This window comes from Mauremys reevesii, unplaced genomic scaffold (assembly GCF_016161935.1).
Source record: "Mauremys reevesii isolate NIE-2019 unplaced genomic scaffold, ASM1616193v1 Contig9, whole genome shotgun sequence".
NCBI lineage: Eukaryota > Metazoa > Chordata > Testudines > Geoemydidae > Mauremys > Mauremys reevesii.
The window spans coordinates 754,009-825,082 of NW_024100906.1; the positions used below are offsets into that span (position 1 = coordinate 754,009).

Below are 71,074 nucleotides of genomic sequence, written 5' to 3' on the forward strand. Positions count from 1 at the left end.
TTGCCAGCAGTTTGTCTGTGTGTGATGAATTCAACATTTACCCAATAAAAATCCAGTCCTTCCCAGCATAGTTATAAAGCTTTAATTTTTTTAATCCCAACCTCTATTAAATAACTGTCTGTCCTTCACATATGGCCTGACCACTGACACACGCAAATTCCCACAACCGGGATCATTTAAATTGACAAAAATGGGGGTGGGTTGCTTAAAACCCAGAATTTTCCACATCAAAATTTAAATCAATAGAATTCTAAAAAAAAAAATGCATATAAAAATAACCTCCACGTCCTCCATCAAAATTATAAGAAGGTAAATAGAATTCTGCCCAGCCTAATTTGAGTAACGATTGGCTCTAGCTGGCACTAGGTCACTTTTGTTGGTTGTGGGATGGGCAGTGGCTGGTCTTTCTGCATCTTGGAGGTGGCAAACATAAGGGGGAGGTGGTGGATTTGGAACAACCCAGAGGGAGGCAAAGCCAGGGAGATGCCAACATTGGCAACTCCTGCCTGTTGGGGAGGGGGACAAGGAGGGTGGCAGACAGTGCCCAGCTTCAGCAATTAAAATTCGGGGGTTCTGTGACCCATCTAGGGGAGCGCATGGGGGGCTATTGTTTGGGGGTATCAGAAGCAGGGGAGTTGCCCGTGGCACACTCTGGGTCAGGCAAGACCCCTCGCCCTCCACAGCATCCTCCATCATCTGATGGTACTGGCGCTTGAAGAAGCTGAACTGGAAGGAGACAGCTGGGGAAAATGGTGAGAGCCAGACAGACACAGGCTCATGGTGGAGGAGCAGGAGGGATGGGCTGTGGGAACCCATAAAGGAAAGACCCTTGTCCCTTCACCAGCTGGGAGAACCACAGGCCCCGCCCTCATAGCTCCTATGTGAACGGCCTGTAAATTGCTCCAAGCCCTGCCCCACTCACCTTGTAGAGGACTGCGGTGATGAGAGCCAGCAGGATCAGGCCTCCACACTGCTGCCCACACTGATAGGTAAGTAGTTATAGACTTCCACCACCGTCTGCACCTGGGGGAGAGGAGCTGTGAGATGGGGACCCAGGAGTCCTGGCACCATCACCCACCCCTGCTCTAAATCCCCAGACCCCACTTCCTCCCAGAGCAGGAACAGGACCCAGGAGTCCTGGCTCCCAGCTCTAACCACTAGCCGATGCTCTCTCTATCCCGGGCGCAGTCACTCTGGTACCTGGCGCCGGACGAATCCCTCCTTCTGGGTGTATTTCTCCTCCTCGTATTCAATCCGGGCCTCACTCACCAGACTCACTTTCTGCTGCTGAGTCTGGAACAGAGAAATTCACCGTCCCTGACTGGAAATGACACAAACCAGCCCGGAGCATCGTCCCAGGGGGACCCACAGCAATTTACAGGCTGTTCACACAGGGGCAATCCATTGCCCGGCACTGAGATGCAGCCACCTCTGGGGAGGGGCTCAGGGGCTGTTCACATGGCAGAGGCAGCTCTCGTACCTGGGAGACCCACTGGAAGCTGACGTTCCCTTTGATCATGAACTCCAGCGGCTGCTGCATTTCCAGGGAGGCGATTCTGCACCGGATCTTCTTACAGGTGGCCACGGAGCAGTCCTGGGGGTGGAAGGATATCGCCGGGTGAGGCAGGGGGTGTGCAGGGGCTCAGCATGGCCATGAGGGTCTGGGTCTGTCTATAGCACTTGCTGTCTGTGTTAGTGCAGAGGGAGAGGAGCTGCTGGGATCTGCACTGGCCTGTACTCACCAGCAGGGGGCGATCGCTCATCTGCTTCACAAAGTCCCTTGAATCGGGTGTTTCCACCTCACTGTTGCACTGAGCCAGCTCGGGCTAGGGAGGGAGAGACACACGGTGTTAATGGGTGTTGGAAGGGGACATGGGGCCTTTCCCCTCTAGGGGGCACCAGCACCAATCTGGCACCAGGCACAGGACTGACTGGTTCAGAGGCTGGGGCAGGGCCTTCCCCACCAGACAGCCTGTCCCAGCAGGGGGCGCCGTAGGGCAGAGCAGGCGTCACTGAGCCCATCTCACACACACACAAGGGCAGGGAGAGGCAGGTACCTTGGAGGGGACGACCTCAGAGGCGTCCCACACCCGGACCCCGTTCATCTCCACGGGGAACTGGAACGTGACTGAGATGGGGACACTTCGCTGCCGCAGGTTCTTGACCTGAAAGAAACAGACTCACCATAGGGCACTGCAGGAAGAGAACCCAGGAGCTCTGATCCCCAGCCCCCGCTCTAACCCTCAGACCCCACTGCCCTGCCAGAGCTCTAACGCACTAAATCTGACTCAGGCAGTTCCACTCCCTCCTTCTTGCCCTGTCTCCCTCCTCGCACTCTGTGCTGCCGTCCTCACCTCATACCGATGTGTCACTGGCACACTTGTCCCTGCCGCCTTGGCGGAGAAGTTGACGTACATGGTCGATTCCTTGAGGCTGAGGGAGGCAAAGGATGGAAAAAAGGAGAGAGATGGGAGTGTGATGGATGGGACTGGAGAGTGGCGTTGGAGTGTCATGTCCAGAAGGGGGCGCTGTGCTGCAAGAAAGGACTCAGTAGGGGGCACTCTCCCCTTGGAGTCAGCACTGGCACCTATGACCAAGTGCTGCACTAGGGGTCTCTGTGCTGCAGAGAAGAGCTCAATAGGGGGCGCTGTGCTTCCTCAGGGCAGTGCCCTGTCTGCTTTGTGAACTTCCTCTAGCAGTGCTCAGTGGGGACCCCAGTGCTGCGATCTTCGCCACAGCAGTGCCCCCCACCCAGGATCCATCAGCACTGGAAATCCAAAGTGTGCTCAAGCTGGACGGGTCCCCCCATGGTGGGTGTTTTTGAGGGGAGGATTTGGTGACTTACCCAGAGAAATTGAAGGAGACTGCTAACTGGTCATCACAGTGGCCATCCGTGCCACAGATCTTCTGAAACGGGAGCTGGGGGGAGGCCAGGAGGGCAGGGGTCAATGGGGAGAGGGCTGCAGCATCCATCTGCCAGAGTGACACTGCAGGGACCCAGGTGCCCTCCAGTTACCCCAGCACCTCCCAGTCCCCTGCACTGGGGACAGCCGAACCCATCATCAGGCCCTCCCTTGCCACCCACCCACTCACCCATATACCTCCTCCCCCTTCCACCTCCCGGCTCTGGCCAGCAACAGTATCACACTTCTAGGGGTGCCAGGGCAGGGGGCCTGCCTGGCTGACAGGGGAATGGGGAACAGGGTATGGGGCCTTTCCCCTCTAAGGGGCCCTGGCCAAAATAAGTTTTGAAAAATTTTCAGCAAAAATCATTTTTTTAGCCAAAAATATTTTGGTTTTTGGACAGAAAGTTTGGAAACTTTGAGCAGAAGTTGGAATGTTGCCACCCAGGGGAGACAGGTCCGTAGCCAAGGCAAACTGGGCATCCGTCTCTGTCGCCCTCTAGTGTCTGCACTCTGTGAGAGGGTTAGGAAGCTGCTGCTGGTTCTGCACTTTTCAGTCTCTCGCTTTTAAATACCAACGTCACTGGATCAATCCCTGCAGCAGACCCTCCGTGAGGCCTGGCCCTGGAACCTTACCAAGCCTGCAGACACTGGCACAGAGTCCTCGCTCAGGATGGGTCTGAGGCGGCCGGCAGCAGCGATGGGCTCCCCCGTCAGGGTGTAGTTGAGGCGCAGGGTGATGGGGGTCAGTGTGTCCTCAGGACAGAGCTGGGGAGAAACAGAGACACTTAGGGACCCATGAGCAAAGGTGGGATCTATAGAGAGGTTTGTTCTCTGGGTGATTTGGGACCAAGGGGCAGGGTTGGAGGAGGAGACACAGCAGGAGGGGAAGGAGCTGGGAACCCCCACACTCACAGGTAACGTTATCCGGTACGTCTCACATTTCTTCTCAATGCCGAACCGCAGCTCCCTGCTCAGGACGGGGCCGGTGGAGTCGAAGGCGGCTCGGATCTTCGTCCTCCCGGGGTCCAGGGCCAGGCTGTACTGGATGGTGCTGAAGATCCCATTGCCTACAGGGGAGGGAAAATGAGGGACTGAGAGTGGGAACCTGAAGGGGAAATGGGACACGGGGCCTTTCCCCTCTAGGAGGCGCTGGCTCCGATCCATCCCCAGGGCAGGGGATTGGCTGGCTCAGGGGGGAGGGGAGCGGGGGGTGGGTTTGGTCTGACCTAGGCTGTCCACGGTGCTCTTAGTGACGGTGAAGCAGACCTCTGCCCTGCTGGCCTCTATGTTGAGCTGCTCCTGCCCCTGGCAGTCGAAGGCCGAGGTGGGGATCGTGGGGGGCTGGAAGCTGATGGAGACCCCGACTCTGAGCACCGGCCGGGACCTGCCATGGTGGGAACAGAACCATCACCCAGCTGCTCTCTGCAATGGGGCCAGGCCCCCTCTGAGCCTCCCACCCAGCCTGGATGTGCTCAGAGCACCCCAGGGAGATGGGTTATGGACACGCAGCTCTGCTAGTGGAGATGCGGGGGGCAGAGAAGGGAGCAGCAAAGCAGGGGCAGCAGGTTTGTATAATTTTTGGTGGTGCCTAAGGCTCTGGAAGGGAGTTTGGGGGCTGCATGCGGGCTCTGGGTTGGGGCAGAGCAGTGGTGAGCTGCAGCCGGTTCACACCGGTTCGTGAGAACCGGTTGTTAAATTTAGACGCCCGTTTAGAACTGGTTGTTCCTGGAGGGACAACTAGTTCCAAAAGGGCTTTTAAATTTAACAAAAGCTCTAGCAGCTCCCTGCCCTTCCCCCGGCCCCAGCTCACCTCACTCCGCCTCTGCCTCCTCTTCTGAAGCTCCTCCGGCTTCTCCTCCCCCTTCCCAGCTTCCTGTGAATCAGCTGTTCGCGCGGGAAGCCTGGGAGGGCTGAGAAGGAAGCAGCAGCTTCCACCAGGTGAGTTTGAGCTGGGGCCAGGGGGCAGGGGCGCTAGCGGGAGGAGGGCTCCAGGTGCCGCGCCGCCTGGCGAGGTCATGGCCGGACCCTGGGGCCGGGCAGTGCGGCTACCGCCCCCCAGGTCCAGCTGCGATCTCGCCGGCCAGTGCGGTGCGGTTCCTGCCCGGCCCCCAGATCCGGCCGCGAACTCGGCCGGGTGGCACGGCTCCTGCCCCAGCCCAGCTGGGCCCCCACCTCCAGGCAGCACAGTAAGGGAGCAGGGAGGGCGTGTAGGATAGAGAGCAGGGGAGTTGGGGGGATGGATTAGTGTTGGAGCGGTCAGAGCGCAGGGAACAGGGGGATTGAACGGGGGCAAGGGTCCCGGGGGGCAGTCAGAAAGGAGCAGGGGTTGGATGGGGCGGTGGGGGGCAGTTAGGGGTAGGGATTCCAGGGATAGTCGGGGGACAGAGAGAAGGGGTGGTTGGATGGGGTAGGGGTCCCGGGGTGCCATCAGGAATGAGAGAAGGGGTTGGATGGGGTGGCAAGGGGCAATCCGGGGACAGGGAAGGGGGATGGATAGGGCACGGGACTCGGGGAGGCTGTCAAGGAACATGGGGGGTGGATGGGGCAGGAGTCCCTGGGGGGGCATGACCCCCTCATGGGGTGAGGAGGAGGGAACCAGTTGTTAATATTTTGGCAGCTCATCACTGGGGCAGAGGGTATGGGTTCAGGAGGGGGTGCCAGTTCTGGGAGGGAGTTTGGGGTGCCACACAGCACCCCCCACAATGCATTCTCTGGACACGCTATGCCCAGCACCCCCACCCACAAATCCACAGAGCCATGAACACCACCACCCCTGTACCAGCATGCCGCCGCCCTCAGCCCCACCTTAGCCAAGAGGAGCAAGGACAGGGGAGGAACCATGGAGGTATGAGGGTGGAACTTGGACCCAAACTTTGGCGGAGCCAGGCCTCCAGGCCCAGAATATTCCTGGAACCCAAGCATCATGGGCTCATGCAACTCGCCAGCCCTGCAGCAAAGCTATTGTTGTGCTTTCTCCAGTACAGGGGGTACCCACACACACACAATGTATTGCTACTGCGTGCAGCCTTGTCTACACTACACATAACTGGGCTTAATCCCAGATCACTTGTTCTCAGTCTCAAAATGTTGTCTCAAAGCCTCCCTGATTCGAATAGCCCCCATTGTGCCCCTCCAATAGCCATGGTATCTGGCTGCTCAAAATCAGCAGCCAGGTGATCTGGCTCAGCACTCCACCCCAAGCAAGCTTTTCACCCGTAACCCCACAGACAGCTCTGACCATTGGAATGTTTGGGTAAGAATGGTGTCCCTAGACTCTGTTTGTCAGAGGGTGGAGATGGATGGCAGGAGAGAGATCACTTGATCATTACCTGTTAGGTTCACTCCCTCTGGGGCACCTGGCATTGGCCACTGTCGGCAGACAGGATACTGGGCTGGATGGACCTTTGGTCTGACCCACTACGGTCCTTCTTATGTTCTCATATTCCTCACTAAGATCTAACTTTCCCTAAAGGCATCGCCAGCATGCTTTTAATCTGCCAAAGGCACATTGCACAGGCATTTCCACAGGCATTTCAACATCCATCACTGGAATCTTTTGGTCTGGAAAGAAAGTCCCTGCTTGCAGCTTTCTGTGCAGGCTGGTGCTCCTGAAGATGCGCCTGTCATGCATCTTCCCAGACCACCCCATGTTGATGTCAGCAAAACACCCACGGTGCTCCACAAGTGCCTGCAGTAACATGGAGAAGTGCCCCTTTCTGTCGGTGTACTCTGTCACAAGATGGTCCAGGGCTAAAATTGGAATATGCGTTACATCTATTCCTCTCCCGTAGTTAGGGAATCCCATTTCCACAAAGCCATTCACTATTTCACATACATTGCCAAGAGTCATGGTCCTTCGTAGAAGGATTTGATTAATGGCCCTGCACACTTGCATTAACGCAGCCCCTGCGATCGACTTGATGACTTCAAACTGATTCACAACCAACTGGTAGCAGTCCAGGGTCACCAGCTTCCACACTGCTATCGCCACACACTTCTCCACTTAGAGGGCAGCTCCCATTTTGGTGACCTAGCACTGCAGGGATGGGGTGAGCTCTGTACACTGTTCCAGGAAGGTGGTTTTCTACATCTGAAAATTCTTCACCCACTGCTCATCATCTCAGAGCTGCATAACAATGTGATCCCACCAATCAATGCTTGTTTCCCAAGCTCAAAAGCAACGGTCCACTGTGTTCAGCTACTCCATGAATGCCAAAAGTAATCTGGTGTTGTTTCTTTCCATGGCACACAACAGATCAGGCAACTCTGGTTCCTGTTCAGATTGGGAGCTGATGATATACTACATGACCATCCACATGTGTTCATAACAGCGACCACAATAGTAGAGATCAGTGCAGGATCCATCTTTTCAGACAGAGATGGCAGGTGCACAGTAAACAAGAACCATTGAAAATGCCACACAATGCAGTCGCAAGCCCATGGAATGCTGGGATGGAAAGAACTGCATCATGGGACATTGATTCCACACCCATGATGCACTGCGATCCACTCCACCTTCCCACAACACCTAGCTGTGGAATGTGGTGAGCAGCACACTGAGAGAGGTACCCACAGTGCACTGCTCTCACTCTCAGTGCTACAGCACCAAGTGTGGGTGGGCTCTGCTGGCACAAGGACCATAGTGTGGACATGGAATAGCAATGAAATTATTGCACTTTGAGATCGTCGGCATAACTTGTATTGAAAACACTCTCTAGTGTAAACAAGGCCTGAGATTGTCGTGCGGAGCAGCGCAACGACACAGAGTTACTTACCTCAGCAGCAGGGCCTGCCCTTCTGCCCCCACCGCGATGTCCAGCAGCCCATCCCCCGTCAGATCTGTCCCGCCACTGACAGCCTGGCCAAAGTAGTGCAGCCTGCTGGGAAACTGTGACCCCACTATGCGCTGTGGGGCAGAGAGAGCAGTGAGGGATGCAGAAGGGGTGAGTGTACTATATAGTGGGCACTAGGGGGCTGTGGGGCCCCATGCTGTCCCTTCAGGACTGTGTACTGACCCCTCCCCATAGGAGCTGGGCTCACCTGTCTGTACTGGGGACTGATGCCTCCCTTTTCCCCATGGAAGATGTACAAGGCCCCATGATTGTCATTCTCCATGGGAGCCCCGATGGCCACGTCCGTCTGTCCGTCCCCGCTGATGTCCCCGATTTCAGACATGCTGGCCCCAAAGCGCCCAGACACTTCCCCCGTCTGCCCATGTAGTGTCTTGTTGCAGACCATCGTCATCCCCTGCAGGCCCAATCCAAAAAGACACATGGGAAAGGATCAGCACTTGCTGTCATCAGAGAGTGATCCCTACCAAGCTCCTTTCCCTCTCTCTGCAGCACAGTGTGTGTCCCTGCTCCCGACTCTGGGGCACTGGGGCCAGAACTGACTGAGAGGGAAGAGCGCCCCCTACTGAGCCTCTACCCTGCTTCCTGGAGCACCATGCCCACTACTGCAATACTAATTGTCACAGCATCACAGCAGTCCAGGCAAACAAGAACCCCCGGCCACCCATCTTCCCCATGGCTGCACTCCTCTCTCTTACCGGCAAGTTAATCGGGCAGATATAGACCCGTCCTCCATTCAGAGGTGTATGGTACATTGGGGCTCCGATTAGAACCAGGTCCGTGTTCCCATCTCTGTCGAGGTCCACAGCACACAGTGTACTCCCAAAATATGACCCAGTCTGGAGAGGCAGATAATCCACCCCCTCAATTTAGTCACCTTTGTTGCTGTGCTTTACTGTCTTACTCTAAGCATGCAGTTGCACAGTGCTCATTCCCCCACCATCCCAGCATGATCCATAAACTGGGGGAAGACAGGCACTTCTTCATTTCACTCCTCCTCCTCCTCTGGTAGGTGTGGTCAGAGGAGAAGGAATTGAACAGGCACCTGCTCTTTCTCAGTTCAGTGCTCTAACCCCTGAGCTGTGGGATATTCTGATGTGGGCTCCCTCAGTCTCCCCTGTTAAAGTTGTTCCACTTTAGTTGAGTAACTAAGTATCAGTTGGGCCACAGAACATGTTCAAATCACAACCACCCTACAGCTGGAAAGAGGGGAGCTACCTGGTCAAATCCTTCTTCCTAATCAGACAAAGCAGGGATTTGAACCAGGGGTCACCCATGTCCTAGGTGAGGACTCTAACCCCCAGGCTATATGGGAAACCTCTCTTGTCTCCTACAGCTCGTTTGTGAATATCTTGGCAGCTCTGAGCATGCCTGTTGGATGAGACCCAACATGTGGGGTAGGTGAAGAGTGCCTGTGTCTCTCTCTCTCCTTCCCCCATTCATTGATCGCTGGCAGAGGCAGGTGCCTCCCTGCAGCATCGCGATGCCTAAGTCCCTTGGTGGGTCTGAGCCTTATGAGTTCCGTCTAGACTGTAAGTGAAGGTAACAGAGGTGGGATATTGGAGAGATGCTGAATGTCAGCTGCGGTGCAGTTCTCTAAACCAGTCAAGTTTATCCCCTGCCTGAGGCTCTCTGACCGAATCGTTCCTGAAGGTGAAGCCAAACACAAATATTACACGATATCAAAAGTTTACAGGCTTCCACCAGCCCTCTCCTTCTCTCACACCCACAATCCACATTACCTGTAACGCTCCCCATACCTGCTCACCCAACAGCTCCAATCTACGTGTCCATTCCCCGCTCTTGGTATCTCGGCTGAACAGGACGACTTTGCCGGTGTGTTGGCAGTCAGGGACCCCGACCATGTAGGTGATCTGCCCATTGGCTGTGATGACCTGAGATGAAGAACCTCAAAGGAAGAGAGACATGGGGAGGTGACATGGGAAACAGCCGTACAACAGTGTGACAGGTTGGACCACCCTGTCTGGGATGCCAGCTGATGCACTGGGTTTTCACTGAGCCTCCAATGCTCCACCACCCTGGATTCCCTCTCCCTGTTCCGCTGAATTAGGCTCTCCGGTCTGGTGCAGCACACACACACAGGTAGGGCCACACCCAGTGGCAGACACAGACTGAAGTCAGCGCTATGTGAGAGGACTCACCTGGAACTCACGTGCACACCCTTTTGGGCAATAAACTCAAAACAATACTGTCTTACACTCTACAGAGAGATCTGCACAGTGCAAGCTCCTAAAAATTCACCCTCTCCCTCAATGTGGAGAGAGAGGTGTGTAGCTTTCTTGCATGCCCAGGTATGAATTGCACAAACTGGGTTATGCTATGAACAAGAAATAACTTTATTAACTACAAAAGGTAAATTGTAAGTGATTATAAGGGAAAGCAAACAGAACAAAGCAGGTTACCTTAATAAATAAAGAAAACCTGAAAACTCAGCATAACACACTAGACAGGTAGGATACAAATTAGCAGACTCTCACCCTGACTGATAAACAGGCAGCACATTCTTAAGGCACAAGTTGCCTTGGCTTTCCCAGGTTTTCATGCTCGGGCTAAAAATCCCTCTAGCCTGGGACCATCACTTCCCACGGCTCTGTCCTTGCCCCTCAAATATTTCCAGGCGTGTTGTTGTAGGGAGAGTGACGTCCCCCATGATGTCATTGTTCCTTTTTGTATCTTCTTCCCACTCGCTGGAAAGCTCTTTTGCTCTGACCTGGGCCAAACAGTTCCCATTGTGTAGTGCTATCTCTGAGAGGTTTGTACTGTACCCACTTCCTGGGGTAATCCATGTGCTTATGTGCATTTCCTCAATAAGCCATTAGCACTGTTTGTCCTTTTTACCATTGTACCTGACAGGCTGCTTGTGGGTGTTGTGAACTTCACCACATGTTTCAGTAACACGCACATAGCAAAACTTCATAACTTCACATAGAACGATAACACATACAATCCAACAAGATTAATCTTTAGCAGATCAAGACTTTTAGAATAATCTCTCACAAGGCATACTTTGTACAAACCAGATCCTAATTACATGACAGTGGTCAAAATTGGGGTGCCGGGGTGTCACAAACAGTGCGACACAGAGATCCCTTTTCCAGAACTAAGAGGAAGCCACCTCTGGGGTGAGGAGCAGGGGCTGTTTAAATAGGTAAGGGGAAATCTTTGGGTTTGTTCTTACCGAAGCAAACATCATTCGTGTCCCCAGCGGTTCTGGGTACGTTGATGAAACTCAGCTTCCCACTGCTCCCGTACAGGTATATCCCAGTGGAAGAGTCATAGGCTCCCCCCACTCCCAGCTCTGGATTCCCAGCATCTCCCATCCCACAGAATCATAGAATATCAGGGTTGGAAAGGACCTCAGGAGATCATCTAGTCCAACCCCCTGCTCAAAGCAGGACCAACAACAACTAAATCATCCCAGCCAGGGCTTTGTCAAGCCTGACCTTAAAAACCTCTAAGAATGGAGATTCCACCACCTCCCTAGGTAACCCATTCCAGTGCTTCACCACCCTCCTAGTGAAATAGTGTTTCCTAATATCCAACCTAGACCTCCCCCACTGCAACTTAAGACCACTGCTCCTTGTTCTGTCATCTGCCACCACTGAGAACAGCCGAGCTCCATCCTCTTTGGAACCCCCTTCAGGTAGTTGAAAGCAGCTATCAAATCTCCTCCCCCCCCCCACCCGCACTCTTCTCTTCTGCAGACTAAGTAACACCAGTTCCCTCAGCATTTCCTCAAAAGTAATTTGCCCCAATCCCCTAATCATTTTTGTTGACGTCCACTGGACTCTTTCCAATTTGCCCAAGTCCTTTCTGTAGTGGGGGGTCCTAAAACTGGATACAGATGTGGCCTCACCAGTGCCAAATAGAGAGGAATAATTACTTCTCTTGATCTACTGCCAGTGCTCCTACTAATGCAGCCCAGTTTGCCAGCCATCTCAACCTTGAAAACCCATTTCTGTTACCTTTGAAGGTGAAGATCTTCTCCTGCAGCTGGCTCTGGATGTCCTGGAGGGCGTCGAAATTGTCCACCCGGAAGACGTGCTCGTTGGTGGGCTCAGAGGCGATCTCCTGGAGCTCCTGTTGGGCAGCAGTGCTGGAGAATGCCTGGCCGACCTTAAGAGAGTAGAGGGAGGTACAGGGGGACCAGGGCATTGGAGTCAGTCACAGCCGAGAGCCCTGGACAAATACCCACCCACCTCAAGCCCTGCTGGGCCATAGAGAGATACGGTTCAAGGTGAGTGGGGGGTGAGGGTGCCGCTGGAGCCTGGAGTTATGAAGCCTGCCTCATTTCAACACCGAGTTGTGTCAGTTGTATCAGCAGTGGGGACAGGGGTCTTCTTACCATGACAATTGTCAGCACTCTGGGGCCCTGCATGACTCAATCTCCAGGGCATAGTGAGGGGTGAGTGCTGCAATGTCTCCGGGGGAGGCCTCAGGGCAAGGGGTGAAGGGCTGGCACCACCGAGCTAGTCTGGGTGGGTTGTGAGCTGTCGGTTCAGCAGTGGAGTCAGGCACCTCCCGGTCGCTGGGCCCAACGTAAGCAGCAGACAAAGTTTGAGCAAGATACAGTGGCTGGAAGTGGAATCTACACCCTTTAAGTTTGGAAAGAAGGTGTCAGGTTTTACCATGAGGGCAACTGACCATTGGAGCAGCTCACCATGGGCTGTGGTGGATTCTCCATCCCTGGCAATTTTTATCTAAGAGTAGCTGATTTTCTAGGAGATCTGTTCTGGTTCCAGCAGGGATAATTGGGGTCAGTTCTCTGGCCTGTGCCACACAAAAGCTGACTAGATCATCGCAAAAGTCCCTTCTGGCCTGGGAATCTACGACTCTAAACCCGAGTGCGTTAATGAAAGGCAGCTTACGTTGACCTAAGTCTAACTTTAGCGGCTACACTAAAATGTAGCTCCCACCCATGTAACTCACCCACTACACCGACTTCATAACTTCACTTCTGCAAGAGGCGTTGCTTTTAGGTCAATGTAGTTAGGTCGATGTAGTGACCATATAGGCGCTGTGTGGCTTACACAGCCCGAGACTCCAGCTGTTGGCGCAGGTGGTGCAGCTTCAGCCCCACAATGCCCCGCACTCAGGGGCGGCTCCAGGCACCAGCACACCAAGCCTGTGCTTGGGGCGGCAAGCCATGGGGGGCGCTCTGCCGGTCACCGCAAGGGCGGCAGGCAGGTTGCCTTCAGCGGCTTGCCTGCGGAGGGTCCGCTGGTCCTGTGGCTTCGGTGGATCTCCCGCAGGCAGGCCGCCGAATCCGCAGGACCGGGGACCTCCCGCAGGCAGGCCGCCGAATCCGCAGGACTGGGGGCCTCCTGCAGGAAAGCCGCCGAAGACAGCCTGCCTGCTGTGCTTGGGGCAGCAAAATACCTAGAGCCGCCCCTGCCCACACCAACAGTTAAATCAGTACAAGGCCCCTAGTGAGGACGCACACCGCCGACGGGAAAGTAATGGGAGCATGAAAAACCGATTTAATTCCCATGGTGGCTGTGTGATGACATAACTTAATTCGACTTCAGTGTGTCGTGTAAACTTGCCCTTTGTCTTGCTGCTGGTGCCCATTTCAATCTCTTTGGCTCAGCAGTTTAACGGAGATAAATGTCAAGTGACTGAGATCAGTTTGGGGAGGATCAGAGCTGTTGTTTGAGCCCCAGGGGGGTGCAAAAAAGACTTTATAAGAACCGGGTGACTTTGCTGTTTACCTGTGGGGCTGTATCTCAGAAACCCCTTGTGCAAATGACTCAGAATTTAGACCACTGATCTTAACCTGCATCCCCATGAGGCAAATCAAATTTTATGACAATCTGAGTCAGCACATGGACCGTAGGGCAGTCAGAAATCCCAACCTTTAACTAGACAATGCTGCTCAACCTGAACAACAGAGGAGCTCCAGCTCTCCTATAATGTCACATGTTGACCCAGTTACAACCCCGGGTCAGTTCTCCTCCCTTATCTGATGGGAACCTGGACATGGGCTCAGATCCATACTAGTTCTCCGCACAGCCGCGGCTCACCCCAATGGCGTAGCGGATGATTCCAGCTCTCTCAGCCTCGGGGACGACATCTGAATAAGAAAGTGGGTCTCCAGTTTTCTCCCCATCTGTGATCACAATGAGAACCTTGGTGGCCTCATCCCGAGCGCCTTTCCAAGAGGTGAACAGCTCCCGCCTGGAAACAGGGGGTGGGGAAGGCATGGGAGGGTTATTGATACATAATAACACCTAGCGCTCGTCCACTGCTTTGGCATTGCAGATCTCAAAGTCCTTTACAAAGGAGGCCACTGTCATGTCCCCATTTTACTGATGAGGAAACGGAGGCACAGGGCGGTGCTGTGACTTGCTTAATGTCACCAGAGAGGCTCAGAGCTGGCAATAGAACCCAGAGTCCTGGCTCCCAGCATCCTCACCCCGCTTTAACCTACTAGTGCCCACTCCCCTCCCACAGCTGGGGATAGAACCCAGGAGTCCTGAGTCCCTGTCCCTTAGCTCCCATGTCCTTGCAGCCCATTCCCTGTGGAGTCAGTACCGGGAGCAGGGCAACACCTACACCACTTTCCGGATGGCGCTGGCCGTGTGCGTCGTTCCCATGAGCTGCCAGACCGACCTGAGGAGGCGATCGGGGTCGCTGATTCTCCTGTACTGTGAGAAGTCGAAGTGCTCTCTAAATCTGTCCGAGTACTGCATGAGGGCGAACTGCAGGAGATGGGGGAGAAGAGAGAAAAACAACCACAGGGGTGGAGGATAAGAAAAGCAGGAATCAGACTCAGTTAAAGTCTGGGGCAGATGGTCGAGACGTAGCTGGTTCTGCAAAAATTGTTTCCTAGTTTTGGATGCAAAATCCATTGTTTCTCCCTACAGCACAGCGCCCCCTAGTGCTGCACTGGCATATTGGAGCCATCGTTGACTGTGAGGGGCAGGGTAAGTAGTCAGGGTTCAGTCTCTGCCCGTTACCTGCGTGTCGGTGCTGTGGAAACGCTTCATGATCTCAGAGAGAAACGTCTTCATCTTTTCAAAGTCCACAGGTTTGATGCTTCCGGAGCCGTCGATGAGGAGTGCTATGTCTGTGACTTGTTTGGGGCACTCTGAGAGGGACAGGAATGAAGTACGTCCTGACTCCACTCCACAAACGTGGGAAACCCATCACAGAGAGCTAGACCAGACCAATGGGTGCATCTAACCTGGTATCCCGCCCCCTGCCAGCCACCCCGATCAGAGCCCCCGGCCCCTCTGTCGTAATATCATCCCATCCCTGCCATGGAGGGATCCTGAGAGTAGAGCATGACATGCACTGGGATGAACAGAATACACCCCACCCGCCTCCCAGAGCTGGGACAGAACCCAGGAGTCCTGACTTCCAGCTCCTATTGACATCCTGAACCAAACCAATGGGCCCACCTAGCCTGGTATCCCACCCTCTGTCAGACTCTGGCCCCTCTAGATCCACCTCCCCATGGTCTCTGTACCCACCCGTGAACCCAGGGAGTAAGTCTCCCCCCACAACACACCCCTGTGTCACCCCTCACCTGGCTGGGGGTCCGGGATGCGCTGGAGTTGCCAGAAGCTCTGCTGCAGAGGAAAGTAGTGACTGATGTACATGTTCTCCCCACAGACCCGGTGCACCATGGGGCACGAGAAGGCACGGGATCACTAGGTGCCCCTCTGAACAGAGCACTGAGGGTGGGGAAGAGAGCCTGGGGCCTGATCTCTCCCCCCTCCCCCCAATGGATATGAAGGGAAAGGCCTGCCAGGGCAGGTGCCCCCTTGAGGCAGACAGGACCTCGGGACCCCAGGTCCCAGCACCTAACTCTGAGAGGAGACGGGGAGACACACGGGGGCATCACCTGCTTACCGCACTCCCTGCTATAGCAGTGGCCAGTCACTGTTGCCATGGCAATGTCATCTGCTTGCCATGCTCCCTGATATGTCCATGCACAGTCACTGTCGCCATGGCAGCAACCCAGTTACAATGCTTCCTGCAACCTCAGCACACAGTCACTGTCACCATGGCAACATCAGACAGTTGCCGCTGTCCCTCACAACATCACCTCATGATCACTGTAGCCAAAGTGAGGATACCATCATTCCCCACTGCATCCTTCTACCACCCCTCCAGTTACAGGAGTTACCAACAGCCCTCGCACAGCTATCATATACTCATGGGGACATCACCCAATTGTCACCTCTGCACCATTGCTCCAGCCACACTGATGCCGCCCAGTTACTACCATCCATGAGGGTTTGGGGTTTGGGGCGGGAGCTGTCCCCTGGAATGATGAGGGAGCAAATGCAGAACCCCAGTCCCAGCACCAACCTCCCCTGGGTGTGGTACCTACCAGGAACTTGGAGCCTCGGACAACCAGAGACAAACCAAGGGACATGTCCATGGCATCAGGGGGCCCTGAAAGGGGAGAGATGCAGACCAGGGTGAGCAAATAAACTCCATTCCCATCCCAGAACGGAGAATAGAACCGAGAATTCCTGACTCCCAACTCTAACCACTAGACAATCCCTCTAGCCTGGGACCATCACTTCCCACAATTCAGTCCTTGCCCCTCAGATTATTTCCAGGTGTGTTGTTGTAGGGAGAGTGTGGTCCCCCATGATGTCATTGTCCCCTTTTTGTATCTTCTTCCCACTTGCCAGAAGGCTTTGTGGAAGCAGGGAAAGTAAGAAAGGGTTTAAGTGCAGCCATTTAAGTGTCAGAGACAGAACAACTGTTGAGCTAAGTATTAGCCCAATATCGCGAGACCTGTAGAAGCAGGGCTCACATCATAAGCGAGTGGAAACCAGCAGAATAGTCAGTGTGAACTAGCCTTGAGATAACGATGTTTTGAGAAGAGAAAGTGAGAAAATACTGGAATAGATAGTAAATTGTCTAAATAAAACATAGATTTTTTAAATTAATGCACGTCACAAAGAGGTATAAATGCTTGTGTGATTTTGCTTGTACTTTGGAGAAACTGAGGCAGACATGCTTTCTACCAGCTGTATTCTTCCCTTGCAATTGCTTGAATAAAGCTGTCTCTGATTTTGTTCCTTCCAGCCTGCGTGGAGTTTTGTTTCTTCCACAGCTCTTGTGCTGTGACCTGGGCCAAACAGTTCCCATTGTGTAGTGCTATCTCGAGAGGTTTCTATTGTACCCAGTTCCTGGGATGATCCATGTGCTTATGTGCATTTCCACAATAAGCCATTAACACTGTTTGGCCTTTTTAACCGTTGTACCTGGAAGGCTTTTTGCGGGTGTTGTGAACCTCACCACACGTTTCAGTAGCACATATGTAGCCAAACTTCATAACTTCACATCGAACGATAACACATACAATCCAACGAGATTAATGTTTAGCAGATCAAGACTTTTAGAATAATTCCTCACATGACATACTTTATACAAAACATATCCTAATTACATGACAGTGGTGAATATTGGGGTGTCAGGATGTCGATACCAGTGCTACACAGAGATCCCTTTTCCAGAACTAAGAGGAAGCCACCTCTGGAGTGAATAGCAGGGGCTGTTAAACAGGTAAGGGAAAATCTTTGATTTTGTTCATACCGAGTTAAGCATCATTAAGAGGTGCTGGATGTGTTGATGAAACTCATCTTCCCACTGTTCCCATATAGGTATATCCCACCAGACTAGTCATAGGCTCCCACCACTCCCAGCTCTGGATTCCCAGCAGCTCCCCGTCCCACAGAATCATAGAATATCAGGGTTGGAAGAGATTTCAGGAGGTCATCTAGTCCAACCCCCTGCTCAAATCAGGACCAACCCCAACTAAATCATCCCAGGCAGGGATTTGTCAAACCGGGCCAGAAAAACCTCTGAGGATGGAGATTCCACCACCTCCCTAGGTAACCCATTCCAGTGCTTCACCACCCTCCTAGTGAAACAGGGTTTCCTAATATCCAACCTCGACCTCCCCCACTGCAACTTGAGACCATTGCTCCTTGTTCTGTCATCTGCCACCACTGAGAACAGCTGAGCTCCATTCTCTTTGGACGCCCCCACCCCCCTGCTCAGGTAGTTGAAGGCGGTTATCAAATCTCCCCTCACTCTTCTCTTCTGCAGACTAAACAAGCCCAGTTCCCTCAGCCTCTCCTCATAAGTCATGTGCTCCACTCCCCTAATCATTTTAATTGACCTCTACTGGACTCTTTCCAATTTGCCATGTCCTTTCTGTAGTGGGGTGCCCAAAATAACATAAGAACATAAGAACATAAGATTGATTGGATGCAATACTCCAGATGTGGCCTCACCAGTGCCGAATAGAGGGGAATAATCACTTCCCTCGATCTGCTGCCAATGCTCCTACTAATGCAGCGCAATATGCCAGCCATCTCGACCTTGAAAACCCATTTCTGAAGCCCCAGAGCCACTGCGGCCCCTGCCCCAGCTCTGTTACCTTTGAAGGTGAAGATCTTCTCCTGCAGCTGGCTCTGGATGCCCTGGAGGGCGTCAAAATTGTCCACCAGGAAGACGTGCTCGTTGGTGGGCTTAGAGGCGATCACATGGAGCTCCTGTTGGGCAGCAGCACTGGAGAAGGCATCACCGACCTTAATGGAGTAGAGGGAGGTACAGGAGGGACCAGGGCATTGGCATCAGTCACAGCCGAAAGCCCTGGACCAACATCCACCCGCCCCGAGCCCTGCTGGGCCCTAGAGAGAGACAGCTCAGCCAGCGCCATGTGCTGCTCTGGTGAGTGGGGGATGAGGAGGCCGCTGGAGCCTGGAGTTTCAGCACAGAGTTGTGTTGGTTGTATCAGCAGCGAGGACAGGGGTCTTCTTGTCATGGGGATTGACTCAATCTCCAGGGCGTAGTGAGGGGTGAGTGCTGCAATGTCTCCGGGGGACGCCTCAGGGCCCATGGTGAAAGGCTGCGATCAACATGCTAGTCTGGGTGGGCTGCATGTAGTCGGTTTAGCGGTGGAGTCAGGCACCTCCCAGTTGCTGAGCCTGACAGAAGTGGCAGACAAAGGTCAAACAAGGTCTAATGGCTGGAAGGGGAATTTACACCCATTCAGATTGGAAAGAAGGTGTCAGGTTTAACTGTGAGGGGAATTAACCATTGGAGCAGCTCACCATGGGCTGCGGTGCAGTCTCCATCCCTGGCAATTTTTAACACAAGACTGGCTGGTTTTCTAAGAGATCTGCTCTGGTTCCAGCAGGGATTATTGGGGTCAGTTCTCTGGCGTGCGCTACAGAGGAGCTCAGACTAAATGGATGTAAAAATCCCTTCTGGCCTGGGAATCTACGACTCTAAAACCGAGATTGTTGATGAAAGGCAGCTTACGTTGCCCTACCTCTGTAAGCGGCTACACTAAAATGTAGCTCCCACCCATGTAACTCGCCCACTACACTGACCATAACTCCACTTCCGCTAGAGGCGTTGCTTTTAGTCAATGTAGTTAGGTTGATGGAGTGACCATATAGGCACTGTGTGGCATATGTAGCCTGAGACTCCAGCTGTTGGCCGCAGGCGGTGCAGCTTCAGCCCCGCACTGACAGTTAAATCGGTACAAGGCCCCTGGTGAGGACGCACACCGCCGACAGGAGAGTAATGGGAACATGAAAAAACTATTTAATTCCCGCAGTGGCTGTGTGACGACGTAACTGAATTTGACTTCAGTGTGTCGTGTAAACTTGCTCTTTGTCTTGCTGCTGGTGCCCATTTCAATCTCTTTGGCTCAGCAGTTTAACAGAGATAAATGTCAAGTGACTGAGATCAGTTTGGGGAGGATCAGAGCTGTTGTTTGAGCCCCAGGGAGGTGCAAAAAAGATTTTATAAGAACCGGGTGACTTTGCTGTTTAACTGTGGGGCTGTATCTCAGAAACCCCTTGTTCAAATGACTCCGAATTTAGACCACTGATCTTAACCTGCATCCCCATGAGGCAAATCAAATTTTATGACAATCTGAGTCAGCACATGGACCGTAGGGCAGTCAGAAATCCCAACCTTTAACTAGACAATGCTGCTCAACCTGAACAACAGAGGAGCTCCAGCTCTCCTATAATGTCACATGTTGACCCAGTTACAACCCCGGGTCAGTTCTCCTCCCTTATCTGATGGGAACCTGGACATGGGCTCAGATCCATACTAGTTCTCCGCACAGCCGCGGCTCACCCCAATGGCGTAGCGGATGATTCCAGCTCTCTCAGCCTCGGGGACGGCGTCTGAATAAGAAAGTAGGTCTCCAGTTTTCTCCCCATCTGTGATCACAATGAGAACCTTGGTGGCCTCATCCCGAGCGCCTCTCCTGGAGGTGAACAGCTCCCGCCTGGAAACAGGGGGTGGGGAAGGCATGGGAGGGTTATTGATACATAATAACACCTAGCGCTCGTCCACTGCTTTGGCATTGCAGATCTCAAAGTCCTTTACAAAGGAGGCCACTGTCATGTCCCCATTTTACTGATGAGGAAACGGAGGCACAGGGCGGTGCTGTGACTTGCTTAATGTCACCAGAGAGGCTCAGAGCTGGCAATAGAACCCAGAGTCCTGGCTCCCAGCATCCCCACCCCGCTTTAACCTACTAGTGCCCACTCCCCTCCCACAGCTGGGGATAGAACCCAGGAGTCCTGAGTCCCTGTCCCTTAGCTCCCATGTCCTTGCAGCCCATTCCCTGTGGAGTCAGTACCGGGAGCAGGGCAATACCTACACCACTTCCCGGATGGCGCTGGCCGTGTACGTCATTCCCATGAGCTGCCAGACCGACCTGAGGAGGCGAACGGGGTCGCTGATCCTCCTGTACTGTGAGAAGTCGAAGTGCTCTCTAAATCTGTGCGAATACTGCATGAGGGCGAACTGCAGGAGACAGGGGAGAAGAGAGAGAAAAACAACCACAGGAGTGGAGGGTAAGAAAATCAGGAATCAGACTGAGTTAAGGGCTGGGGCAGGCAGTCAGGATGTAGCCGGTTCTGCAGGAATTGTTTCCTGGTTGGATGCAAAATCCATTGCTGCTCCCTGCAGCACAGTGCCCCCTAGTGCTGCACTGGCATATTGGGGCCATCATTGACTGCGAGGGGCAGGGTAAGTAGTCAGGGTCCAGTCTCTGCCCGTTACCTGCGTGTTGGTGCTGTGGAAACGCTTCATGATCTCAGAGAGAAACGTCTTCATCTTTCTGAAGTTTTCTGGTCTGATGCTGCTCGAGCCGTCGATGAGGAGCGCTATGTCCGTGGCCCCTCTGGGGCACTCTGATGGGGACAGGAATGAAGTACGTTCTGACTCAATTACACAAACGTGGGAAACCCATCACAGAGAGCTAGACCAGACCCATGGGCGCATCTAACCTGGTATCCCGCCCCCTGCCAGCCAACCCGATCAGCCCCCCTGTCGTAACATCATCCCTTCCCTGCCATGCAGGGGTCCTGAGAGTAGAGCATGACTGTAGCAGGTTGCTGGTGCAAAGGCACCTAATTAGGCCCTGCTCAGCCAGCCCCAATCAGGTGAAATAGATTGGGGCTATGGAGAAGTCTGGTGCCTGGCCTTTAGAACTGGCTGCACCTGAGGGTTCAAGGGATAAAGGCGGCTGGCAGCCAGAAGAAGGTGGGAATGGCCAGGGGAAGGTCAGTCTCCAGGCTGAGGAAAGACTCTGTGTAGGAGAGGAGAGGAGATTGTCAGGCCTGCAAGCTCTGTATATAGTATATCACTGGTGGTGGGAGAACTTGTGTAAATAAAGCCACGGGTGCTGCAGAACTAGAATCCGCTCTGAGCTTCATTGGGGCAGCCAGTGGGCCCCAGGAAGAGGGGTGGGCAGAGGACCTTGTTACAAGTGAGGGCTTGTCTGGGATTTAGTGCCAAAGACAGTTTGGCGACCCGGCAATGGAGAGCACCCTGCAGTGGCTCACCGAGCAACAGACAGAGATGCAGAAAGCACTGCAGTCCTTCCAGCAGTCCCACCAGCTGGAGAGGCAGGCTCTACTCGCTTGGCAGGCAGAGCAGCAGAGGGCCCTACAGGACTTCATCAAGGAGCAATTGATGGTGTAGCAGCAGCTCCTGCAAAAGCTGGTGAGTCCTGCTGGGGGAGACGGCACCCGGGCCTCAGCCTCTGTAAGATGGCCCCAGCAGATGACCCTGATGCCTTTGGGGTACCTTTGAGCAGGTGGCCCTGGGCACAGGATGAGACCGGACAACCTGGCCCTCTATCTTGGTGGGGAGGCACAGGCAGCATATATGGCCCTGACAGATGCCCAAGCCAGGGACTATGATGCAATGAAGGCAGCGATTTTGGACCGCCTCTGGCTTTCGGCCGAGAAGTATCGACAAAAATTTTGGGCAGCCCGGTAGGCGGGAAGCGTGCGACCCGAGGCCTTTGCTCAAAAATTAACAGACTGGGCAACACGGTGGTTAAGGCCCGATGCCCACACCGTGGGACAGATAATGGATCAAGTGATCCTTGAACAATTTATACAGTGCCTCCCCGATAGTGTGCAGGTTTGGGTGCGGCGACATCAGCTGGCCACCATAGAAGCCGCCGTGCAAAGAATGGAGGAGTATCAGGGGCGGCGCTAGGGATTTTTCCGCCCCAAGCATGGCAGGCAGGCTGCCTTTGGCGGCTTGCCCGCAGAGGGTCCGCTGTCCCGCAGCTGTGGCGGACCTCCCACAGGCATGCCTGCGGGAGGTCCGGAGCCGCGGGATCAGCAGACCCTCCGCAGGGAAGCCACCGAAGGCAGCCTGTCTGCCGCCCTCGCGGCAACCGGCCGAGCACCCCCCACGGCTTGTCACCCCAAGCAGGCGCTTGGCGTGCTAGGGCCTGGAGCCGCCCCTGAGGAGTAGGCAGAGGCCGACTTCCCACGGAGGGAGCATCGAGCCCTGTGGGACACAGAGAGGGGCAGGAAACCCCGTGAGCATGCCGGGGTGAAGCCAGTAGACAGGCGACGGGAGGAGCCCAAGGGGACCCCAAACCGCCCAGGGCAGCTTGTATGCTGGTGGTGTGGACAGCTGGGACATAAAAGTCAGGACTGCCCGGTGATGGAGTGTGGGGCAGCTGAATTTTGTGGATGGACTAGGATTGGGAGACGGAAGAAGAGGCGCAGGTTGGCCACTATCCCGGTGCGGGTGGGAAAAAGGCCCCAGAGGGGTCTAGTGGACACAGCCTCTGCTTGCTCCCTTCTACAGCGGCAATTAGTGAAGCCGCATTGGCTTATCCCTGGGGAATGGATGTTAGTGGAATGCATCCACAGGGACAGGGAATATTGTCCCGTGGCCCAGGTACCCCTTGAAGTTCAAGGATGGTTTACCTGGAAGCAGGTGGGGGTAATAGAGGGGTTGGCCTACCCCGTGGTCCTGAGGCTGGACTGGCTCCCTCCCCAAAAGGGGGGAGAGACCACGGAAAAGGGACAGTCGAAGAAAGGGGACCCTGGAAAGAGGGGCAAGACCCTGGTGCAGGTGGACCCAGTGTAACGGGAGGCCCCACGACCTCCAGGGGGAAAAGCCGAGCAGCCTAGACAACCAAGCCAAAATAGGGAGCCTGAGGGAGTAACCGAGGAGCAACGGGAGTTTCTCAGGCAGGACCACCCGGGGGAGGGAACCCCGGGGAGGGTGGAAGAAACCCAACAGGGGGAGGCCCAACATCAAAGGGATCGAGGGCCTGGACCAGAAACAGGGGGCCGACTCGGGGCAGTGGGCTCTGAGCCGTCACCCTCACTAGAAAAGGAAGGGGAGCCTCCTGGGCGGCTGGCCCTACCCTGTGACTGGTGTGAGGACCTCTGGGTGAGCGTGGACCTGTGGGGTGCCCCACCCCCTACCAGGGGCGGCTCTAGGAATCCAGATGCCCCAAGCAGGGCTGCATGCCGCAGGGGGCGCGCTGCCGGTCGCCGGTCCCGCGGCTCCGGGGGACCTCTTGCAGACGTGCCTGCAGAGAGTCCGCTGGTCCCGCAGCTCCGGTGGAGCTTCCGCAGGCACGTCTGCGGGAGGTCCACCCGAGCCGCGGGACCAGCGCACCCTCCGCAGTCATGCCTGCGGGAGGTCCACCGGAGCCGCGGGTCCAGCGCACCCTCCGCAGTCATGCCTGCGGGAGATCTGCTGGTCCCGCGGCTCCGCTGGACCTCCCGCAGGCATGACTGCAGAAGGTCTGCCGGAGCCGCCTGCTGCCCTGCCGGCAAAATGCCGCCCCACGCGCGCGCTTGGCGCGCTGGGGTCTGGAGCCGGCCCTGCCCCCTACCCAATGCACCTTTTGTGGGTGGGGTGTGCCAAAGCCCCATGGGGTTGTGCCTGGGGATCCCTCGGCTGGGCAGGGGGCCCAGCCCCAGAGTAAAATCCCCGACCGAGGAAAGCGAGGCCGAGGAAGACCAGGCCTGGCACCAGCTTAAGGGGGAGGTGTGTAGCAGGGTGCTGGTGCAAAGGCACCTAATTAGCCCCTGCTCAGCCAGCCCCAATCAGGGGAAATAGATTGAGGCTGTGGAGAAGTCTGGTGCCTGGCCTTTAGGACTGGCTGCACGTGAGGGTTCAAGGGATAAAGGCTGGCTGGCAGCCAGAAGAAGGGGGGAATGGTCAGGGGAAGGTCAGTCTCCAGGCTGAGGGCAGACTCTGTGTAGGAGAGGAGAGGAGATTGTCAGGCCTGCAAGCTCTGTATATAGTATATCACTGGTGGTGGGAGAACTTGTGTAAATAAAGCCATGGGTGCTGCAGAACTAGGAGCCTCTCTGAGCTTTATTGGGGCAGCCAGTGGGCCCCAGGAAGAGGGGCGGGCAGAGGACCTTGTTACAATGACATGCACTGGGATGAAAAAATACACCCCACCCACCTCCCAGAGCTGGGACAGAACCCAGGAATCCTGACTCCCAGCTCCTACTGACATCCCAAATCAAACCAATGGGCCCAACTAGCCTGGTATCCCACCCCCTGTCAGACCCTGGGTCCCTCTAGACCAGTGGTCCCCAACGCGGTGCCCGCGGGCACTATGGCACCCGCTGGGGCATTTATGTGTGCCCGCCTAGTGCCCAGCAGGGGAGAGAAGCCATGGGGCCCGCAGGTTGTTCTCTGTCCCCAATAGGCGCGGGGCTGCGGCTTTTCTCCAGCTTCTCCAGGGCTGCAGGCTGCGGACGGAGTTCTCTGTCCCCGGCAGGGGCGGGGCCACGGCTTCTCTCTGCCTTGGAAGCTGGAGAGAAGCCGCAGCCCCGCCCCTGCTGGGGACAGATAACTCTGGGGCTGCAGGTGCCAGTGTTCTCTGTCCCGGCAGGCGTGGGGCCCGTCTATTGCCCAGCACGGGAGAGAAGCCGGGGCCCCGCACCTGCCGGGGACAGAGAACTCCAGGGCTGCAGGTGCAGGTGTTCTCTGTCCCCAGCAGGCGCCACGCCATGGCTTCTCTCCAGGGACAGAGAACTCTGGGCCTGCAGGCTGCGGGTGTCAGTGTTGTCAGTCCCCAGCAGGCGCAGGGCCGCGGCTTAAGCCGGAGAGAAACCGCGGCCCCGTGCCTGCCGGGGACAGAAAACTCCGGGGCTGCAGGCTTCATTCTATGTTGAAGTAAGAATAATATATATATTTGGACCCGCAGTTCAACAATGTTTTACTTTTTTAAAATAAGATGAAAACTGTTTATGATATTTATTTTGTAAAAACTCCTTCATTTTTCTTACAGGTAGATAAAAAAGAGCAAATTCACATGGTAAGGTGAAAGAGTAATTGCTGAATAATGTAATTAATACCTTTTACATGTAAAATTACCCTTTTTATCTTACGGATTCATATATTATGTAATATTAAATATGATGTTTTTCATATTATTTAATGTACAAATACATAATACACCTTGAAAAATTGTTGGCGCCTGCCACACTCTTTTGAAAACATGAATGTGCTACTGGCCACAAAAAGGTTGGGGACCACTGCTGTAGACCCATCTCCTCTCCATCTCCTCATGGTCCATGTACCCACCTGTGAACCCAGAGTGTAGGCCCCCCCATACACACCCCTGTGTCACCCCTTACCCGGCTGGGTGTCCAGGATGCGCTGGAGGTGCCAGAAGCTCTGCTGCAAAGGGAAGCAGTAGTGACTAACATACATGTTCTCTCCACAGGCCCGGTGCACCATGGGCCACAAGAAGGACGGGATCAGTAGTTGCCCCTCTGAACAGAGCACTGAGGGTGGGGAAGACAGCCTGGGGCCTGATCTCTCCCCCTCCCCCCAATGGATATGAAGGGAAAGGCCTGCCAGGGCATGGGCCCCCTTGAGGCAGACAGGACCTTGGGACCCCAGATCCCAGCACCTAACTCTGAGAGGAGACAGGGGAGTCACACGGGGGCATCACCTACTTACCACACTCCCTGCTACAGCAGTGGCCAGTCACTGTTGCCATGGCAATGTCACCTGCTTGCCATGTTCCCTGCTATGTCCATGCACAGTCACTGCCGCCATGGCGGCAACCAAGTTACAATTCTTCCTGCTATCTCAGCACACAGTCACTGTCACCATGGCAACAGACAGTTGCCTCCATCCCTCACAACATCACCTCACAATCACTGTAGCCAAAGTGAGGATATGTGGCTACCACCATTCCCCACTGCATCCTTCCACCACCCCTCTAGTTACAGGAGTTACCAACAGCCCTTGCACAGTTGTCGTGTAATCATGGGGACGTCACCCAATTGTCACCTCTGGACCATTCCACCAGCCACACTGACACCGCCCAGTTACTACCATCCATGAGTAGTGGGGTTTGGAGTGGGAGCTGTCCTCTGTAACGATGAGGGAGAAAATGTTGGACCCCAATCCCAGCACCCATCTGCCCTGGGTGTGGTACCTACCAGGAACTTGGAGGCTTGAGCACTCAGAGACACATCAAGGGACATATCCATGGCATCAGGGCGCCCTGAAAGGGGAGAGAGGCACACCAGGGTGAGCAAATAAACTCCACTCCTGTCCCAGAGCAGAAGATAAAACTGAGAATTCCTGACTCCCAACTCTAACCACTAGACAATCCCTCTAGCCTGGGACCATCGCTTCGCACAGTTCAGTCCTTGCCCCTCTGATATTTCCAGGTGTGTTGTTGTAGGGAGAGTGAGGTCCCCCATGAGGTCATTGTCCCCTTTTTATATCTTCTTCCCACTCAATGGAAAGCTCTTTTGCTGTAACCTGGGCCAAACAGTTCCCATTGTATAGTGATATCTCCGAGAGGTTTGCATTGTTCCTGGGGTGATCCATGTGCTTATGTGAATTTACTCAATAAGCCATTAACACTGTTTGGACTTTTTAACCGTTGTACCTGAAAGGCTGTTTGTGGGTGCTGTGAACCTCACCACACGTTTCAGTAGCACATATGTAGCCAAACTTCATAACTTCACATAGAACGATAACACATACAATCCAATGAGATTATTGTTTAGCAGATCAAGCCTTTTAGAATAATTCCTCACAAGACATAGTTTGTACAAAAAATATCCTAATTACGGAGGTGAATATTGGGGTGTCAGGGTGTCACAGAAAGTGCTACACAGAGATCCCTTTCCCAGAACTAAGATGGAGCCACCTCTGGGGTGAGGAGCAGGGGCTGTTTAAATAGGTAAGGGGAAATCTGTGGGGTTCTTCTTACCCAGGTAAGCATCATTCATGTCCCCAGATGAAACTCATCTTCCCACTGCTCCCATATAGATATATCCCACCAGACTAGTCACAGGATCCCACCACTCCCAGCTCTGGATTCCCAGCAAATCCCCATCCCACAGAATCTTAGAAGATTAGGGTTGGAAAAGACCTCAGAAGGTCATCTGTTCCAACCCCCTGCTCAAAGCAGGGCCAACCCCAACTAAATCATCCCAGCCAGGGCTTTGTCAAGCCGGGCCTGAAAAACCTCTAAGAATGGAGATTCCACCACCTCCCTAGGTAACCCATTCCAGTGCTTCACCACCCTCCTAGTGAAATAGTGTTTCCTAATATCCAACCTAGACCTCCCCCACTGCAACTTGAGACCATTGCTCCTTGTTCTGTCATCTGCCACCACTGAGAACAGCCAAACTCCATCCTCTTTGGAACCCCCCTTTGGGTAGTTGAAGGCTGCTATCAAATCCCCCCTCACTCTTCTCTTCTGCAGACTAAACAAGCCCAGTTCCCTCAGCTTCTCCTTCTAAGACATGTGCCCCAGTCCCCTAATCATTTTAACTGACCTCTGCTGGACTCTTTCCAATTTGCCCATATCCTTTCTGTAGTGGGGGCCCCAAAACTGGATGGAATACTCCAGATGTGGCCTCACTAGTGCCAAATAGAGGGGAAAAATTACTTCTCTCTATATGCTGCCAATGCTCCTACTAATGCAGCCCAATATGCCGGCCATGTTGACCTTGAAAACCCATTTCTAGACCCCAGGGCCACTGTGGCCCCTGCCCCAGCTCTGTTACCTTCCAAGGTGCAGATCTTCTCCTGCAGATGATTCTTGATGCCCTGGAGGGCGTCGAAATTGTCCACCCGGAAGACGTGTTCGTTGCTGGGCACAGAGGCGATCACATGGAGCTCCTGTTGGGCAGCAGCGCTGGAGAAGGCGTCACCAACCTTAATGGAGTAGAGGGAGGGACCAGGGCATTGGAGTCAGTCACAGCCAAGAGCCCTGGACAAATACCCACCCGCCCCGAGCCCTGCTGGGCCCTAGAGAGATACGGCTCAAGGTGAGTGGGGAGCAAGGGGGCCGCTGGAGCCTGGAGTTATGGAGCCTGCCTCATTTCAATACCAAGTTGTGTCGGTTGTATCAGCAGTGAGGACAGGGTCTTTTTGCCATGGGGATTATCAGCGCTCTGGGGCCCTGCATGACTCAATCTCCAGGGCGTAGTGAGGGGTGAGTGCTGCACTGTCTCTGGGGGATGCTTCAGGGCAAGGGGTGAAGGGCTGGGACCACCATGTTGGTCTGGGTGGGTTGCGTGCAGTGGGTTAGGTGGTGGAGTCAGGCACCTCCCATCGCTGGGACCGACAGGAGCAGCAGACAAAGGTCTAACAAGGTTCAATGGCTGAAATCGGAATTTACACCCATTCAGTTTGGAAAAGATGATGTCAGGTTTAACCATGAAGGGAATTAACCATTGGAGCAGCTCACCCCGGGCCGCGGTGGAGTCTCCATCCCTGGCAATATTTAACAGAAGACTGGCTGGTTTTCTAAAATATTTTCTCTGGTTCCAACAGGGATTATTTAGGGCAGTTCTCTGTCCTGTGCCACACGGGAGCTCAGACTAGATCATCAGAAAAGTCCCTTCTGGCCTGGGAATCTATGACTCTAAACCCGAGTTTTTGATGAAAGGCAGCTTATGTCGATCTACCTCTGTAAGCGGCTACACTAAAATGTAGCTCCCACCCATGTAACTCACCCACTGCACCGACTTCATAACTCCACTTCCGCAAGAGGTGTTGCTTTTAGTCAATGTAGTTAGATCAATACACTGTCCATATAGGCACTGTGTGGCTTATGTAGCCTGAGGCTCCAGCTGTTGGCCCCAGGAGGTGCGGCTTCAGCCCCAGAATGCCCAACACTGACAGTTAAATCAGTACAAGGTCCCCTGGTGAGGACGTGCACCGCCGACAGGAGAGTAATGGGGACATGAAAAACCGATGTAATTCCCGCAGTGGCTGTGTGACGACGTAACTGAATTCAACTTCAGTGTGTCGTGTAAACTTGCCCTTCGTCCTGCTGCTGATGCCCATTTCAATCTCTTTGGCTCAGCAGTTTAACAGAGATAAATGTCAAGTGACTGAGATCAGTTTGGGGAGGATCAGAGCTGTTGTTTGAGCCCCAGAGGGGTGCAAAAAAGACTTGATAAGAAACAGGTGACTTTGCTGTTTAATCGAGTGGGGGCTGTATCTCAGAAACCCTTGTGCAAATGATCCCAAATTTAGACCACTCATCTTAACCTGCATCCCCATGAGGCAAATCAAATTTTATGACAATCTGAGTCAGCACATGGACCGTACGGCAGGCAGAAAACCCAACCTTTAACTAGACAGTGCCGCTCAACCTGAACAAGACAGGAGCTCCAGCTCTCCTATAATGTCACACGTTGACCCAGTTACAACCCCGGGTCAGTTCTCCTCCCTTATCTGATGGGCACCTGGATACGGGCTCAGATCCATACTAGTTCTCCACACAGCCGCGGCTCACCCCGATGGCGTAGCGGACGATTCCAGCTCTCTCAGCCTCTGGGATGGCGTCTGCATAAGAGAGCGGATCTTCATATTTCTCCCCATCTGTGATCACAATGAGAACCTTGGTGGCCTCATCCCGTGCTCCTTTCCTAGAGATGAACAGCTCCCGCCTGGAAAAGGGGGGAATGCATGGGATGGTTATTGATATGTAATAACACCTAGCGCTCGTCCACTGATTTTACATTGTAGATCTCAAAGTCCTTTACAAAGGAGGCCACTGTCATGTCCCCATTTTAATGAAGGGGAAACTGAGGCACAGGGCAGAGATGTGACTTGCTTAAAGTCACACAGCAACAGAGGCTCAGAGCTGGCAATAGAACCCCAGAATCCTGGCTCCCAGCATCCCCCCCTGCTTTAACCTACTGGTCCCCATTCCCCTCCCACAGCTGGGGATAGAACCCAGGAGTCCTGAGTCCCTGTCCCTTAGCTCCCATGTCCTTGCAGCCCATTCCATGTGGAGTCAGCATGGGGAGGAGGGTAACACCTACACCACTTTCTGGATGGCGCTGGCCGTGTGCGTCGTTCCCCTGAGCTGCACGATCGACCTGAAAAGGTCATCGGGGTCGCTGCTCCTCCTGTACTGTAAGAAGTTGAAGTGCTCTCTAAATTCGTGTGAGTACTGCATGAGAGCGAACTGCAGGAGACAGGGGAGAAGAGAGAAAAACAACCCAGGGGGTGGAGGGTAAGTAAAGCAGGAATCAGACTCAGTTAATGGCTGGGGCAGTCGGTCAGGATGTAGCTGGTTCTGCAGGAATTTTTTCCTGGTTTTGGATGCAAAATCCATTGCTGCTCCCTGCAACACAGCGCCCCCTAGCGCCACACTGGGGCCAGCACTGACTGCGAGGGGAGCGCGCCCCTACTAAGCCCCCAGCCCTGCTCCCTGCAGCACAGCGCCCCCTATCGCTGCACTGTGGCATTGTGGTCAGCAGTGACTGGGAGTTTGCCCTCTAGCAGTACTCAGGGTATGTAGTCAGGGTTCAGCCTCTGCCCGTTACCTGCGTGTCGGTGCTGCGGAAACGCTTCATGATCTCAGAGAGAAACGTCTTCATCTTTTCAAAGTCATAAGGTCTGATGCTGCCCGAGCCATCGATGAGGAGCGCTATGTCTGTGACTTGTTTGGGGCACTCTGAGAGGGACAGGAATGAAGTACGTCCTGACTCGTATCCACAAACATGGGAAACCCATCAGAGAGAGTTAGACTAGACCAATGGGCGCATCTAACATGATATCCCGACCCCTGCTGGACACCCCGATTAGACCCCCCGGCCCCTCTGTCGTAACATCATCCCGTCCCTGCCATGGAGGGGTCCTGAAACTAGAGCATGACATACACTGGGATGAAAAGAATACACCCCACCCGCCTCCCAGAGCTGGGACAGAATCCAGGCGTTCTGACTCCCAGCTCCTATTGACATCCTGAATCAAACCAATGGGCCCACCTACCCTGGTATCCCACCCCGTCAGATCCTGGGCCCCTCTAGACCCATCTCCCCTCCACCTCCCCATGGTCTGTGTACCTACCCATGACCCCAGGGTGTAAGTCCCCCCCATACTCCTGTGTCACCCCTTACCTGGCTGAGTGTCCAGGATGTGCTGGAGTTGCCAGAAGCTCTGCTGCAGAGGGAAGAAGTAGTGACTGACGTACATGTTCTCCCCACAGACCTGGTGCACCATGGGGTACCCCCCTGAATAGAGCACTGAGGGTGCGGGATAGAGCCTGGGGTCTGATACCTCCCCCCTGTGGATATGCAGGGAAAGGCCATCTCAGGGAAGGGGTCCCCTTGAAGCAGACAGGACCTCGGGACCCCATGAGGGCATCAGCTGCTTACCACAGTCCCTGCTATAGCAGTGGCCAGTCACTGTTACCATGGCAATGTCACCTGCTTGCCATGCTCCCTGCTATGTCCATACACAGTCATTGTCACCATGGCAACAACAGCCAGTTACCTCCATCCTTACAACATCACCTCGCCTTCACTGTAGCCAAAGCGAGGATATCTGGCTACCACTATTCCACATGGCATCATTCTACCACCCCTCCAGTTACAGGAGTTACCAACAGCCCTCGCACAGTTATCGTGTAGTCCTGGGGACATCACCCAATTGTCACCTCTGCACCATTGCTCCAGCCACACGGACGCCGCCCAGTTACTACCATCCATGAGTAGTGGTGTTTGGGGAGACATCTGTCCACCGGAATGATAAGGGAGAAAATGTGGGACCCCAGTCCCAGCACCCGTCTCCCCCTGGGCGTGGTACCTACCAGGAACTGGGAGCCTCGAGTAACCAGAGACACATCGAGGGACATGTTCATGGCATCACGCGGCCCTGACAGGGGAGAGATGCAGACCAGGGTGAGCAAATAAACTCCATTCCCATCCCAGAGCGGAGGATAGAACAGAGGATTTCTGACTCCCAGCTCCCCCTGCTCTAACCACTAGACCCCACCCCCACCGCTGGGGATAGAACCCAGGAGTCCTGGCTCCCAGCCCCACCCCTCACTCTAACCCACCAGTCCCCCCATCCCTCTCAGAGCTGGTCACAGAACCCAAGAGTCCTGGCTCCCACCCCAATCCTATTGCTACACCCCACAGCACAGGGTGCCCCTACTCTGGATGGGAATCTCCTGGCAGCATCTGGAGCCCGGGTCGCACTTGTAGACTTTGTCGGTTCCATTCACATTTCCTGTCTGCAGCGGGGCCCAAACAATCAGCCTGTGGGGGAAAAGTATGGGGGGCTCAGGGGTTACCCCACACACCCAGGGGACTGAGGCCCAGGGAAGGCAGCCCAGCCCCACATGTCGCACAGCATTGGGCACAAGTCATGTGGGGTCCCAGGTCCGGCCCTTACCCCCCGGTGCTGGCATTCCCGAACTGCAACACGCTCTGCCCAAACCCCTCAGCTGCCTCCTGGAAGGTGATGGGTCCCTCTACATCCACGTTGAATCCATGGCTTAGTACCAGCACTGCAGGGGTTAAACAGTCACCAGTTAGAGCTTCCCTGATGAACACCAGGCCAGTGGCTGGGGCTTTCTGGCTATGGGACTGAATTCCAGCCCACAACTCTAACCCACCAAATCCCACTCCTCTCCCAAAGCCAGGGATAGAACCCGGGTGTCCTGACTCCCAGCTCCTCACCACCTGCTCCCGGCTCTCTAGCCCTCAAGGGCTATTTTATGCAAATCATTCCCCACATTCATTTGCATAGCACGACTGCCAGACACTCCCATTTAAATATAAACATCATGAGTAGAGCGCTACGAAATTCAAAGTCCATTTTGGTCAATTTCACGCTCACAGAATTATAAATATCATAAATTTCATGATTTCAGCTCTTTAAATCTGAAATTTCACAGTGTTGTAATTGTAGGGGTCCTCACACAAAAGGAGTTGTGGGGGTGGGGTGGTCGAAAGGTTATTGGAGGCGGGAGGGCCGTGGCACTGCTACCCCTACTTCTACACTGCTGGTGGTGGCGGCGCTGCCTTCAGAGCTCGGCACCTGGCCAACAGCCGTTCCTCTCTGGCCACCCAGCTCTGAAGGCAGCACAGAAGTAAGGGTGGCACTACTGTGACACCCCCACCCCCAAAATAACGCTGTGACTCCCCTGCAACACCCTTTTGGGTCAGGACTCCCAGTTTGAGAAATGCTGGTTTCCCCCATGACATTTGTATAGGATTAGGTAAAAGCACATAAAAGACCAGATTTCACTGTCTGGGACATGTTTTTCATGACTGTGAATTTGGCAGGGCCTTAATCGTGAGTGGATTCAGTGCTGGTGAAGAAAGTCCTAGATTTATCTCCATCCGCTTTCCTGATGCTGATCCATAGCGGATGCACTTCCTGTAGGGACACAAGGGACAAATCAGTCTTCATAGGTGGATAGACTCTATGGCCATGTAGCCAGTGATTTTAGTTATTATTCACTTATTGTGTGATGTTATGATTATGTTATATCATATATATTCATTGTATGTTCACTAGAGTTAATCTGTAGGGTTATAAAAGTGTAAGATAGTTCCTCTAAATACTGAACCAAGTACTAGAGATGACTAAAACAAGCTGAAATGTCATAACCTGTAGGTTAAAGCCTGCAAGACTTTAGCTTTTATTGTGCAAAATTACCCAGAAGATTAATATTAGATCATAAAAATACCATAAAGGCTCATTTGTCTCAGACATGTGTCTTAACCATGGGATACAGCTTGTGTGTCAATGCTAATGAGAATAATGGGAACTTACCCAGCTTATAGAAAATTGGGGTTCATTAAGTTTCCAGGGGAGACAGATCAATAGGGGAAAAGAGGGTGGACACTTTTATGGACACATGCAGATTGTAGGTGTAGACAGAATCACAGTATAAAAAGGGGATGCCCTGAATGGGAAAACTGAGCTCCCTCTGGGAGACTTCAGCAAGAACCATCCGTCTACTGATGTTCAAGCCATGAGAGACCCATCAGACCCTAACACTATTGTCAAGGATGTGAGTATAACTATATTTGTAAATTGTGAATCGGTCTGTATAGAATTTCTATATGCTCAGGTAATCATAACTAACTTTAATAAAACTTATAAAATAGTCTAGACTTTGTACTAGTGAATTATAGATGGTCATTACCTTTGGTCTTTATGTGTTCCTAAAGACTCTCAATTTGAAGCAAGTAACAGAGATGACTTTCACTCTGTTAATCTTGAAACCATAGGCACGAGAGCCAAACCCACAGTGGCGTCACACCACATTACAAAATGTACTTTAAATAAAATAAAAGGCTACAGCCAGAAGGGACCATTGTGATCATCTAGTCTGACCTCCTGCATAACACAAGCCAGAGAACTTCCCCTGCATTTATTCCTGATTGAACCAGAGCAGATCTTCCAGAAAAATGTCCAGTCTTGATTTAAAAGGTCCAGTGATGAAGAATCCACCACAATTCTTGGCAAACTGTGCCAGTGGTGAATGACACTTGCTATTAAAAATGTCAGTTTTATTTTCAAAGGCCATGTCTATACTACCACTTATATCGGCAAAACTTATGTCACTCAGGGGTGTGAAAAAAACCACCCATGAGTGACATAAGCTTCACCGGCATCAGTGGTAATATGCAGAACGTGATGGTGGCAGAAGACCATCTCCTGTCGATATAGCTACCGCCGTTTGTTGAGATTGTTTAATTATGTTGACCGAAGAACTCTCGCCCGTCAGCATAGAGCAGCTAAACAAGTGATCTTACATTGGCACAGCTGCATTGGTAGAGCTGTGCTGCTGTAAGATCACTATTGTAGACATGGCCTTAGTTTGTCTAGTGTCAATTTTCAGCCATTCGATCATGTTAGACCTTTATCTGATAGATTAAAAAGACCAATATTAAATATTTGTCCTCCTCATAGCTACTCAGACTGGGATTAAGTCAGCCCTTAACCTTCCCTTAACTAGACTGAGCTCCTTGAGTCTATCACTATGAGGCAGGTTTTCCAATCCTTTCGTTAGTCTCATGGCACTTCTCTGACCCCTCTCCAATTGATTGACATCCTTTGTGAATTGTACCTGAAAGGCACCTGAACTGGACACACTATTCCAGCAGCAGTCACACCAAGGCCATATACGGAAGTAAAATAACCGCTCTGCTCCTACTCGAGGGTCCCCTGTTCATACATACAGAAATTGCAATAGCCCTTTTGGTCACAGCATCACATTGGTATGTTTGTGTCGCAGAAGCCAAAGCTGAGTCCTTCCAAACTAATGTCACACACAAAACACCAAACAGCCAGTGGATGGCTACACTAAACCACAAACACACAGGGCAGCTAACTCTCCTGATGCAAAGCTCGCTGCAGGGGACTGACTGGGAGCTTGGGGTGAGTGGGGAAATCCCTCCTTGACTGCCTGTCCTTCCCCGCATCCCCCACCTCCCAGAGAAAGGCAACCAATCAGGGTTTCCGCAGTAGGCAGGCAGGGCCAAGAGAGATTGTGGGAGAGAACTAGGAAGTAAATAACCTCTCAGGGTGGCTCTGCTCTCCTCCCCATTCCCCCTGCCTGCTCCATCCCTGCAAGCCCGGACCTGGGAAGCAGAGTCCCCTGCTTGGAGCTGCCCCCTTTACTGCCTCCAAGCCTAAAGACTCTCCAGATTGGCAGGAGGAGCAAATGTGGGGCAAGGTGGGGTGCAGAATTGTGGGGCTGGAGGGCAGGGTTGGAAAATTGTGGGGCTGGCTGGACAAAAGGGGGTGCTGGGAGAGTGGGGGCAGGCACCCCCAGTTTCCCCTTCTTAGGCCTCCTCTCCCAGTGCGCCTCAAAGCCCCAAGTCTGTCGTCCTTAATCTCAGCCACCACAAAGTCTGCGCTCCCCCATGCCCTGCGAGGGCCCAGCCTCACAGACAGAGCAGATGTGACTCTGAAGCAGGAAGAACCTGTGGTGGCTTTATAGCAGCACTGTGCCAACCACGTTCACTTCTTGCCCACCAACCCCATCCCCAGCCACATCCTACCAAGCACACATGCCACACGGAGAGGGAGAGTCATACACAGCCCCATGGCCTCCCAAAGAGACCCAACAAATGGCCACATCTCAGTGCCAGGTGAGCGAATCACTGTACCAACAGCTCCTATGCCCCAGCCCAGAAGTGGCTGCATCCCAGAGCCAAATAACTTCAGGGATTCCATGCCAGCAAAATATAGATTTCATGTGCAATGTAACATGTTTTGATGTGGTATTTTCTAATAAAACAACCTCCAGAGAATGAGAATTATAATCCGGGTCAAAACATGCTCCTCACCTGTGGATGCAAATAGAGCCACACCAACTTTAGATCATGTTCTGAACTGGTCATTGCTTATCAACATAGACTCTTTTACTCTGTTTAGGTTGGCACCGGGGGCCTGTTTCACACATTTTAACAATTTCTCTCTCGCTCATCGTTCATTTGTGGCCAATACCGTATCTCTCCGGCTCTGCACTTACATTTCTCCATGTCCAAGCGTCCTTCATGTCCTCTTGTGAGCATGTCAGCTTGGAATGTGTGGATATGTAATGTCTTGGCCACCCGATGTTAATAGCCTCGAATACCCTTTGTAAATTCCCATCCTTAGCTGTAGCCTCAGCCAATTCATTCCAAAATCTTTCTGAGACTGAGCACCAGACCCCACACCCCTCTCAGAGCTGGGGATAGAGCCCTGGAGTCCTGACTCCCAGATCATTCAAGCTTCCCTTTTGTCTAGTCCTTGGGGGCCATTTTACGTGAATCACACCACGCATTCATTTGCATGGCAGCAGAAACTCCCACGTGAAGACTATCAGGAACGGATTTACACTGGTGAATGAAGCCCTTGATCTATCTCTTGCTGACCCGGATTCATAGGGGGCGGCGGGGACTTTCTGTAGGGTAGCAGGGGCAGATCAGCCTTCATAGAATTACAGACCATAACACCAGAAGGAACCGCTTTGAGTATCTGGTCTGAATTCCTATGTAACACAAGCCAGAGAGCTTCTCTGAATTAATGCCTGTTTGACCCACACTGGAACATTTAGAAAAAGATCCAGTCTTGATTTAAAATTTCCAGTGATAGGGTGTTAGACCCTCAGCAGGGGCCTTTTTACGGGATGAGGGAGCAGGCAGATACTGGACACCATGTTGCTATATAATACTTTAAATACTTTTTATGGTTTACAAAATGGATCTTATTTACGTTACATTTATACCCCAAACATACTATACCAGAGCTCAGTAGTTAGACGTTTTGATGGTTAGTTGGGATTTAGTTTAGTTACAAGGTACGGGAAGTTTACAAGTACCACACCAGATATAAACAGGGCTTTGGATTATTGAAAGACTTTAAACTGCAAATGTGTGAAGTTTTTATTTATAATTTACTTTGTGACTTTATTGGGTTTTTGTTTTTGTTGTTTTGGCCCTTTACCCTTTGTTTTCAAGAGACAACTTTGGGCAGGCTGCCATGAGCCAAGGCCCGCCATTTTAAAATTTTTATACATTTTTATAGCAGTTCCACTGGTGTTATTTCCTTATCTGCTGATTCTTCATTTTTTCCAAGGACATAACAAAGTTGTTTGGTACAAACAGGTTTTTACCACTCAACCTTTAAGTTCTTGCTTTGGTTGCTAAAATGCAGGTCATGGACTCAGGTTTCAAACACACAACACCCACACTAGACTTCATGGCCTATAACATATTACATAGATACATAGATTTTAATATCTCAATATTTCCCATGTTGATACATGATTAATACCATTAATTATTATATTACTTTATAATTTTGCAAGCCATTTAATTTTATATATTATTTGCCTTAGAACTTTTTGTTGCTTTTTTATTTGGCAGTATGAACATAACATAACAAAGGTTAATAAAATTATTAATACAAATAGTGTAACCATAGGATGTAACGTTACATTTGGAAAAACTGTAAAGCTTGGGGGACCATTTTTAAAAAACATTATACTAATGATGGACTGTTAATTTTTGGGGTGGTCTTTTTATTTTATTTTAATATTTGACCATTGTGGACTGGAAGGTTTATTTTTTTAATTGAGCAGATTTAGATATAATTCACTTTGTGATGTCGTTAGTGTTTTTGCCAAAATGCAGGTCATGCCCTCCAGTTTCAAACACACAACAGCCACACCAGGCCCCATAGCATATATCATATTACATATTATATCCCAACAAGGGAATCCATCACGATCCTTGGTAAATTGTTACAGTCGCTAATTACTCTCGCTGTTAAAAATGTTACATCTTATTTCCTGTCTAAATTTGTCTATCTTCAACTTCCAAGGCATTGGATTGTGTTAGACCTTTATTTTCTAGGCCAGGGGTTCTCAACTTTTTGCTCTCTGAGGCCCCCCTCAACATGCTATAAAAATTCCAGGGCTCAGGGAGGTGGGGGGGGTGCAGACGGGCTTTGGGCATAGATGTAGTTTGACTTCTATTTGGGGGAGACAGGGGACAGTGGGGCTCGAGCCCTACATAGCAGGTTGGGGGCTTAGCTCAAAAAGTTTGAAAACAGCTTAAGGTGAAGGAAGAGGGTAGTTAGGGGCAGTGTGTGAGCAGGGGAGTGGGTTGCTCAGGGTGCAGGGAGAGGGTAGCTGGGGCTGTGTGGGGGCAGGGGGGTAAATCAAGATGCAGGGAGGGGGTGGGCTAAGGATGCAGGGAGGACATAGCTCAGGGTGTTGGGAGAGGGTAGTTAGGGGCTGTGTGTGGGCAGGGGGGTTGCTCAAGGTGTAGGGAGAGGGGTATTAGGAACTGTGCTGGGAGGACTTCTCTGCAGTCCCTGTTCCCGGAGGGGTCTGCCAGCCGCGGACCTGGGGGGCTCTTACTACCTGCCATTGTGGGAGCAAAGGGGCCTGGGACCTTCAATCTAGGGCACCAGCAGGAGAGGCAGGACCACTGCTGCTGCTGCCTGCTCCATGCACCAGCCAGAGCAGGAGTTCTCCCACATTGCTGGGCTCTGGCTTCCCGCCTCTGATCTGGCCAGGGAGTCAAGGGGAGGGGGGGAGCTGCCCCAGGACTGCCGTGATTTTGCGCTGCAGTTGGGGGGAGGGGCAATGCTCCCAATTCTGCCCATGTGCTCAGGGCTTCGGCCCCGCAGGGGAGCACCAAAGATCGGGGATTCAGCCCTGCGCCTCCTCCAGCTTCAGCCCCGCAGGGGAGCGCCAAAAATCGGGGATTCAGCCCTGCGCCTCCCCCAGCTTCAGCCCCACAGGGGAGCACCAAAAATCAGGGATTCAGCCCTGCGCCTCCCCCAGCTTCAGCCCCGCAGGGGGACGCTGGGGATCGGGGCTTCTGCTGCAGGGCCCTGCAGCCCCCTTGAAAGGGCTCGTGGACTCCCTTTGGGCCGCACACCCCCGGTTGAGAACCGCTGTGCTAGACTGAAGAGTCCATCATCAAACATTTGTTCCCCAGGTAGGTATTTATAGACTGAGATAAGCACTCCTTAGTCTTCATGTCGTTAATCTAAATAGTGATTGATTGAGCTCCTTGAGCCTATCAGGGAGGTTTTTTAATGTTTCAATCATTCTCATGGCTGTTCCCTGAACCCTCTCAAGTTTATCAACATCCTTCTTGATGTGTGGCCTCCAGAATTGGACACTAGAGTCCAGCAGAGGTCTCACCAGGACCAAATACAGAGGTAAAATAACCTCTCTGCTCCTACACGAGATTCCCCTGCTTATGCATCCAAGGATTGGCCACAGCATTGCACCAGGAGCAACTTCGCCCAGGCAGTTCTTGGTCTCTCTGCTGATTCTATCAATTAGTGCAGGGTGGCCTGGTAAGCTTGTGTTGTGGGAGCCACAGCTGAGACCCTCCAGGGCTATAGGAGGACCAGATATGGGGCAAAGTGGGGCTGGGTGGGTGGGGCCTGGAGGCAAAGGAGCTGAGGGTGGGGGAGGAGCTGTGGTGGCCTCCCCCATTCCTCCCTTCATCCCCTTTCAAGTCCCATCCCCCAGTCTGTACCCCCTTCCCAGCCCATCCCCCTCATCCTCAGCCACCCCAAAGTCTGCCCCCCTCCATTCCCTGATGGGTCCAGGCATCACAGACAGGAGAGATGTGACCTTGAAGCAGGAGGAAGCGGCTATGATTTTACAGAAAGATTGAGCAATTGCAAACACTGCATCCACTTCACACCTGCCGGACCCTCCCCACACATCCTACTGAGCACACACGCCCCACAGAGAAGGGAAGTTGCACCTGTGACCCACTCCCATCCCAGAGAGTCTGAGGGAACAGAACACAGAGGGAACTGAACCCAGGAGTCCTGATTACCAGCCCTCCCCCACACAAGACACTAGAGCCCCATTCCTCTCCCAGAACTGAGGAGAGAACCCACGAGTCCTGATGCACAGGCCTCCTGTTGTAACCCACTGACCCCACTCCTCTCCCAGAGCCAGTCAAGGATAGGACCCAGGAGTCCTGACCATCCAACTGCTCCCATCCCCGTCAGAGGGGTACTCGCTGGACACCTATGTGAAGGAGCCCAGCTTTTCCCAGTCCCTCTGGCTGGCACTTACCTGTGCAGAGGTAGAGGAGCAGAGGCAGGGGGTCCATCCTGCGCTGGGTGAGGGGTGTCTATGGAGCGAGGATGCTCTGGTAGGACGTGTGAGGTTCAAGGGCACTGCCTGGAGAGGAGGCAGCAGAATGCAGAGGAAAGAGAAGTGCTAGCTGAAAAGAGAGAAGCACTGCCAGGAGTGGAGGAGGGACTCAGGGTGTCATAGGGCAGGAATGGAATGGAGAAGATGGGGAAAAAAAAGTCAACTACACTGAAACACCCAACTAGTCAGACACACACACAGCTGTGTGGAGACAGATGAAAAACAAACAAATAAAAGGACCAAACACACACACCCTAAACTCCCCCATAGCCCTCCCCCTCCATTCCAGTTGTCAGCTAGTCGTTTTCCACCCTCCCGCCCTGCCCCCCTGCCCTTTGTAAATTCAAACAACCCTCTAATTTCAAATCTTGGGGAAAATACTGTGCACACACCAATCCTGAAACAAACACAGGCAACCAGACAGACAGACAACTGGACAGACACACAGACACACACAGCTACACTGAGACAGACAACAGATACACAATTAGAAACACAACTGGAGTGAGATATGCACACAGCTAAACAGACACACTCACGAACTCAGGTCTATACTTGGGCACATGCAGAATATGCAGCTGAAAATTTGGGGCACCCCTGGCTCTTAATATCCACCCATCCACCTCCTCCTATGCCTGTTTTATGGCTGCTGCTGCCTGGTGAGTCTTCCTCTAGAGGGGATCTAGGCCTTATCTACACTGGCAAGTTCGAGTGCATTAAATCAGCCCCGGGCGCCATAACTCCTGAGGTGTCCACACTGGCAAGGCACTTAGAGCGCCCGGACCCCGAAGCTGGAGCACCACTGGTAATCCACCTCCATGAGAGGCGTAGAGCTTACTGCGCCCAGGCTAATCACTGCGGTGCCAGTGTGGACGCCCTGGTCTATTACTGCGCTCTGATCGACCTCCAGGACGTGTCCCACAATGCCTGTTCTAGCCACTCTGGTCGTCACTTTGAACTCTACTGTCCTGCCCTCAGGTGACCAACCGTCAGACCCGCCCTTTAAATTCTCTGGGAAATTTGAAAGTCCCCTTCTATGGAGTGGTCTCAGCGCATCTTTCCAGGTGACCCTGCCTCCATGCGCCAGGACATCCCCAGCATGGAGCAATGCCGAGGTGCTGGACCTCATCAGCGTTTGGGGAGAGCAGGCTGTCCAGTCCCAGCTACGCTCCAGCCGTAGGAATTATGATACCTATCAAGGGCCATGATGAAAGGAGCCATGACCGGGACACACTGCAGTGCAGGGTTAAAGTGATGGAGCTGCAGAACGCCTATCACAAGGACGCAAATCGCTGCTCCGGTGCTGCGCCCACGAGCTGCCAGTTCCACAAAGAGCTGGACCTGATACTTGGGGGAAACCCCACCTCCACTCCGAAGAGCACCATGGACACTTCAGAGGCTGTGCCAGCCCAGAGTGCAATGAGCCAGGATGAGGAAGAAAGTAGGAGCGAGGGTGCTGAGGAGGAGGGGTGCCCAGGGCCAGAGGCCGACTCACCATCCACAGATGCATGCAGCCAGGAGCTGTTTTCAAGCCCGGAGGAAGCTTGCCAATCACAGAATCTGGTGCTTGGGGAAGAGCAAACAGCAGAGGAGGTGCCCGGTAAGTGGCTTTGATTTTGTGACGGGAGTTGTTGGGTGTGGGTTGTTGGGGTGAGGAGGGTTGCAGAAAGAAGGCTTGGCTGTGTGCATGCCTAGATGCAGAATAGGACGTTGATTTACTCTCTCACATCACGGTAATCGGCCTGAGTGATCTCATCGAAGGTCTCATGCAGAAGCTGGGCACTCCGCTTATGCAGGTTCCTTGGCAGAGTTACTGTGCTCCTTGTCCCAGTAAGGGTAACATACCCGCACCACTGTGCCGTGAGGGGCAGCAGGACCATTGCTGCACACAGGCAAGCCGCATACTGGCCAGGGCGGAAGCCGCATTCTTGCGGAAGACCCTCCCTTGCTTCCCAGGTCACCCTCAGCAGCGAGAGATCTTCCAGGACGAACCCAGGCTGTTGGAAAATGCGGGGAAGTGTTGAGTATGGGGCCCTCTGCAGCTGTTGGCTCTCCCCAAGACACAGGACTCCAGAGGACAGTACAGCCCTGGAACAATCAATCCCCCTGCCCCTGTGGTTACTCACCATTTCGGGGGTCTTGTGAGTTATGTGCACTGACCTTGGGACAGGCAGTTTGTGCTGCTGTGTGAACTGCAAAGCTTAGACAGGCTGAAGGATGGACAGGGCCTTGTACTTGTTAGTCCATACGCACCCACATTGCCTGCTGCAGACAATGAAACGGAGACTTTCTACGAGAGCCTGAATTCAGTGATCTCTTCATTACCTTTTTATTCCAAGCTACATATACTCAGCAATTTTAATGCTAGAGTTGGCCAAGTCTCCACCACATGCCACAAGGTGCTTGGACATTATAGCATTGGAAGGGAGAACTCAAATGGCTCCTTCCTTCTTCAAACTTGAGCACAGCATGAGCTTGCTATTGCAAGCATGTTCTTCCAACAAGCAAATAAATGCAAAGCGACTTAGATGCACCCTTGATCTAAGCATTGGCCTATGATTTCATTTCATTACAAACCAAAGAGACATCTCTGATGTTAAGCTGACTCATGCAATGCATGTCACTGGCTCCTAGTCTGACCATTGTATGGTACACAGTGTCATCTCCTTGACCTCTTTCCACCAAAACATCATCATTCTGCTGTGTGCCAGAAGGAGTTGGATGTAGGTAAACTTGAAATGCCGAAGACACGAGCATTGTTTCAACTCAGTCTTGATGCCTCCTTAGTCATCAGCAATGAAGGTCCAGAGCAGCCCGTCACTACTGAGGAGGGCCGGATCAACATCAAGGAAACAACCTATAAAACTGCTGTCGAAGTACTGGGTTTCCAAACACGCAAACGCAAGGACTGATTTGACGACAAGGACAAAGATGCTTGTGCTCTTCTTGACGAGATGCATGTGACATACCTGGCTTGGATTAACGATAAAGAGAAAGCCTCCAGGAAATCAGCACACATTTGAACTAAGCAGAAGGCACAAATCAAATTACAGCAAATGAAGGAAGACTTGTGGAAATGTAAAGAGATCAAACTTCAAGATGCAGCTGACAGACACGATTTTAAAGCATTCTATGATGGGCTGAAGGCAGTGTCTGGGCCGGCCGATGCTGGCTCTACACCAATGCGCTCTGCTGAGGGCAGCACTCTGATTACAGATAGTACTGAAATCATTGATTGCTGGGCCAAACATTTTTGCAATCTATTAAACCAGACACCAACTTTTGACAGCAGTGTTCTTAAAGAGATTCCTCGGTGGGCTAATGATTCACAGCTGGTTACACCCCCAACTCTTGATGAGGTACAAAAATCCACCAAGCAGATGAAATCTGGAAAGGTCCCTGGCAGTGATGCGATCCCATCAGAGATTTACAAAGCTGGTGGTGGCCAATCCATGCGTCATCTCACCCGTTTTTTCATTGTCATTTGGGAGAAAGAGCAAGTTCCACAGGACTTCAAAGATGCCCTGATTGTACATATATACAAAAGGAAAGGTGACCGTGCATGCTGTGACGACCACCGAGGCATCTCACTGCTGTCTCTAGCTGGTAAGATCCTGTCTCGCATCCTCTACAGTCAGCTCTCATTACATGTGTTCACAAATGGCATCATTCCTTAACGTCAGTGCGGATTTCATGCTGGTTGACGCACTGCTGATATGATAGTCACTGCCAGGCACATCCAAGAAAAATGTAGAGAGCAACAGCAGGATCTCTACATGATTTTCATTGACCTGACCAAGGCGTTCGACCCGTTCAACAGAAACCGGCTTTGGAAGGTACTTGGGTGAATGGGCTGTCCTGAAAAATTCATCACTATAGTTTGGTCCTTTCATGATGGTATGTTGGGTCCTGTCCTTGACAATGGAGAGACATCGGTACCTTTTGAAGTATCAAATAGTACAAAGCAAGGATGTGTCCTTGCTCCTTTCCTGTTCAGCATCTACTTTTTGATGATACTGTTTATTGCTTTCAGGTATTGCAAGTTGGGCACACCCAATCAGTTCCAAGCTGATGGCCGCATCTTCATCCTCCGAAGACTTCAGGTTCGCACCAAAGTGTTCACTACAACCATCCGTGACTTCCTCTTTGCTGATGACTGTGCATTGTTGGCTCATTCAGTCAAGGATACACAGAAACTTTTTGCAAAAACAACGAGGAGTCCTTGTGGCACCTAGAGACTAAGAAATTTATTTCTGCATAAGTTTTTACGGGCTATAACCCACTTCATCAGATGCATGGTGTGAAAAATACAGTAGGCAGGTATAAATATACAGCACATGAAAAGATGGGAGTTGCCTTACCAAGTAAGGGGGTCAGTGCTAACGAGGTTAATTCAATCAGGGTGCATATGGCTTTATCAACAGTTGACAAGAAGGTCTCCTGATACAGATTAACATGGCTACCCCTCAGAAACTTTTAGATCATTTTGTTACCTCCACTCACCATTTTGGACTCACTGTGAGTCTCAAGAAGACAGAGATTATAGAATCATAGAATATTAGGGTTGGAAGAGACCTCAGGAGTTCGTCTAGTCCAACCCCCTGCTCAACCCCTCAACACCAACTAAATCATCCCAGCCAGGGCTTTGTCAAGCCGGACCTTAAAAAACATCTAAGGATGGAGATTGCACCACCTCTCTAGGTAACCCATTCCAGTGCTTCACCACCCTCCTAGTGAAATAGTGTTTCCTAATATCCAACCTAGACCTCCCCCACTGCAACTTGAGACCATTTCTCGTTGTTCTGTCATCTGGCGCCACTGAGAACAGCCGAATTCTACCCTCTTTGGAAGTCCCGTTCAGGAGGTTGAAGGCTTCTATCAAATCCCCCCTCACTCTTCTCTTCTGCAGACTAAATAAGCCCACTTCCCTCAGCATCTCCCCATAAGTCATTTGCCCCAGCCCCCTAATAATTTTAGTTGCCCTCCACTGGACTCTCTCCAATTTGTCCACATCCTTTCTCTAATGGGGGGCCCAAAACTGGATGCAATACTCCAGGTGTGGCCTCACCAATGCTGAATAGAGGGGAATTATCACATCCCTCGATCTGCTGGCAATACTCCTACTAATACAGCCCAATATCATGTTGGCCTTCTTGGCAACAATTGCACACTGCTGACTCATATCCAGTTTCTCATCCACTATAATCCCCAGGTCCATTTCTGCAGAATTATAACTCAGTCTGTTTGGAAAGAGCCCAGCACTCCCGTGATCACTGCTGCTGATACTGTGCTTAAGGCTGTTGACAAGTTCTGCTACCTTGGAAGTGTACTCTCCTCCAGTATAAACACTGATCACATTGTGACTGCTCATGTAGCCAAAGCCAGCGCTGCTTTTGGAAGATTGACCAAACGCCTATGGAATGACCCTGGTGGTAAACTTCATAGGAAGGTAGCAGTTTGTCAGGCACTTCGACAGTCACCAGTTGTCCTGACTGTCCTGTTGTATGGATCAGAGTCATGGACCACATATCGCTGCCACGTTTCAAAACTTGATCAGGTCCATATGCGCTGCCTCAGGAAGGTCGCCCATGTGAACGGGTGGGACAGAATTCCAAACACGGAGGCCCTTAAGCTGTGTGGTATCATGGGCATGGAAGCAATGCTTATGAACTAACAGTTTCGCTGGACTGGTCGTGTTATGAAGATAGATGACACGTGGATACTGAAGATGCTCTTCTACTGCCAGCTTGTTTGTGGCTGGGTGTGGGGAGAAGAGGGGAGGTGCAGTGCGGCTGTGTCTGGCCTGGGGCTCCTCCAGGCAGGTGCGGCAGGCTCAGGGCTTCAGCCAGCACTGGTCTCCTCCGGCATAGGGGGGCACTCAGGGCATCTCCGGGTGGGGGGATTGTGGCTCTGGCCCTGGGGGGGAGGGGGGCAAAGGGGTTCCGGTCATGGTGGGGGAGGTGGATGGGGCAGAGACAGGGGCTAGCCTCCCCAAAGGGGGGCTCCACCCACCACCCATTGTGTTAATCTTTTTGCATTGAGTGGTTAGTCACAATTCAAGGTCTTGTGAGTTTTTTGTGCTAGAAGGCTAAATTGATGATGGAGTCAGGGATTTCTTTGACACCATCCTGTTTGTTCACAATGAACATGCAAAGTCCTGTTTCCCTGAACACAGCAGGAATCAAACAGCCAGAGGCAGCAGGTTTGTATAATATTTAGTGGTGCCCAGAACGGGTCCAAGTCCTGCCCTCCCCCCACAAACACCTGCCTTGAAAGGGTGGGGGATAAAGACTCTGGCTCTGGGGTGGAGCTGGGGATGAGGGTTTTTGGGTGTGGAGGGGCTCAGGGCAGGGACAGAGGGTTGGGGTGGGGGGGTGCAGGCTCTGCTGGGGGTGCGGACTCTGGGGTGGGGCTGGGCAGGGGATACATTGGTCGGTTGGGGTGTGCACATGTGTATGGAGATCCTTCCCTGTAGAGTAATTAAGAACCTGTGAATCTCCCCAGGTGGAAAGTGAAATGACTTGGCCACAGGGGAGCAAGCAGCAAATGCCACTGCAGCACCTGGATCAGTTTCAACTGGTAGGAAAACTCATTGCAAAGCTCTGGCTTGGTTGCCCCTTGTCTCTCTATTCCTGCAGAGGTTTCGTCTCCGCTGGCAAGCAGATCCCTGGGGACGAGCGCTATGTGTATGTGAGAGGGCTGATGAGGACAAGCATGTCCAAAAATCTGTGTTTGTTTATGGTGTCACTCTTCTCATGAACAGCTTGTAATTCCTGGAAACCCTGTCCCAGCTGGCAAGTAAAATGAAATTTAACACTTTCATTTTTCTCTTTTTTTATTCGTGGAGTAGATCTCCTTCTCCGCTCTTCACCAAGCGGAGCTGCATCAAGAAAAAAACATCTGGCTGTAATCAATCACAGTTGCCTGTAGCCATGTTGCAATTAGTTGTTTTTTTTTTTAAAAATGACCTTTTATTCTCTAGGCCACTTTACCAAGATCATGGGAAAGCTTCTCGGAAACCAATAGGATTTTTACCTGAACAGGGAGTGTAGGATTTGAACCTGAGTGAGGTTAGATTTTCTCCCAGACATGTATCTCCTGTACTGCCCAGCCCTGTCCTGGACACTACAAATCATATTAAGTCCATTATTCCTGTAAGATTATTCCTGTGCCCACAACTTACCACCCCAAAACAGAGTTACCCAGACACTTCCATTCAAACACACTAGACTAGATAAAAGAATAAAACAAGTTTATTAACTACAAAGAGAGATTTTAAGTGAATCCAACTAATGAGGAATAAAAGTCAGAAATGGTTACAAAGAAAATAAAGATGAAACATTTACTAGTGCCTAACTTAAACTATAGCCTATTCAAGCAAAGTTGCTCACCACATGCTTTCAGCTGCCTTCCAGATCAAACTGTGTACGTCAGGCCCTCTTCCTCAGCATCCAGTGAATACTTCCTTTTTCTCTTCAGGTGCAGTGAATGCCATGGGCAAGGAAGGAGGGGTTGTCCCTCCTTTTTATAGTTTCAGTCCCACTGTTGAAAAACATTTCAAGCTGGGCACTAGGACACACAGAGTTTATGTGGAAGGATGTTCACAGCTGGCTTTTCCTCACACGATTGAGCTTCCTTTGTTTCCCTTCCTTCTTGATGACGGTTTTCAGATTAAATGCAAATCCAGGCAGGGACATTCCTTTTTTGAGACCACACCTGGTTGCCAACCTCCGCATGAGCAAGGTTGTGGGGGAACACTGGTCAGTAACATCATAAAGGAAAATCTTATAAAACTTTACATTCAATGTTGAGACACATAGCTTATCAGGACAATACTGATTAACAACTTCTGAGTTTTCGAATTATACCTCGCAAGGCATACTTTGTACAAAGATTATTACAATAGTACGTAGGGTGTGAATACAGGAACGTATTTGGTCCCTGCCTCATTACTACATGTAACTAGGAGTTCCTCTGGCTAAACCTGTAGAACAGAGACATTTATTTTTTCCTTTTCAATTAGTTTTAAAGTGATTTCATTTCCTTATGTGGTGTGGAAGCTTGGCCAGCACAGCCCCTGTCACTCCCACAAACACCTACCCATAGTATTGAGAGACAGTTTGAAGTGACGTGAGACTTCAGACCAGGCAGACGAATGACTCTGAGAGCTTGGTTTTATTGGAAGTAACCCAGTAGCACTTCAAGGCCCCAATTGAGATCAGGGCCCCCCTTGTGCCGGGCGCTGCACAGACCCTGGCCGAGAGCTGGCTGACGATGTGCCAAGCATGGCTCAGACACCGGCTGAGAATGGGCCTCCTGCTCTAACCCAGTAGACCCCACTCCTTTCCCCAGCTCCTGGGATAGAACCCAGGAGTCCTGGCTCCCAGCCCACCAACAGGGAGGGGCAGGAGCAGGGTGGGAGAGGCGAGGTCTCCTGGGAGGGGACGATGGGAGGAAGGTTCCCTCCTGGGCTGAAGCTCCTGGGAGGCGCCGGGTGTGGGGGCTCATGATGGGCAGGGCAAGGCAAGGGCTCTCTGTGTTGCATGGCAAGAAAGAACGGCTGTGGCCGCATCTGTGGGGAAAGGGGCGAGAGCCTCACCCCTGTTCACCATTGAACATCTCTTCTATTCCCCAAATGGGAGTGTCCTTTATCCTTTTGTTAGTATCTCACCAGGGCAGGAGAATGCAGCTCTGAGGATCTGTCATTCCCTAACAGAACACAGGAAAACCTACATAGGGGTTTCGGTCAGGATGCAATTTGTCTGCCAGCAACACTCGGCTTTTTTTTTTTTTTTTTTACCCGCCAGCGACACCCCATACTTGCCCCGATTTTCTTCCCCTCATCTGGCCACCCTGTGTGGGAACCTCTGAAGGAAAGAGCCTTCTCCACAAGCTGGGAGAACCCAGAGCCCGATTAACCTTTTGTGGGCCCCGGTGCCAAACATATTTGTGGGCCCCCACGTAGTCATTATGGACTCCGAGTGTGGGCCTGGTGTGGCAGTGCCATTGGTGCCGTAGTATACCCGCTACTGAATCTCAGAGACAGTTTTCATTTTGATCACACACCTCGACATGACTATATGCATTGCCATACACCGCGCCCTCAGCCCCCAGTTCTTCCTCATTGAGCTGTACACCCAGGTGGGTTTGCCAGTGTCCGCAGTGAGCAGAACTTTCATAGTGATCAGGGAAACTCCCCACAGATTTATCTCCTTCCTCATTCCGACCTTCTAAAGCCATGTCTCCAGTACCACCCTATGTCACCAGTCACTGCATGTGGTCCTAGTCTCAGCTCAAAGTTCCACAGCCAGTGGATACCTGATCAGTTCTGACAAATCCCTCCCTCAGCCCCCATCCTGCCATGTGAGCAAGCCACCTGCAAACACCATTTCCCCAAAGTGAGGACTTAGCCCTTGGGAATCTGAAGACACCAGCCTCTCTCCTCTGCTCCCATCTACATGCTAGTCTGCTACCTGGTCACCACCACCTCTCCCCATGCTTGTTTCCTTTCTACTTTGGACATGCTCCCACCCAGCTGGAAGCTCCCTCTGCAAGCCTGACCTGCTCCCTCTTTCCCTGCTCCCCTTGACATTCCTTTCCTGCTGGTGACCTCTGTTCCTTCAGGTTAACTCCAGTGTCTTTATCTGCTCTAGCTTAATGGCCCCCAGTAGTCACAAAGCCACCTGCAGTTTCTCTGGCTATACAAGGGGCCAGTTCCCAGAGGCCAGCCTTAGCCAGCTGCAGCTCCTAGCCGCAGGAGGGGTGGCAATTCCAAGGCTGAACATGCTTGAACCTTGCAACGGCGGCACTAGGGACTCTAAATCTTCAGCGCTGGCCCTAGGCAGCTGCAGACTCTGCAGTTAGGCGCTTCCCTCCTCTAGGCCATGGCTTTAAGTACCTGAGATGCCCATCACCTGCAGCAGAGGCCACCAATTCCACACACCCCTCAGCCAGCACATAGTCGTGCAGAAAGTGCAGCCTGCATGATTTTGGAGGCTGGGGCGCCAGGAGGTTCCCATCGCTGAGCAGCAGCTCTGCAACAAGCTCACATGCCCCCACTCCGCTGTGGGACCAGGACCCTGTGACGACAGTGGAGTTACCCTGTGTATAACCAGTTCTGTCCAAAGCCTCTTGAAATGAGTGGGAGTCTTTTCATTGTCTTTAATAGGTTGCGTATAGAAGCAAAGGCCCCATTCTAGACTCTAGGAGCAAAGTGCATTATATGTTGCACTGGTTTACTATTGTAACAGGAACGTCTCACATTACCTAGTGAATAAGCAACTCCTCCTACAGCACCTAACTTTTTCTGAGAGGCTTCCCACCCAATTACTAAATGTAAACCTGCTTCGCTTACAAAGGCTGAAAATATCAGGTGGGACGGTCACAAAAGCAGGGCGCTTCTGAATTCACTAGGAGTTTTGGATGTGCACAGAACACGGACAGGACTGGTTCCTGCATGGCTACAGAACTGCAGTAAAGTGGAACAATTTTCAGCTTGTGTGATTGGAAGATAGCTGGATCCATATTATAAGACTGTCCTCCATAAATGAAGAAAAGTTGAGGTGCCTTTATTATTCTTTTGTTCCACTCTTTGTTTCTATGGGGAATTTGCCAATGCAGTATCACAGTCGTCCTTTTCAACAAACAAAACTAAAGAAAAAATGGTAATGGCTGTTGAAAATAGCAATTCCAGCCCTAGTTAGCACTGGGAAGACCCAGTGATGAGCTGCCAAAATCATAACAACCAGTTCCCTCCTCACCCCAGGAGGGATCATGACCCCCCCCCACTCCTTCCCCATCCAACCCCGCTGCTTGACACCTCCCCGCCACACCAGGGACCCCTGCCCCATCCAATCACCCCTTCTCTCTGTCCCCTGGCAGCCCCTGGAACCCTTGCCCCTGACTGCCTCCCACTGCCCCATCCAACCCCTGATCCTTTCTAACTGCCCCACCAGGACCCTTGCCCCTATTCAATCCCCCTGTTCCCTGCCCTCTGACCTTCCCAACTCCTACCCACCCCCCACCCACCCCGAACTCCCCTGCCCTCTCTCCAACACCCCCGTCCTGCCCCCTTACTGCGCTGCCGGGATGTGGCTGGCGGTGCTACAGTCCAGCCAAGGCTGGAGCCGGGAGCCCGAGGCTACGGGGCCGGGCCAGGAGTCACGCTGCCGGAGCCGGAGGATGTGGCGGGAGCCGGAGGGCTGGAGCCAGGTAGCTGGCCGGCCGGAGTAGGGCGGCCGGGAAGGGACACGGGGACGGGGCCGGGCGGCAGGGCACGCGGGGACGGAGCTGGGCAGCGGGGACACGGGCCGGGCGGCGGGGACGAGGCACGCTGGGCCGGGGCGGGCACGCGGGCCGGGCGGCGGGGCATGCGGAGACGCGGGCCGGGTGGCGGGGACGCGGGCCGAGCCGGTCGGCGGGACATGCGGGACGGGACGGGTGGCGGGGGACGCGTGGACGGGGACGGACGGCGGGGCACGCGAGGACAGGGCACACGGGGACGGAGCTGGAGCTGCAGGGGACGCGGAGATGCGGGGCCGGGTGGCGGGGCACGCGGAGACGCGGGGCCGGGCGGCGGGGCACGCGGAGACGCGGGGCCGGGCGGCAGGGCACACGGGGCCTGGCGGCGGGGGGCGCGGGGCTGGGGCACGTGGGGCCGGAGCTCGGCGGCGGGGAACACGAAGACGCGGGGCCGGGCGGCGGGGGACGCGGAGACGCGGGGCCGGGGACGGGCGGCGGGGCACGCAGGGCCGGGACGGGCAGCGGGGACGCGGGACGGGCACGCGGGACGGAGCCGGGCACGCGGGACGCGGAGCTGGGCGGGGCACGCTGGAGATGCGGGCCGGGCGGCGGGGGACGCAGGGCTGGAGCCGGGCGGTGGGGCACGCTGGGCCGCACGCGGGCCGGGCATGCGGAGACGCTGGGCCGGGTGGCGGGCACGCTGGCCGGAGCCCGGGCGGCCGGGAGGGACGTGGGGCCGGGAGGGACGCAGCCGGGCCAGGCGGTGGGAGACGCGGGGCCGGGGAGGGACGTGGCCTGGGCGCACGGCCCTCTGGCTCCTCCTACCTCAGCTCCGTCTTCCTGTTTCTGAGTGGGAAGCCTGCATGTTTCTCAGCCCTCCCAGGCTTCCTCGCGGGAAGCAGTGGGGGAGGAGAAGCAGGGAGGAACATTCATGGGAGGAGATGGAGGCAGAGCTGAGGTAAGGTGGGGCCGCAGCAGGGAGCGCTTGTTAAATTTAAATGCCCTTTTAGAACCGGTTGTCCCACTCGGGACAACCGGTTCTAAAAGGGCTTCTAAATTTAACAACCGGTTCACACGAACCGGTGCGAACCGGCTGCAGCTCACCACTGGGAAGACCCCAGCCTTTGCTGCTCAATTTTATCCTACTTTTTCTACAGCAAGTTACAGTGGATCAGTATATTTGATTTGGGAGAAATGAAGTAACAGCTGCCCAAACTGAGCTTGAGCCCTCCTGAATTTTGAGGGGTTCAAATCTGGAAAGCAGGCGCTAGATTCCCTTTCTGAATATTGGATAAATCTGGAAAGGAAAAGTCAATTTCTGCTTCCGTGGCTCAGAAGTGGAAATCCTCCTGCGTGCCTGGTGCTGTATCTAAAGCTGCCCAGGTCCAGCCTCCCCTCCCTTACTTTTCATTTTAAATTCTAGTGGGATCCACCTACCTCCCTTGCTAGGCTTCAGATAGAGAGGGGCACTGTCCATTCATTCCACCTAGTTCCTTCTTTGGGGACTGCCAGGCAAGGTCACAACAGCATCCCTAATCCAGTCTGGGGAAGTCTTCTGAGGGTGATATCTTCTACTCCTTGGGCACACTTGTTCCCCATTCACACTGCCACCCACTTCTAGCAGCCAGCTCTCCATTCACAGCAAGCTGCAGTGCATGGGGGTCTCAGCTTCCCCACTCCCTCCCCCTCCCTTTCTGGTAGATAACAGCCAAGGGAATGCTGGGAAATGTAGTTCCTTCCCCGCGCCAGGGCAGGCTCTTTAGGCAGGGAGCTGGCCAAGGAACTACAGCTCCCAGGGCCCCTTGGCTCCTGAGCTCCCATGCTGGATCCTGCTGCTCGGAGGTTCGGCTTGTGCAGCGCTGCGAGAGGGCAGGAAGCGAGTGTTGTGGGCCCCATTCTGAGCTTGGGACCAGCACCATGGTAAATCCAGTACTGGGAGAACCACAGGCCCCGCCCTAATAGCGATGGGCTGTGGGGGAGGGGTCCGAGCCCTGCCCCACTCACCTTGTAGAGGGCTGCGGTGATGAGAGCCAGCAGGATCAGGCTCCCACGCTGCTGCCCACACTGATAGGCAGGTAGTTATAGACCTTGGAGCGCTCCACCACCGTCTGCACCTGGGGGAGAGGAGCTGTGAGATGGGGACCCAGGAGTCCTGGCACCATCACCCGCCCCTGTTCTGAACCCCCAGACCCCACTTCCTCCCAGAGCAGGGACAGGACCCAGGAGTCCTGGCTCCCAGCTCTAACCACTAGCCGATGCTCTCTCTATCCCGGGTGTAGTAAGATGAGGCCCTGAAATATAAACTCTTGTGTCAGAGGCCCAGTCTGAGGCCTGAAGCTTGAACCAAAGTACTTCCAGGCATTGCTAAGCAAAAGCTGGGCTGTGAGCCAGAGGCAGGCTCCACTCACAGAAGTTGGCGAGAAGAGGGTTGTTAGAAGCAGGTGCATTCACATATAAGTGCTAATAAGAGGAACTTGTGCCAAGATGGCACCTGGACAGCCCGATACAAGGACACTCCATAGACATAACAAGGAACAGGCAGGTGCATCTTAAAGACAGGACAGCACAATGGATAGATCTGTTTGTCTGGAACAACATGATCCAAGGGGAGACAGCACCCTAGTGAGCCAAGGGGCTGTACCTCAATACATCAGTAGGGATGAGTAATCTGCCCTGTAACTGTATAAAAGTAGGTCCCGGAGTGCGTATCTTTGTCCAGCCTAGGGGGCAGTGGGAAGTCCCACCACTGACTGAGCTGTGTCCATTGCCAGGGCGCACATATTCGTAGTACGTCCTGTAGAGTCTATAGGAAACTATTACTGTGCTTCGTTTGACAATAAACCTGGCTCGGGTTCCTTCGTACCTCACTAGAGTCTGTGGTCTTTGGGGGATCTCTCGGGGTTTGCTGCGTCAGCTACCTGCGCAGAGGGAACACGCACGCAGCCGACTGTTATCATCATCGAACAAGAGCAGAGCACCACACCGGTAGCTACTGACAACACCGGGCACAGTCACTCTGGTACCTGGCGCTGGACGATTCCCTCCTTCTGGGTGTATTTCTTCTTCTCGTATTCAATCCGGGCCTTGCTCACCAGACTCACTTTCTGCAGCTGAGTCTGGAACAGAGAAATTCACTGTCCCTGACCAGAAATGACACAAACCAGCCAGGAGTATCGTCCCAGGGGGACCCAGAGCAATTTACGGTCTGTTCACATAGGGGCAATCCCTTGCCTAGCACTGAGATGCAGCCACCTCTGGGGTGAGGCGTGGGGGCAGTTCACATGGGGGGGATCTCTCACCTCGTGCCGAGAGGCAGAGGCAGCTCTCCTACCTGGGAGACCCACTGGAAGCTGACGTTCCCTTTGATCACGAACTCCAGTGGCTGCTGCATTTCCAGGGAGGCAATTCTGCACCGGATCTTCTTACAGGTGGCCACGGAGCAGTCCTGGGGGTGGAAGGATATCGCCGGGTGAGGCAGGGGGTGTGCAGGGGCTCAGCATGACCATAAGGGTCGGGGTCTCTCTATGGCAGGGGTCCCTCCCCCAGCCCAGCCCCCCACTTGCTGTCTGTGTTAGTGCCAAGGGGAAGGGGCTGCTGGGACCAGCACCACCTGTACTCACCAGCAGGGGGCGCTTGCTCATCTGCTTCACAAAGTCCTTCGAACCCGGCATGTCAGCCTCACTGGTGCACTGAGCCAGGTGGGGCTGTGGAGGGAGAGAGAGACAGTGTTAATGGCAGTCAGAATGGGTCACGGGACCTTCCCATCTAGGGGGCACCAGCACCAATCCATCCCCAGGGCAGGGGACTGGCTGGCTCAGGGGCTGGAGTAGGGGTCTTTCCCCCCAGGCAGCCTGTCCCAGCAGGGGGCGCTGTAGAGCAGAGCAGGCGTCACTCGGCCCATCTCACACACACACAAGGACAGGGAGAGGCAGGTACCTTGGAGGGGACGACCTCAGAGGCGTCCCACACCCGGACCCCGCTCAGCTCCACGGGGAACTGGAACGTGACCGAGATGGGGACGCTTCGCTGCCGCAGGTTCTTGACCTGAAAGAAATAGACTCACCATAGGGCACTGCAGGAAGAGAACCCAGGTGCCCTGATCCCCAGCCCCCGCTCTAACCCTCAGACCCCACTGCCCTGCCAGAGCTGGGGATAGAACCCAGGAGTCCTGGCTCCCTGCCATCTCCCACCTGCACCCCTCCCCCTCCATGACTAACCCCACTAGATCCCATTCCACCACTTCCAATCCCTCCCTCTTGCCCCATCTCCCCTCTTACACTCTGTGCCACCAGCCTCACCTTGTACCGATGTGTCACTGGCACACTTGTCCCTGCCTCCTTGGAGGAGAATTTAATGTACTTGGTCGACTCCTTAAGGCTGGGGAAGAAAAAGGATGGAAAGGAGGAGAGAGACGGGAGAGTGTCATTTCCAGAAGGGGGTGTTGTGCTACAGGGAAGGGCTCAGTAGGGGGCGCTCTCCCCTTGCAGTCAGTGTTGGCACCTATGACCCTGTGCATGGGTGGGGCGCTGTGCTGCAGGGAACAGGGAGGGGGACCAGTAGGGGGCGCTCTCCCCTCTGTCTCTGCACTGACCTACCTGGTGAGGATGATGAAGATGCCGTACTTGACCGGCAGCTCCGCCCGGTGCATCATGCGCTTGGTGATGGGGCCGCCATTGTCACTGGGGGGAGGGGAGGGCAAAGGAGAGAGATGTGAGGAGACGCAGGCAGGTAACTGTGCAGGGAGGTTGCACCACAGGTCACTGCCCTGCCTTGCTCCATGCACGTACCCCTCCCACTGCCCCCACCCTGCCCCCCAGCCCCCTCACCTGCTGGCCTTGGCCGTGATCTGCAGGCTGTCACCCAGGTCGGCCTCAGAGGAGACGTCGAAGGTGGCGACGAAAACGGCCTGGAAAACACAGGGGGGGTGAGAGTCAGGGCCTGGGGAACTGCCAGAGCCTGCGGGGGCGGGGCAGGCACAGGGGATCAGGGGGTCTGTTGTATGAACTTAGATGGAATAAATGGGCCCAGAGAGGCAAAGGTGTTAACATGACTCTGCCCCTGGCCAACAGCGTTAACCTGGTTTGGGATCCAGAGACCTCAGCCGGCTCCGTGCCATGGAACACCCCATTCACCATCATTTTAAGGACCCCAAATAGGGAAAGGAACAGCCCCTCCCTTTGTTCTTATCTCGCCCAGTGAGGCCTGATTTCCAGCCTCCCAGGTCTGGCCCTTGGTTTGCAGCCCCGGCAGGGCCTGATCCCAGCCCCGGAGTGACCTCAGGGCTCTGTTTGCACTGACTCGCCGGGCTCCCCAGGGCGCTTTCCCCAGCACATCTCTTGTCACGGGCTGGGCTGACCCCAGGGAACTGCCCCTCTTTGCCCACAGCTGGGCTCACCCCTGGGGAGTTCACAGGCCAGGGCCCGTCCCTACCTCGGCCCCGCTCCAGAAGATGGGGTGGTTGATGTGGCAGATGCTGTTCCTTTGAGATAGCTCCTCCGAGCCCTCCGCCGAGCTGCACTTAATGGCCATGGCCCTCCTGTTAGACTGAGCACAGGGGACCAGCCAGTGAGAGACGGGGCCACAGACCCCCTGCTGAGCCCCCTGCCCTCTCCCTACAACACACCACTGGCCAAGATCTTCAAACTGAGTTCACAGCCCACTCCCTGCTGCACGGTGCCCCCAGCTGCTCCCTGCAGCACGGCGCCCCCTGCAGTGGCTGCCCCTCATGCCCAGTGCGCGTTGGGGTACCTGGAGCAGCAGCACCCGGCGGTAGGACAGCGCGGCCGGGTAGAAGAACTGCACCGTGGTGCTGTAGGAATTCTCCCCGTGGTTCTGGATGGAGACGGTGGTGTTGAGTTCAGGGGTGATCCCCACCACCAGGGTGCTCAAGCTAAGGGGGAAAGGAAGGGGTGAGTTTCCTCAAGGCAGTGCCCTGGCTGCTCTGTAAACTTCCTCTAGCAGTGCCCAGCCAGGGACCCCAGTGCTGCGATCTTCGCCACAGCAGTGCCCCCCACCCAGGATCCATCAGCACTGGAAATCCAAGGTGTGATCAAGCTGGATGGGTCCCCCCATGGTGGGTGTTTTTGCGGGGAGGATTCGGTGACTTACCCAGAGAAATTGAAGGAGACTGCTAACTGGTCATCGCAGCGGCCATCCGTGCCGCAGTCCTTCTGAAACGGGAGCTGGGGAGAGACCAGGACAGCAGGATCAAGTGGGTGGGGACTGGGGAGGGGGCTGCAGCAACATCTGCCAGAACAACACTGCAGGGACCCAGGGCCCTCCAGTTACCCCAGCACCTCCCAGTCCCCTGCACTGGGGACAGCCAATCCCATCATCAGCCCCGCCCGTGCCACCCACCCACTCACCCATATACCTCCTCCCCCTTCCACCTCCCGGCTCTGGCCAGCAACAGTATCACACTTCTAGTGGTGCCAGGGCAGGGGGCCTGCCTGGCTCGCTGGGGGGTGGGGAACAGGGCATGGAGCCTTTCCCCTCTAAGGGGCCCTGGCCAAAATAAGTTTTGAACAATTTGCAGCAACAAATCTTTTTTTTAAACCAAAAATATTTTGGTTTTTCGACAGAAATTTTGGGAACTTTGAGAAGTTGGAATGTTCCCACCTAGGAGAGACAGGTCTGTAGCCAGGGCAAACTGGGCATCCATCTCTGTCGCCCTCTAGTGTCTGCACTCTGTGAGGGGTTTTGGAAGCTGCTGCTGGTTCTGCACTTTTCAGTCACTCGCTTTTGAATGCCAACGTCACTGGTTAGATCCCTGGAGCAGAGCCACCATGGGGCCTGGCTCTGGCACCTTACCGAGCCTGCAGACACCGGCACAGAGTCCTCGCTCAGGATGGGTCTGAGGCGGCCGGCGGCAGCGATGGGCTCCCCCGTCAGGGTGTAGCTAAGGCGCAGGGTGATGGGGGTCAGAATGTCTTCGGGACAGAGCTGGGGAAACAGAAAGACGTTGGGTCCCAGAAGGGAAAGGGGAGCTGGGACCCAGAGAGAGGTTTGTTCTCTGGGTGATTTGGGAGCGAGGGGCAGACACAGGGGGAGGGAAAGGAGCTGGGACCCCCCACACTCACAGGCAACATTATCCGGTACGTCTCACATTTCTTCTCAATGCCGAGCTGCAGCTCCCTGCTCAGGACGGGGCCGGTGGAGTCGAAGGTGACTCGGATCTTCGTCCGCCCAGGGTCCAGGGCCAGGCTGTACTGGATGATGCTGGAGATCCTGTCACCTATAGGGGAGGGGGAATGAGGGACAGAGAGATACAGAGTGGGAATCTCAAGGGGAAATGGGACACGGGCCCTTCCCTCTACGTCACGCTGGCTCCAGTCTAGCCCCAGAGCAGGGAACTGGCTGGGTCAGAATACGGGGGATGGGGGGGGACGGAGGGTGTATGGTCTGACCTAAGCTGTCCTTGGTGCTCTTAGTGACGGTGAAGCAGACCTCTGCCCTGCTGGCCTCCGTGTTGAGCTGCTCCTGCCCCTGGCAGTCGAAGGCCGAGGTTGGGATGGTTGGAGGCTGGAAGCTGATGGAGACCCCGACTCTGAGCACCGGCCGGGACCTGCCATGGGGGGAACAGAACCATCACCCAGCTACTCTCTGCAATGGGGCCAGGCCCCCTCCCTTTCTCCCCAGAGCCTCCCACCCAGCCTGGATGTCCTCACAGCACCCCAGGGAGACAAGTTATGGACACACAGCTCTGCTAGAGGAGATGCTGGGGGGCAAAAAAGGGAGAAGCAAAGCAGGGGCAGCAGGTTTGTATAATTTTTGGTGGTGCCCAGAACAGGTCCAAGTCCTGTCCTTCCCCCACCACACACACACCTGCCTAAGGCTTTCAAGGGAGTTTGGGTGCTGGGTGCAGGCTCTTGCCTGGGGGTACGGGTTCAGGAGGGAGTGCCAGTTCTGGGAGAGAGAGTTTGAGAGAGGGAGGGAGTTTGAGGTGCCACACAGCCCCCCCACACCGCACTTCCTGGACACACCATGCCCAGCACCCCCACCCACAAATTCACAGTGCCCTGAACATCACTAGCCCTGCACCAGCACTCCACCGCCCTCAGCCCCACCTCAGCCAAAAGGATCAAGGATGGAGGAGGAACCAGGGAGGTGTTTAGGGGCAGCAGGTGGAACTCGGACCCAAACTTTTGTGGAGCCAGGCCCCTAGGCCAGGAATATTCCTGGAGCCTGAGCATTGCGGGCTCATGCACCTCACCAGCCCTGCAGCAAAGCTATCATTGTGCTTTCTCCAGTACAGGTGAAACAGACAGACAGACAGAAACACACAAACAATGTATTGCTACTGTGTGCGTCCTTGTCTACACTACAGATAACTGAGCTTAATGAAGCATGGCAGATTACTGGCGCTCAGTCTCAAAATGTTGTCTCAAAGCCTCCCTGATTCAAATAGTTCGCACTGTGCCCTTCCAATAGCCATGGTATCTGGCTGCTCAAAATCAGCATCCAGGTGATCTGGCTCAGCACTCCACCCCAAGCAAGCTTTTCACTCTTAGCCCCACAGGCAGCTCTGATCATTGGAATGTTTTCCTCACTAAGATCTAACCTTCCCTAAAGGCATCGCCAGCGCACTTTTAATCTGCCAAAGGCACATTCCACAGTCATTCTGCATCTACGCAGTCTGTTGTTGAAGCGCTCCTTGCTGCTCTCCAGCTTTCCTATTTAAGGCTCCATGAGCCATGGGAGTAAGGGATATGCTGCGTCTCCCAGGATCACGATGGGCATTTCAACATCCCCCACTGGAATCTTTTGGTCTGGCAAGAAAGTCCCTGCTTGCAGCTTCCTGTGCAGGCTGGTGCTCCTGAAGATGAGCATATCATGCACCTTCCCAGACCACCCCACGTTGATGTCAGCAAAACACTCACAATGATCTACAAGTGCCTGCAATAACATGGAGAAGTGCCCCTTTCTGTTGATGTACTCCATTACAAGATGCTCTGGGGCCAAAATTGGAATATGTGTTTCATCTATCACCCTGCCGCAGTTAGGAAATCCCATTTCTACAAAGTCATTCACTATTTCACATACATTGCCAAGAGTCATGGTCCTTCATAGAAGGATTTGATTAATGGCCCTGCACACTTGCATTAACGCAGCCCCTGTGATCAACTTCACGACTTCAAACCCGACGAAGTGGGTATTCACCCACGAAAGCTCATGCTCCAAAACGTCTGTTAGTCTATAAGGTGCCACAGGATTCTTTGCTGCTACAACCAACTGGTAGCAGTCAAGGGTCACCAACTTCCACATTGCAATCACCATGCACTTCTCCACTTAGAGGGCAGCTCTCATTTGTTGTCTTTGCACTGCAGGGCTGGGGTGAGCTCTGTACACAGTTCCAGGAAGGTGGTTTTCTGCCTCCGAAAGTCCTGCACCCACTGCTCATCCTCTCAGAGCTGCATAACAGTGTGATTCCACTAATCAGTGCTTCTTTCCCATGCTCAAAAGTGACAGTCCACTGTATTCAGCTGCTCCATGAATGCCAAAACTAATCTGGTGATGTTTCTTTCCATGGCACACAGCAGGTCAGGCAACTCTGGTTCCTGTTCAGATTGGAAGCTCATGATATACTGCATGACCATCCACGATGTGTTCGTAACAGTGACCACAACAGTAGAGATCAGTGCAGGATCCATCTTTTCAGACAGAGATAGCAGGTGCACAGTAAACATTGAAAAATGCCACAGAATGCAGTCGCAAGCCCATGGAATGCTGGGATGGAAAGAACTGCATCATGGGACATTGATTCCACACCCATGATGCACTGTGATCCACTCCACCTTCCCACAACACCTAGCTGTGGAATGTGGGAGTAGCACACTGAGAGACGTACCCACAGTGCACTGCTCTCACTCTCAGTGCTACAGCACCAAGTGTGGATGGGCTCTGCTGACACAAGGACCGTAGTGTGGACATGGAATAGCGATGAAATTATTGCACTTTCAGATCGTCAGCATAACTTGTATCGAAAACACTCTCTAGTGTAGACAATCCTGAGATTGTCGTGCGGAGCAGTGCAACGACACAGAGTTACTTACCTCAGCAGCAGGACCTGCCCTTGTGCCCCCACCGCGATGTCCGGCAGCCCATCCCCCGTCAGATCTGTCCCGCCACTGACAGCCTGGCCAAAGTAGTGCAGCCTGCTGGGAAACTGTGACCCCACTATGCGCTGTAGGGCAGAGAGAGCAGTGAGGGATGCAGAAGGGGTGAGTGTAATATATAATGGGCACTAGGGGGCCGTGGGGCCCCATGGTGTCCCTTCAGGGCTGTGTATTGACCCCTCCCCATAGGAGCTGGGCTCACCTGTCTGTACTGGGGACTGAGGCCTCCCTTTTCCCCATGGAAGATGTACAAGGCCCCATGATTGTCATTCTCCATGGGAGCCCCGATGGCCACGTCCGTCTGTCCGTCCCCGCTGATGTCCCCGATTTCAGACATGCTGGCCCCAAAGCGCCCAGACACTTCCCCCGTCTGCCCATGTAGTGTCTTGTTGCAGACCATCGTCATCCCCTGCAGGCCCAATCCAAAAAGACACATGGGAAAGGATCAGCACTTGCTGTCATCAGAGAGTGATCCCTACCAAGCTCCTTTCCCTCTCTCTGCAGCACAGTGTGTGTCCCCGCTCCTGACTCTGGGGCACTGGGGCCAGAACTGACTGGGAGGGAAGAGCGCCCCCTACTGAGCCTCTACCCTGCTTCCTGGAGCACCATGCCCGCTACTGCAATACTAATTGTCACAGCAGTCCAGGCAAACAAGAAACCCCGGCCATCCATCATCCCCATGACTGCACCCCTCTCTCTTACCGGCAAGTTAATCTGGCAGATATAGACCCGTCCTCCATTCAGAGTTGTATAGTACATTGGGGCTCCGATTAGAATCAGGTCTGTGTTCCCATCTCTGTCCAGGTCCACAGTGCACAGTGTACCCCCATAATACAAGCCAATCTGGAGAGGCAGATAAGCAAACCCCTCAGTTTAGTCACCTCCTGCTTCTTGTCCCACTAGGACCCTTCTCACCCTCTGGGGATAAGGATTCAGTCCCAATGTCCACTCCATCTTTAGCCTCATCCTCCCTCAGTGCAGCCGGTGGCGCTATCTCGGTAAGTGTTCTTGAACAGACAGGCAGCTAGATCTTGGCGGGCCAGGGATGCTGAATGCTAATTGTGGTGCAATTCTGTTCAGAGGTTGGGCTATCACAAGTCAGTTTCATCAGTGACTGAGCCGCTGTTATAATTTTTGTTTAGGTGGCATGTACAGGCAATTGGAGCTTAGAGAAATTCACTTTGTCAGTGTAGTGTGATCTTTTACAGACACTGTTAATATCACTAGTAATGTTATTTTCCTTGCCCGAGTCTCTCTATCCCAGATCCACAAAGGGACTCAGTTCAGTGCTCTAACCCCTGAGCTGTGGGATATTCTGATGTGGGCTCCCTCAGTCTCACCTGTTAATGTTGTTCCAGTTTAATTGACTAATTAAATATCAGTTGGGCCACAGAACATGTGCAAATCACAAACACCCTACAGCCTGAGAGAGGGCAGTTATCTGCTTTAATCCTTCTTTCTAATCAGGCAAAGCAGGGATTTGAACCGGGGTCACCCATGTCGTAGGTAAGGACTCTAACCCCCAGTCTATAAGGGAAACATCTTGTCTCCTTCAGCTGGTTTGTGAATATCTCGGCAGCTCCGAGCATGCCTATTGGATGAGACCCAACATGTGGGGTAGGTGAAGAGTGCCTGTGTGTCTCTCTCTCCTCCCACCCATTCATTGATCGCTGGCAGAGGCAGATGCCTCCCTGCAGCATCACGATGCCTAAGTTCCTTGGTGGGTCTGGGCCTCTGTCCGTATCCACCTTATGAGTTCTGTCTAGACTGTAAGTGAAAGTAACAGAAGTGGGATATTGGAGAGATGCTGAATGTCAGCTGCGGTGCAGTTCTCTAAACCAGTCAAGTTTATCCCCTGCCTGAGGCTGTCTGACTGAATTGTTCCTGAAGGTGAAGCCAAACACAAATATTACATGATGTCAAAAGCTTACAGGCTTCCTCCAGTGCTCTCCTTCTCTCACACCCACAATCCACATTACCTGTAACACTCCACATACCTGATCTCCCAACAGCTCTGGTCCAGGTGTCCATTCCCCACCCTTGGTATCTCGGCTGAACAGGACGACTTTGCCGGTGCCTTGGCATAGAGGGGCCCCAACAATGTAGGTGCTCTGTCCATTGGCTGTGATGACCTGAGATGAAGAACCTCAAAGGAAGAGAGACATGAGGAGGTGACAAGGGAAACAGCCATACAACAGTGTGACGGGTTGGACACCCCATCTGGGATGCCAGCTGATGCACTGGGTTGTCACGGAGCCTCTCCTGCTCCACCAGCCTGGATTCCCTCTCCCTGTTCCGCTGAATTAGGCTCTCCAGTCTGGTGCAGCACACACACAGGTAGGGCCAGACCCAGCAGCAGACACAGACTGAAGTCAGCGCTATGTGAGAGGACTCACCTGGAACTCACGTGCACACCCTTTTGGGCAATAAACTCGAAACAATACTGTCTTACACTGTACAGAGAGATCTGCACAGCGCAAGCTCCTAAAAATTCACCCTCTCCCTCAATGTGGAGAGAGATGTGCGCAGCTTCTTGCACCTCCCAGGTATGAATTGCACAAACTGGGTTATGCTATAAACAAGAAATAACTTTATTAACTACAAAAGGTAAATTGTAAGTGATTATAAGGGAAAGCAAACAGAACAAAGCAGGTTACCTTAATAAATAAAGAAAACCTGCAAACTGAGCATAACACGCTAGACAGGTAGGATATAAATTAGCAGACTCTCACCCTGAGTGATAAACAGGCAGCACATTCTTAAGGCACAAGTCGCCTTGGCTTTCCCAGGTTTTCATACTCAGGCTAAAAATCCCTCTAGCCTGGGACCATCACTTCCCATGGCTCTGTCCTTGCCCCTCAGATATTTCCAGGCGTGTTTTTGTAGGGAGGGTGACGTTCCCCATGATGTCATTGTCCCCTTTTTATATCTTCTTCCCACTCGCTGTGAAGCTCTTTTGCTGTGACCTGGGCCAAACAGTTCCCATTTTGTGCTGCTATCTCCGAGAGGTTTCAATTGTACCGACTTCCTGGGATAATCCGTGTGCTTATGTGAATTTACTCAATAAGCCATTAGCACTGTTTGTCCTTTTTACCATTGTACCTGACAGGCTGCTTGTGGGTGTTGTGAACTTCACCACACGTTTCAGTAACACGCACATAGCCAAACTTCATAACTTCACATAGAACAATAACACATACAAGCCAACGAGATTAATGTTTAGCAGATCAAGGCTTTTAGAATAATCCTTCACAAGGCATACTTTGTACAAAAAAGATCTTAATTACATGACAGTGGTGAATATTGGGGTGTCAGGGTGTCACAAACACTGCTACACAGAGAGCTCTTTGCAGAACTAAGATGCAGCCACCTCAGGGGTGAGGCGCAGGGGCTGATTAAATAGGTAAAAGGAAATATTTTGGGTTGTTCTTACCAAGAAAAGCATCATTCATGTCCCCAGAGGTTCTGGGTATGTTGATGAAACTCAGCTTCCCACTGCTCCCATACACGTATATCCCACTGGACCAGTAATAGGCTCCCACCACTCCCAGCTCTGGATTCCCAGCTGCTCCTCGGCCCACAGAATCATAGAATATCAGGGTTGGAAGAGACCTCAGGAGGTCACCTAGTCCAACCCCCTGCTCAAAACAGGACCAACCCCAACTGAATCATCCCAGCCAGGGCTTTGTCAAGCTGAGTCTTAAAAACCTCGAAGGAAGGAGATTCCACCTCTTAAACCATTCCAGTGCTTCACCACCCTCCTCGTAAAATAGTGTTTCCTAATATCCAACCTAGACCTTCCCCACTGTGACTTGAGACCATTTCTTCTTGTTTTGTCATCTGCCACCACCGAGAACAGCTGAGCTCCATCCTCTTTGGACCCCCCTTTCAGGTAGTTGAAAGCTGCTATCAAATCCCCCTTCACTCTTCTCTTCGGCAGACTAAATAACCCCAGTTCCCTGAGCCTCTCCTAAGTCATGTGCCCCAGCCCCCTTGTGATTTTTGTTGACCTCTGCTGGACTCTTTCCAATTTGCACACAACCTTTCTGTAGTGGGGAGGGAGGGAGGGAACTGGATGCAATACTCCAGATGTGGCTTCACCAATGCCAGATAGAGGTACTTCTCTCAATCTGCTGCCAATGCTCCTACTAATGCAGCCCAATTTGCCGGCCATCTCAACCTTGAAAACCTGATTCTAGAGCTCCCAGGGCCACTGTGGCTCCTGCCCCAACTCTGTTACCTTTGAAGGTGCAGATCTTCTTCTGCAGCTGGTTCTGGATGCCCTGGAGGGCGTCGAAATTGTCCACCCGGAAGACATGCTCGTTGCTGGGCTTAGAGGCGATCTCCTGGAGCTCCTGTTGGGCAGTATCACTGGAGAACGCCTGGCCGACCTTAATGGAGTAGAGGGAGGTATAGGGGGACCAGGCCATTGGAGTCAGTCACAGCCAAGACCCCAGGTCCAACCTGCCCCTAGCCCAGCTGCTGCCGCGGTGAGTGGTGGAGCTGCTGGAGCCTGGAGTTGTGGAGCCTGCCTCATTTCAGCACCAAATTGTGTTGGTTGTATCAGCCGCGGGGCACAGGGGTCTTCTTGCCATGGGGATTGTCAGCACTCTGGGACCTTACATGACTCAATCTCTAGGTCATAGTGAGGGGTGAGTGCAGCCAATGTCTCCGGGGGACATCTCAGAGCAATGGGTGAAGGGGTGGGATCACCGCGCTAGTCTGGGCGGTTGTGAGCGGCAGCCATCAGTTCAGCAGGGAGTTTAGGCACCTCCCAAGGTCGAACAAGGTCCAGTGGTTGAAATCGGAATTTACACCCATTCAGATTGGAAAGAAGGTGTCAGGTTTAACCATGAGGGGAATTAACCATTGGAACAGCTCACCATGGGCAGTGGTGGATTCTCCATCCCTGGCAATTTTTATCTCAAGACTGGCTGGTTTTCTAGGAGATCTGCTCTGGTTCCAGCAGGGATTATTTGGGGCCGTTCTCTGGCCCATGCTACATGGGTGCTCAGACTAGATTATTGCAAAACTCCCTTCTGGCCTGGGACTCTATGATTCTAAACCCGAGTTTGTTGATGAAAGGCAGCTTATGTCAACCTACCTCTGTAAGCGGCTACACTAAAATGTAGCTCCCACCCATGTAACTCGCCTACTGCACCGACTTCATAACTCCACTTCCACAAAAGGTGTTGCTTTTAAGTCAATGTAGTTAGGTCGATGCAGTGTCCGTATAGGCACTGTGTGGCTTACGTAGTCTGAGACTCCAGCTGTTGGCCCCAGGCCGTGCGGCTTCAGCCCCACAATGCCCCGCACTGACAGATAAATCAGTACAAGGTCCCCTGGTGAGGGCGTGCATGGCCAACAGGAGAGTAATGTGAAAAAACGATTTAATTCCCGCGGTGGCTGTGTGACGATGTAATTTAATTCGACTTCAGTGTGTCGTGTAAACTTGCCCTTTGTCTTGCTGCTGATGCCCATTTCAATCTCTTTGGCTCAGCAGTTTAACGGAGATAAATGTCAAGTGACTGAGATCAGTTTGGGGAGGATCAGAGCTGTTGTTTGAGTCCCATGGGGGTGCAAAAAAGACTTGATAAGAACCGGGTGATTTTGCTGTTTAACTGGGGGGCTGTATCTCAGAAACCCCATCTTCAAATGATCCCAAATTCAGACCACTGATCTTAATGTGCATCCCCATGAGGCAAACCAAATTTTATGACAATCCAAGTCAGCACATGGACCGTAGGGCAGTCAGAAATCTCAATCTTAACTAGAAAGTGCCACTCAACCTGAACAATAGAGGAGCTCCAGCTCTCCTATAATGTCACATGTTGGCCCAGTTACAACCCAGGGGGTCAGTTCTTCTCCCTTATGTGATGGGAACCCCCTCCCCATCCCCTGTCCTTGGACATGGGCTCAGATCCATACTAGTTCGCCAAACAGTCATGGCTCACCCCGATGGCGTAGCGGATGATTCCAGCTCGCTCAGCCTCAGGTATGACGTCTGAATAAGAAAGTGGGTCTCTGGTTTTCTCCCCATCTGTGATCACAATGAGAACCTTGGTGGCTTCATCCCGAGCGCCTCTCCCAGAGGTGAACAGCTCCCGCCTGGAAAACGGAGGGGGGAGTAGGGAATGCATTGGAGGGTTATTGATACATAATAACACATAGTGCTCGTCCACTGCTTTGGCACTGCAGATCTCAAAGTCCTTGGCAAAGGAAGCCACTGTCATTGCCTCCATTTTACCAATGGGGACCATGATGCACACTGTGGCGCTGTGACTTGCTCAGAAGCTCAGAGCTGGCAATAGACTCCTGAAGTCCTTGCTCAGAGCATCCCCCTCCCCACTCTAACCTACTAGTGCCCACTCCCCTCCCAGAGTCGGGCAAAGCGCCCAGGAGTCCTGATGCCCACCCCCCTGCTCTAACCACTAGTCCCCACTCCCCTCCCACAGCTGGGGATAGAACCCAGGGGTCCTGAGTCCCTGTCCCTTAGCTCCCATGTCCTTGCAGCCCATTCCCTGTGGAGTCAGCACTGGGAACAGGGCAATACCTACACCACTTTCCGGATGGCACTGGCCGTGCGCGTTGTTCCATGAAGCTGCTCAACCCCCTGGACAAGGTGATCGTGATCGCGGCTTCTCCTGTACTCCATGAAGTCGAAGTGCAATTCAAATTTATTGGAGTACTGCATGAGGGCGAACTGCAAGGGAAGCCAGGGGAGAAGAGAGAAAAACAACCCAAAGGGTGGAAGGTAAGAAAAGCAGGAATCAGACTCAGTTAACGGCTGGGGCAGGCAGTCAGGACATAGCTGGTTCTATTGAAATTTTTTCCTGGTTTTGGATGCAAACTTCTTTACTGCTCCTGTGACACTGCACTCTATATGATTTTATAAAAATATGCTAATGAATGTAAATATAATGTAACTGGAATATTCTTCATGCAAAAGGTCTCTTGAAAGGTATCATTACAAAGTTTATAATCTATTGAGTGTGGTCATCCTATTTGTATATATGTATGTATCACTCTTGTATCTGAAACTAGAAATATGAAATATAACTCTGAGGGCCTACTGTAATTATGCAAAGTGTGGGCCATTAATGGTGGTTTGGAATCTTGATGGCTCCTATCAACCTGTACAATTGACTGTGGATGGCTCTGTTTGCTTGCAGGCCTTCCTGTGAGTAAGGCTGGGAGAAATGAAGGCTTGGGGTCTCACAGGATATGTGACCATATCACCTGGTACTGAAATCCATCTTAAGCCTGGTGCTTTTCCATTTAGAAAGAGGGACAGGACACCCAGAGAGGGACAAAGGATTCCCACCTTGTGCAAAAGCTATATAAGGGGGCGGAACAGAACAAAAGGGGCAATCATGAGAAATCTTCCAGCTACCACCTGAGCTGGAACAAGGTCTGTACCCAGGGAAAGGATTGTGCCCAGACTAGGAAAGAGTCCAGTCTGTGATAGAAGCTTATTGAAACATCTCTGAGGTTGAGATTTTACCTGTATTCAGTTTTCTTATTGTACTAGGCTTAGACTTGTGTGTTTTATTTTATTTTGCTTGGTCATTCACTTTGTTCTGCCTGTTACTACTTGGAACCACTTAAATCCTACTTTTTGTACTTAATAAAATCACTTTGTACTTATTAATTAATTAACCCAGAGTGTGTATTAATACCTGGGGGGAGCAAGCAGCTGTGCATATCTCTCTATCAGTGTTATAGAGGGCGAACAATTTATGAGTTTACCCTATGTGACAAAATGGCCAATGTTAGCATGGTGGGTCCTGCACTTTCCTTGGCGGGGGGCTAAGATGCCACCCCTTGCCCCTGCTCTGGGGTGCTGAGGGCTCCGCTAGTGGCCCAGAATGGTGGTAAAAGAGGGAAGCAGGGGAGGGGTCTGGGTCTGCTCCTTACTCTGAGCCCCAGCCCCTCTCAACCCCTGTGGGTTCTTACCCTCTTCCCCCTTGGGTGGGGTAACTTCAGTTCTTAGTCACTGGGGGAGGGAGTCTCCCTCCCCTGCTGGGGAAGGGTCTCCCTTACTTTGGTTCGCTAATCTTTCAAGTCTCATAACACACCTCCAGGCTCCAGTCCTGTCTCCTTCCTCCTTCTCCCTGCAGGGGGTTTTATTAGGTTCCTGACGGGGCCTTAATTGACTGCAGGTGCTCCAATTAACCTGTAGCCACCCTCCCTACTCTACAGGGAATAACACCTTAATTAGCCTTGGGCTTATATATTTCCCCTCCAACACTCTACCACTTCTTCCTGGCTCTCCCTGATCACACCTTTATAAAGTTTTATACAGGTAAAAGGGAGTTAGTTGGACCCACTGGGAGCTGGGTATCTGAATGCTGAAGACAGGAGCACTTCTTAAGCTGTTTTCAGTTAAGCCTGCAGCTTTTAGGGGATGTGGTTCAGACCTGGGTCTGTGTTTGCAGCAGGCTGGCATGTCTGGCTCAAACAAGGCAAGGTTCTGGAGTCCCAAGCTGGCAGAGAAACAGGGCCGGCTCCAGACCCCAGCGCGCCAAGCGTGCGCGTGGGGCGGCATTTTAACTGGAGGGTGGCAGGCGGGTCCGGCGGACCTTCCGCAGTCATGCCTGCGGGAGGTCCAACGGAGCCGCGGGACAACCAGACCTCCCGCAGGCATAACTGCGGCGGGTGCACTGGTCCCGCGGCACGTGTGGACCTCCCGTAGGCATGCCTGCGGAAGCTCCACCGTAG

The 71,074-nt window shown here is 53.0% G+C and overlaps 1 protein-coding gene and 1 pseudogene across 1 annotated transcript; both read right to left on the reverse strand.

Moving 5' to 3' along the window:
- Nucleotides 1-362: 362 nt before the first annotated feature.
- LOC120395014 lies at nucleotides 363-41,010 on the reverse strand (annotated as a pseudogene).
- Nucleotides 41,011-48,319: 7,309 nt separating this feature from the next.
- Nucleotides 48,320-64,523, reverse strand: LOC120395034 (integrin alpha-X-like). The gene is made up of 19 exons (XM_039519227.1): nucleotides 64,351-64,523; nucleotides 63,056-63,196; nucleotides 62,556-62,762; nucleotides 62,291-62,421; nucleotides 59,645-59,802; nucleotides 59,318-59,472; nucleotides 59,049-59,180; nucleotides 58,347-58,420; nucleotides 57,987-58,128; nucleotides 57,669-57,782; nucleotides 57,065-57,144; nucleotides 56,834-56,917; nucleotides 56,537-56,615; nucleotides 56,175-56,282; nucleotides 55,859-55,942; nucleotides 55,570-55,683; nucleotides 55,262-55,354; nucleotides 54,243-54,352; nucleotides 48,320-48,725 (listed from the first exon to the last, which is right to left on the reverse strand). Exons 2-18 carry the CDS (start codon nucleotides 63,110-63,112, stop codon nucleotides 54,278-54,280), a joined length of 1,887 nt encoding a protein of 628 aa, XP_039375161.1. The 5' UTR covers nucleotides 63,113-63,196; nucleotides 64,351-64,523; the 3' UTR covers nucleotides 48,320-48,725; nucleotides 54,243-54,277.
- Nucleotides 64,524-71,074: the final 6,551 nt, after the last annotated feature.

Excerpts from the sequence above, each read along its gene's own strand:
- LOC120395034 (XM_039519227.1), bottom strand. The coding sequence starts at position 63,112 with ATGTACTATACAACTCTGAATGGAGGACGGGTCTATATCTGCCAGATT. Across the intron at positions 55,355-55,569 it reads GCTTCCAGTGGGTCTCCCAG|ACTCAGCTGCAGAAAGTGAG; the intron begins GTAGGAGAGCTG and ends TCTCTGTTCCAG. Across the intron at positions 54,353-55,261 it reads AGGGAATCGTCCAGCGCCAG|GTGCAGACGGTGGTGGAGCG; the intron begins GTACCAGAGTGA and ends CCTCTCCCCCAG.